The sequence below is a fragment of the Cryptomeria japonica genome, chromosome 10 (assembly GCF_030272615.1).
Source record: "Cryptomeria japonica chromosome 10, Sugi_1.0, whole genome shotgun sequence".
Lineage (NCBI taxonomy): Eukaryota > Viridiplantae > Streptophyta > Pinopsida > Cupressales > Cupressaceae > Cryptomeria > Cryptomeria japonica.
This window is the reverse complement of record NC_081414.1, coordinates 690,399,940-690,472,028: the sequence shown is the minus strand read 5'-3', so window position 1 is coordinate 690,472,028 and position 72,089 is coordinate 690,399,940. Positions and strand designations below refer to the sequence as shown.

General features: G+C 34.9%; 2 protein-coding genes across 2 annotated transcripts; one reads left to right on the top strand and one right to left on the bottom strand.

The window, feature by feature from the left end:
* Window positions 1-39,718: 39,718 nt before the first annotated feature.
* LOC131076552 (paired amphipathic helix protein Sin3-like 3) lies at window positions 39,719-41,081 on the bottom strand. Its single transcript, XM_058013791.2, has 5 exons — window positions 40,916-41,081; window positions 40,570-40,711; window positions 40,307-40,463; window positions 40,131-40,205; window positions 39,719-40,009 (listed from the first exon to the last, which is right to left on the bottom strand). The coding sequence occupies exons 1-5, from the start codon at window positions 41,079-41,081 to the stop codon at window positions 39,719-39,721; spliced, it is 831 nt and encodes a 276-aa protein (XP_057869774.2).
* Window positions 41,082-47,005: 5,924 nt separating this feature from the next.
* On the top strand, window positions 47,006-52,392 carry LOC131859134 (paired amphipathic helix protein Sin3-like 3). Its single transcript, XM_059212683.1, has 6 exons — window positions 47,006-47,257; window positions 48,993-49,051; window positions 51,598-51,702; window positions 51,809-51,950; window positions 52,052-52,150; window positions 52,267-52,392. The coding sequence occupies exons 1-6, from the start codon at window positions 47,006-47,008 to the stop codon at window positions 52,390-52,392; spliced, it is 783 nt and encodes a 260-aa protein (XP_059068666.1).
* Window positions 52,393-72,089: the final 19,697 nt, after the last annotated feature.

Genomic DNA, 72,089 nt, shown 5'->3' with positions numbered 1-72,089 from the left:
AGCATAAGATGATACTCTTGCAATAAGGTTGGGCATACGATCATTGAATGCTAAAGTAGGATGATGAGGAATGGATACATGAATTGGAATAATACTCATTCCTTCAATGGAATACACTATGATTGCAATACATATGGACACAAAGCTATTGAATGCAGGTCAAATAGAAGGTTTAAAAATAATAAAATGAATGGTGGAAAGTCTTAGAGAGTTTCGGTATGTTATAACTATAACAAAATGGGTCATATTCCAGAATAAAAGCACAAAATTTTAATGGTCTAACAAAGAAAATTCATATCAATTGAGAAAGAGAGAAAATTAAGATGACTTGGGTGAAAAAATCAGATGATAAGACTAAAGAAAAGACTAAAAGTGGATCTACACCTGCTGAAGGTGTTGAGCCCTCTTCCAGAAACTAAACAAACAATAAGGTCTGAGGGGGATATTTCAAGAAATATCATATGAACCCCTATGTAGTTTGATGCTAAAGAGTGTTTTCAACATTTTAGTGCTCGAAGAGGAGTTTTTGGTGATTTTTGGAATTTTTTTTTAATGTCTTGTTGCGTATGCAGTTGGAATAGAGTATTTATCAACTTTTTGGGTCTGGCGCATTTATGGTTGACAATACATCAACAAAATGAATATATTGGTTTTTTGGGCTTATTTTGATCACTCGTAGCTTGATAATTTGGAGAGATTCAATGTAAATAAGTGTTAGTGTACACCTTATGTTAGAAGAAGCAAACCCTAGTTGTAGAAACGATGTCGATTCCGGTTGTCATCGATGTTGATCTCAAGCCATGATTGGTGTTGAAGCCATACCCATTTTTTGCGATAGTAAAGGATAAGGAAGGTGCATTTTCAAGTGTTCCAATTCACTATTTATATACAAAAGGATGTTAAAGCTTACATTCATGTATAAATTAGGGAGGTCAGCCATGCAAGCTTTAATGACCTTTGGGAGAAAATATTGGAAAGTGATGGGTTCTCTCTCAAAAGTGAGAACAAGAATATCAACGAGTTAGGGTTAGCCACTTGGAGGGGTTTTCTTGATTTTTGTTATGATTCTAAATGGATAAGAATTATTCGAAGTAGAATTCATGGAGAAATAATGTACCTAGATAAACACTACAATATTACAAAGAATGACATTAGGATATTAAACGGATTATGAAAGATGGGCATCATTCCAACAAAAAGGTATGTGAATTTAAATGATATGGTAGCTTAGGTGATAGCTGCTAAGTTGAATGGGAGAGCCATGATAGCTGAAAATATTGTTGACCTTAGAGTAAAATATGCAGTCAAGGTTCTTGTGTACAAAATTTACTTCTGGAACAATAAAAGCATTGTGACTGTGATTGCTATTCACACTGGTTTTTAGATGGTTGTGTGTGGAGAACAATTTGACCTATGCAAATTCCTACTTGAACACTTAATGGAGAATTTGGAGAAAACAAGAAAGAGTAAGTACCTATTCAAGTTTGGTTCTTTGGTTATTTGTCTTGCATTCATGTACTTGAATGAGCTTTTGAGAAGGGACAATTCTATTTTGGAAAAATCCATGCTTATCAAAGAACAAATAGGGTTGTACATCAAGGGTTTCGATAGTCAGTCCTATAGAAAGATAGTTGGTGGATGGTTTGTGGACTTTAAAGAAAATATGAAAGAAAGATATAGGTTTCCTCCATATTTTGTTCTGAAATATAAAGAGGAATTTACCTTCTTAGTCAGTAGAGACAATTGATATATTGTGGTTGTTGAACCAAGGATCACTTGGATTCTAGACTTGCCTTATAAAGTTTATGTAGAGTTGGCTGAATTAAAATTCTTTGAAACTCTATTCTCAAGAAACTCTTGAATTTTTCAATCCAATACTAGAAACAAAGAAATATCATTAACAAACTGCACTTTCAACAATGATTCGTGTTAAGAAAAAATCAAACCTCTACCAATAGAAGCCAAGGAATACTCTCTAAGAAATAAATGTAAGGACTCAACAATATTAACATAAAGGGTAGGATCAAGGAGGCAATCTTGCCTAATAGACATTTGCAACAAAAAACATTAAGGGAAAAGTTCTTCATTAATAATAACTTGGGTAGAAGCATCCTTGAAAAGTCTTTCAACAAATTTGCACAAGGTATCTCCAAAACCCAAAGCTTTCATAACAATCAAAATAAATGGCCATTCAAATTTGCCTCATGCCTTTTCAAAATCAATAAGTACCATAAGCATGTTTTGATTGCATTACATTTCTTAATAAAGAGCCCTTCAACCACTAAGGTGTTTTTCATTAACATATCTTCCTTGCACAAAATTAGTTTGAGAAGGAGAAATAATTAAACTATATCAGTCTAAAGGCCAACACCTTAGCAAAAATTGAGGTATGAGCATCTAGGGGTGTAAGAGAAATCTTGTATTACCAAAAATATTTTAATTTAATATTTGTTTAAATGTTTAAGAATAAACATTTTAGAGAATAAATCATGTAATAAGGGCCTAATACTTAATAAATATTTTGGTTATAGTCTAAATTTTCAAATTGCAAAGGAGATGGACACATGTCTGGAACATATTCAAGGCATATCATGGGAATCTTTCATTTTAGCATCCAATATGGGAGTGGAAATAAAATTTCCTTCTATAATCACTCATGTTGAGACTTCCCATTTAATAAATACATTTCAAATTTGGAAGTTGGAACCACCCATGGTTTTGGAAACTTTAAGGGTTAACCTTCTTTCCAAAGTTTTAGAGGAGGTGGTAGTTTTTCAAAGGAATATTTTTTAGGTGAGAGGATGGAGAATGATGTTTATGTTTAGAAATCAGATTTGAAGACTTGAACAATGTTTATGTCTATTGTAACCTCGAAAATAGCCATGTGATTCCATTTCACAAAAAAATATTGAAATAAAGAATCATGTCTTACATATTGCATATGATTTCATTATTGTTTTTGTGAGTCATTGTGTGTCAGGGGAGCTCCTTTGCATTAATGATATCATAGCAGGAATTCCTAAGTGTGTTGAACAAATCACCAAACTAGACCTAGTTTGCACTAAGACCCAAGGGTTGGATTTTGTGAGAATTTTTTTTGCATGTGTACATGCAACTTGCAAGAACTTTTCAGAGGGTTTGAAGAGATGAGTTTCCTATGGTTGTGAACAAATCGCCAAAGGGGGTAGTTTGCAATAGAATTTTTGAATGTTATAAGAAGACTTGTTAACATATCGCCGAATGTACTACAATTTACATTTGTAAAATATGAGGTTTTAAAAAAATGAGTTGTTGAGACTTTATAATGCCTTGAGTATGGAAAATTGAAAGAGGATAAAGACTTAGCATATGTTCAACCCAAAATTTGAATACAAAACCAATTAAATATTGAGCCCTATCAATCTTTAACATTTTCAGACTCTATTAGTAGTCTTTCTCTTATTCCAAAGTCAAATAGTCACACCACAACTCAATGGAATCATGCCATCACTAGCACCTCACCTCGTGGTGATATAGTAGCACCAAGGATAATAACTCACATCAACAAATAAGTTGGATGATTTAAATTACACATACTAAGCTTTGACTTCTAAACTTAAAAATGTTAAACACTCAGAATTAAACTTAATATATTACTTAATGTGTATAGTTTAAGACCGACCGAAATAGAATAAATTAAGATTGCTACATCCTCACACAACGACGCCAACATAAATATGAAGCGGCTATCCTACTTAGCTTCTACATAACAAGAATGATATCAACATTCGTCCGTTACAATCTCCAATAATGCACCAGGCAGAACATCCAATAAATCTGAATAATATTTCCCACTGATCGACGTTGTCATTTATGGATGCTAACTGTTCTACGATATATGAATGACTCTTCAAGGATGCTAATTGTTTCCTTTTATGAATTGACCAGCATACAGATCGCATCCTTTCATTTAGTAAATTGCATCTTCTCATAACCATTGCTCCACTTAATTATAATCCCTGCATTAGAGACAAATTCGCTGCTACATTAATCTAATCGGCTTTGCTGAGCGCTACCGTATGAAACCTATAGATAAAACAATTCCTCTCTTAAGTATTCATAATATCCAATGGTTACATTCTTTCGTTCTTTCCCCGGATCGCACCTTAAAATAGCTAATCCATGTTAATGATAGGATACTTATTTGTGTAGGTCAGTTTTAAATCATACATATTTAGCAATATATTAAGTCTAGAGAATGTTAGTCAAGTCTGAGTGTTTAACACTTTTAAGCCTATAAGTCAAAGCTTAATGTGTGTGATTTAAGTCATTCGATTTGTGTGCTGATCAATATAAACACATCTTCTTGACATCACCTTCTTAACTAATCAATGATTCATTACTTGCTAATTATAATCCTTCCGGTAGCGTCCATAAGGTTGTTGGCTGGTTGCATGTTAAGTCTTAAATATCTTGATATTATATCTATTATAATGATCGCTCATATTATCCTCTTATTATCCCTTGCTTAATAGAACCATGAACATCCATGATTGATCATTCGGGACAACTAGCTTACCCAAATTGGTCTTCCATGGGTTGCATAGTGGCATTTCCTTGTCTCTTCTCAGGTAGTGAAACAAGAACAATTTGTATCCTCTCACTTTGGTCCACACATCTCCAACATTTTTGTATTTATCTTCCAATTGGTCCCTCCTCGACAAATGTTGTTTCAATCTTCTAGACTTAGAGCCTAGTGCTTGCATTTGTTGTATCGTATCTTGGTTCAGTCTTTGAATCGAGGCTTCCTCTTCTTTCTTAGATTTCTTAGCCCTAGATTCAAATATTTTTGTCGCTCTTTTCTTTCCCGTGGAACTTGAAGCCCCCATTTTTGCAATCACAATTTTTTGCTCTAACTCTCAGGAATTCAATTCTCTATTCTATCAATTGCTTTGCTATGTAAAAATTATGTCAAACAATCTTCATTATATGCCCAATACATCCGCATATAGCTTTGTAATGATGACCCTCTCATAAATCTACCTCTTGTGAACCATAAATCTACCTGATGCAAGCATTTAATAAAAGCTCATTTTTTTAGTTTTAAATTCTGATATGACAACGACTCATAGGCATATGTCTCTCCGATGAAACTTCATCTTTGGGGCCATTAGCAAAATCCCTTTTCCTTTTAGAAACTTTATCTTTCCTGTCGGGGTAACATAAGTCAATGACACTCCTTGTGCTTTATCGGTATATGTCAACCCGATACTATCATCGAGCATCGGGGTAACTTCAAATGTGTCATGGCGACAAGCATAGTTTTCTTGGTGACCTTTTCCTTTGACATAACTTTTCCTGCTATACCATGTTCCATCGGCATAATCTTTCCCGATGATCTTCTGACCAATCACTTCATTAGGCATCGGGGAGACTCCAAATGACACATCCTGACTCCTTTGGCTATGTCAGTGATCTTTCTTCGTTATAACCTTCGTCAATGCACTTTTATCCTTGGTTGTGTTCATCTGGATAAATCTTACAGATAGCCTCATCGGCTATCGGCAAGACAATATTTCTCCTTTACCGCCAGTTTATGTTTTGTTGATGACCATAATCAATATATGTTTCCCCGATCTACCTGACATCCTTGGCTCCTTGGTAATGATTGATACGAATTCCATTGACGCATCTGATTTCGGCTTATCATGCTTATACATCGGTATATGATATCCTAGCCATGCACTTCTCATTCTATCTAAGTGTTTTCATTGGGATAACTTTGGCCGATAGTACAAGTTTCAATTATTTGCAACTTTTACTTCATCTTATGGATACAAATGTTTATAATCTGCTTAATGGATTTAATATAAACTGAACAAAACCTTTAACACACATAGGAGCTTCATTGTTTCTTGCCATGATCTCTGAGATTCTTTTTGAAATATACACTTGGGTAAAATATATGTATCATGTAATGCTTATGATGCTCAATTGTTGGTGTTGATTATATGTATATATTTTGTTTGATTCTGTCATCCTTGGTGGAAACAGGTAATTGATTTCAGACATCGCCAACCCTTTTGTTGAGGACCCTACACTTTCTAGATAAATGAAAGGTAAGGAAAAAATATTCAATGATTATGATGTATGCATATTGTTCATGTTGTCTACTATGTAATTTTTAGCATATGTATCATGTAAGTTCTAGCTAACATAAGATAAATGAATTACATATGCAGGAACCTGAAACCCTTTGACGAGGATCTTGCACAGTGTCATGGAACGACAGACATAAGTCAACACACCCTATAGAAACCATTTATTAATTGCTTGCTTTCTCTTTAATAATAAGCCAGGTTTTAGCAACAATATTTTGTCAAAACTTTGATTTTTTTTTCTCATCAAAACCACATGTTATAGCTCATTCCACCTTCTCGACCCTCCTATAAGCAACAAATCTAATACAGTTATCAACACTTGAGGCCCCAGTTGGGCTTATTCAAATTTTAATCTCAACATCAACTTTAGGGCTGACTTCTTCATTTGATGGAGTGTAGGTACCATGAAATAGGTATTTGTCAGATCTGTCTTCCTCGAGCGAGGGAAATTAAGGAAGAGGAGACGAAAGTGAGACACGTAGTGCATCTAAAAGAGGGAGATCAACTAGAGGTCAAAAGATTAGGAGAAAATTCAATAAATGCATGCAATTTTTTCTTGCTCAAGAGGGGTCATGTTACTATGATGATGAGAGCATAGGCTAGTTATTCTAAAATCCTTATGTGTTTTTTTATTATCTCATTCATCCTTCCTAACATCAGGCTAGTATTCTATGTTTTCTATTGAATACCTTCCTATCTACAGCCTCAATTGTCTTTTCCATTTCATCTGGAATTATGCTAATGTGGATAACTAAAAGTTCTTGCATTTTAATGTGTTTGTCTTCTTGCATTGCAGATAACCTTCTAGCATCCAACATGTTATATAACACTGTTGGTATTTGATTTTCTATCTCTATTAATGCTTTCTTATAAATATCTAAATACAATAGAATTGCTTCCTCTACTTCTATCTTCTCCTTCAACTTCTAATGTATCATAATAAGACTTAACATTTTTCAGCATCCCATCCTTAGTAATTTCATCAATTTCAGCACAAGTCATAGGTGGTATAATAGTCACATTACCAGTCACTAGTGCCAAATCAATGTGACTCTTCTTCCTCATTCTGATAGTACAGGATGTAGCTGCTGATATAGCTTTACGTGCTTGCTTTTGTGCCAGTAACTTGATGGCGACCTTCCCAACCGGTTTTTTCTTTGCTTCCACTTTACGTTCTTCTAGTTTCTTCCTCACAACCCTTTTGAAAGATAATGGTGTGTTATCTTCAGACTCAGGATCTGCAATCACAGTTTCAATGTGAACTACTAGATTCTTCCTCTTTCTTCATTTCTCCAGGACAGCATCAATGAGTGCCTTAATGTCCTTTGAAACCTCTAGTTGTACAAACTTACTTGCCTTTCCTTCTTGTATTTCCCTTCTCTTTCGATTGAACTCTATTTCAACCTCAAGAGTCTTCTGTTGAGAAGTTCCACAGAGATTCTCTGCCTCATCTATTTCTGGATCAATCAAAAATTTTGCATAGGCGTCAAGGATTAATGCATCTACCTCATATCCCATTTCCTCTATCTAAATCTTTTGGGGCTTGACTACCTCCATGAGAGTCACATCCCTCTTAACCATAAAACATATATCAGTAGAGTATATCTCTACTATATGCTCAGGTATTCTTATCCTAGACCTCATAGATTTTTGAAAAGCCTTGAAGTAACCCCATACCTTTTCATCTCTCGGACTTCCCAATGCAGAAATTGATTTCTTTAGCTGTGTTCCTACCGGGATGTCAGAAGCCCATTGCTTCCTACCAGAAATGAGAGTATATCATTCAAAAAGTATAGCATTAAGAAGACTAATAGGTTTCCATACCAGAAGGTGCCCTTCTTCTCACCTTTGATTTTCCCTAAGTTGATCAATAATTCTTCAAGCATCCAACCACAAAGATCTAACTTGACATTATCCCTCATCATCTTATATGCAGCCAAAATACATGAACTAGAAACTGAATTCAGTCGGTTTGACTGAGTTATCTTGTATCCTATAACCATACTTCCAAGTTTGATGTCAGTGTTGGTGATAGTCCTCACCTTCATCGATCTCTTGTCTGATGTAGCATCAGTGATCTACCTCACAAAGTCATTTGATACTTTCTTATTTGGATGTTTCCCTATCGATGGCAAACCTGTGATTGCTCGAATGACTTCATTAATAATTTTATAGGGTCTACCCAGCCATATGAATTCCCCATGTACTCTTCTTAGTACATATCTGATAATTTCATCCTCAAACTCTGGAATATCCAGAATATCTATGAACCCTAGATCTTTGATGTGTTGATAGGCTGATTTGATTTTACCAAATTTTCCCATGAGTTCATTCATATACATCCCTTTGATCTTTGAAGTGCTTAAGTCCTCTATATGACAATGGATGTATGCCCTAACATCCTCTACATATACCACTCCCTCTAGAATGCGAGAAAATGCTCCAACCGAATCTTCCTTGTTAGCCAAATGTGGATACATTTCAAATTTGGCCTGGGAAGGTCCTTAACCTCTACTACAAGTTGATTTGCAATGAAAATAAGAACAAAAGATGATCCTGCTTCCATGATTCAAGAAAAATACATTTTGCTCGTTCTTGGTGAAAACCTCCAACAAATCCTTCCAGACGTCGGTGTGACCGCTCAAGAAGAAATATGATTTCCTCTGAATAGCCCCTGATCACACTTAGTCGCTTTGAATCTCTCTCTGAATGCACGGTGTTTAACAGTGAAGTGTATTCGACCTATTATCCATCGAGAGAAAAGCCCTAATCTTCCATCAACATAAATGACTATCGGTGAAAGATATCGGATCTCACTCTGAACATATCCATGCTGGATAATCCTCTCCAATATCTGGAACATCTTCCCAAATCTCCTCTAGGGGTATATGCATCATCTTTCATGAAATTTTGCCTACCCTTAAGGCATCTGCCTTAGTTACCAGATGAGCTCACTAATGGTGCAAGAGCAACCTCTTCTGCCAGATAGGTAACCAAGACATTCTCATCTGATGATTTCTCTTCTATCTTCCTCACCCATCTCTGAGTATGATATTGTCAAATTTCATTAACCTTCTCTTTTCCTTTTTCATTTGATCCTCCATTGCCAACCAATGGATTTATGCTTCTATAGAACTTAGAAATATGTCCGATTTCATTATGTGCATAACATGTAACATTGTTCTTTTGAATTTCCTTGCTAAAACTAGTGAAATTGCTTGACCTACACTAATTAGCCACATGTCTAAATTTTCCACAACCATAGCATTTTACATTCATTCTGCAATCTTTTGTCTTATGACCAATTTCATTGCATTTAGAAAATTTACTGGGAGCAGAATGAGGGTTCTGATTAGCTTCGTTTCTACATTGCCTAGCCATGTGTCCAAATCTATTGCAAACAAAACATCCACCATTAATTTATAAGCATTGAATTTTCTTACCAGTGCCTTATGGTTTTGATCTTCATTAGCAGTACCGGAACTCTGTCCTTGCTCAAATCCAAGTCCACTGGAATCTCCAATCTGCCTCTGTCTCTTCAGTAAATCATCAAGTTGTGTTGATCTGATCTTGAATTTTTCTTTGTACTCACTTGTAGCAGTTAAATCATCTCTTAGTATTCTCATTTATCTCTCAAGCTCTTTCTTATTGCTCTGGGATTGTATCAAATCAGTTCTCAACATATCATTTTCATGAACCAACCTACCACATTCTTTAAATATATTTTTTAGGGATACAACAAGATTTTTATTTTTTTTATTTTTTCCATCCTCAATCTCCTTAGACATCCTCATAGTCATAGATTGCATTTCATTCTTCATAGCCATGTTCCCCTGACTTAATTTTTGACATTGTTCCTTACGTGCATTTTTCTCTTCATCATACTCATTTTGCAAAAGTTCCTTCCTCCTAGCTTGAATAGATGATAGCCTCTCTTGTAGAACAATAATAAATTCTTTAGCAAAATTCAACTCATCTTGTAGCTTTAAGTTCTTCAATCTTTCAACATCATAATCTTCAAGTGCCATCTCAAGATGCTGCTCCAAAGCCATTTTCAATGATACTTGTTTCAGGATCTTAAACAAGATGTTAAACTTCCTTTGAGGCACAAGGATCTGATACCAACTATTGGAAACCAATAACACTGAGGGGCGCTGAATTAGTGTTATGCCAGAATAGTAGATTTTACCCTTAACAAAACATTCATTCACCAATCGATATATTGATATAAACAGAATTAAAAGAAGTAAAGCAACCAATAAGCCAAACATATAAATGAGAATCATAACACACAGATTTATACGTGGAAAATCTCAATGAGGGAAAACCATGGTGGGATTTGTGACCCACAGTATCAATTCACTAACCATATGAAGAGATATTATAATATATGATGGGTTTGCACTTGCAAGAAGGCTTACAGTCTAGAGCACATTGCTCAATCACAATAGGAGCGTCACTGACTACATAACATACCATACAACAATCCGGAGAAGTGACAACTGCTAAGATAGCATCTTCTATGCCACAATACAGTTCTAGTGTAAGCTCTGTTTGTTCCGGCTAAAACCCTAAACCTTTGTACTGGAATAACCCTTACAATGAATTCCTCACATACATAATCTCTCAGAATCACATAACATCCGCATATCCATTACCATGTCTCTCTCCTTATTACAAAATGATCTAATCACTCTACCCTATATACCCTATACAAATTTATGCCTTATGTCGGACTTTCAAAGATATATACAATATCAGATTACATGTTGGCCATATAACAAAAAGATAAAAATTAAAACAAGTTGCCAATGCCGGATCCAAGATGTGTCGGCCTCCAATACCGATGACCTTTACTATACCATGTTGGTCTACATTGTCGATGACCAAAGAAATCTTCTATCCTGCCGGTGTCAGTGTCGATGCTAGTGACAGTGTAGAGTCTGTGACAGGGCTAGTGACAGTGAAGAGTGCCTGTCGGTACACCATATGAAATTGGAACACAAAATCATGTTGCCATCAATGACAACATAGTGAAACCAACCAATAGAGTATCAATTGCCAACATATTGTACATATTAGGTGGTTGTAGCTTTTGTAAAATATTTTTAGTTTATTGTACATATTAGATCATGTATATATATGGATAGGCAGTTGTAGCTTTTGTAAAAAATTTAACAACTGGCTTGAATTAAGCTCATTGTTGAAAGTCATTGGATAGACACTCCTCAAATTTTGGAAAATTTATGTAGAGATTACCTTGTAATATATATTTCTTTTCTTAAGAAATTTTAAAAACCCTGGGAAATTTTCCCAACATGAGATATTACACTTGATGGTTACAATTTACTATAATAATTGAAAAATACTATTTAATTTTTAATAGTTGGCTTGAATTAAGCTCATTGTTGAATCTCATTGGGTAAGCACTCCTCAAATTTTGGAATATTTGTGTGGAGATTACCTTTTAGCATCTTTTTTTTTTTGTAATCATAAAAAATTTTATTCATGGCCACTTGATCACAAAGAATCTAAGCTTAGTAAGGGGGTTTAATTTTCTTAAGGACCTAGCCTCAAAGAATTCAAAAAATTTTGAACTTTTTAAAGTTTTTTTTAACATAAATTTTTTTAATAACTAATTTGCACAAAGAAAGCAAATTTAGGACCTTGCTCAAGGAAAAATGTATCGAACTAAGAGCTGTATTGGTCATAGGTGATTTGAAAGAAAGAAAGAAATAATTTTAACAAGGTCAGGATTAGTCTATGAGATAAATTGTCCAAGGTTAGGATTAGTCTATGGGACAAACAAATGAAAAATTTGACTTTCACAATTCCATTCTTTTCTTATGTAACGTAGTGATGAGAGCCCCCATCCTTTTCTTTCAGCGATCCTTTGCTCAATAAATTATGTCAAAAGTCATCTGTCAAGATATGAATCAACGGAAAGAAATGCATGTTGTTTTGTTTGACTTAGTGCATTAAAACCAGCATCACCACAGTGGTACACATTTCCCTACAACTATTAAAAAAATTAAAAAAACAGTGAGGAGCAATTTTCGGACCTAAAACATTATACTGAGGTTGGTGCTTTGTCACATATAATAGCCTATTAACTAATTATGAAATTGTTGTGTTTGTAAGTAGGAGGAGTTGGGGCTAGGATATGTTGTTACTTTAGTTTTCATGGATTTAATGGAATTGTGATTGATTTTAGTTGCAGTGGATAGGCAGATTTTCGATTTTTTCTGAACAACGGATTTCTGTGCTTCAAAACAAGGTCTTTGGTGCTTATCTTGGTTTGCTTTTTCTATTTTATTTTGTATTGTATTGCAATGCCGTCTGTTTATTATGTTTTAAACTGATGCTCTTTTTTTAATAGTTAGGGTTTCAATTAAAGCATTTATTTTTCATCTGCCATTAAGCTTGCAAGGATCTGTTTGAGAAAGGAAAAAAAATGCGAGACAAGGTTGAGAAAATGAAATAAGCTTTATTCTTTTGTTCTATCTTTTTCTTCTTTGATGTTTGGAGCCCGATCTTAATTTTGTATTTGAGTATTTGGTGGTTTTATTGAGTTTTGAATTTGTTTCCATTTTGACTACTGACAATTTGAGGTTTTGGCTTTGTGTGATTGTAGGGGGTTGTAATGAATATGATTTTTGGTTGTTATGAATATGAGTTTTGGTTGTTTTGGGCAAAAGCAGGTTGAGGTGGATAGAAATGGAGAGAGGAAGCGAGGAGAGCTACATGGTGGGTGTTCAAGTGAATCAATCTGCAGGCGAATCGTAAGTTTTTGTCCTTATCCTTGTTAATTCAAAGGTAATTTGTTTTTGTAGTATTAGTATTTTGAGAGAACTGTTAAAGGATTTTAATTCCTGGGTGCTATGTTTGTTTCAAGTTTAGTGGGGAGATTCTATTTCTATTTTGATTATTGAATGATTAAAATGAGTGCATGCATTATGGATAGTATATTCTTATTTGTTGGAAATGATCAATATGCAGTTTTAGCATCTTTCTTATTTTAGATTTTGGTGTTTCTGCCTTTCATAATTATGTAATCTAATATCATTTTTCTTAGAATCTGTTAATATTTGGTGAATCTGCATTAGTTGTAGTAGTTCAAGGAATTGGATTGCAATCCAAATAATGTTATCTTTGAGTTTATTAAATGGGTCTGTCTTAAATCATACATATTAAGTCTATTAAGTAACATATTTAAATTTAGAAGTGTAAACTTAATGTATGATTTAAACCATTCTTATTTAACCTTATGTTAATTGTCAAAAGATTTGTAGATATCAGGTTTTTCATATAGGTATTAAGTACTTATGAGGTATCCCTTGTTTTCTTCATATGGTCGAATTGGTCGAATTGCATGCAATAGCAAGTTTACGTTAGGGCTTTTGGGCACAGCGTGGTAATAAATCCTTTATAATGGTAATATTTCGATTAGAAAAGTCTATTCTATGAGCCTCATGAAGAGGTAATGAACTGCACTCTTGCAATTTTGGTATCTTATCTCTGTGGGGAGAGTCGGATTGCGGCAAGTTTACCTTAGGGTTTTTGTGTTTATTTGGTACAATTTATTTTGTGCATGAGCTTTTAAAATTATTTTCATTGGAAAAGGCTATTGTATGAGCCTCATGGAGAAGGAACAAACTACATTCTTGGAAGTTTGGTTTCTTATCTTTGTGGGGACCAACCCAAGGCTGTTTTGGTGATAAGAACCCACTTTATGCTGTCCAGATTTTCAAAAAGCCACGAGGGTCTAAAGGCAGACCGTATGAAACTAAATCCTCCAGAATTTAGGAGAGTAATTTTAACAGAGAAATTTTTTAAAAAACCAGAAAAAAGCCAAACAAACAGCATCCTGCAGAATTTATGAGAGTTTAATTTTAATAGAGTAAATATTTTTTAAAAATTAGAAAAAAACCAAACAAACATCTAAAGGCTCTGCAACTGAAAAAAAACCCAGCATGAAACACCTATCTGATTAAGAGTCTTCATCTGGCAGTGATGGAAGCTTTGAAGCTCAGCCTCTTCCAGAGCCTCTACTGGAAGACGTCCCCTACCCTGGTCAGAATTCAGACCCGAACCTCTGCCACCACCTCGCCTGCCCTGCTCTTCTTGGGGTTCATCCTCTTCTGTTTTTGAGGACAAGACACCATTAAGTCTAGCGAATTCCAGAAGCTCTTCCTCCCTGCCCATATCTTCAGGATTTTCACGAGAAAGGGCCATTTCAGGAATCTGAAACCCAAGGGTGCAAATGATATGTGCTTATCAAGGAATGGTGCAAATGATATGTGCAAATCTTCAGGATTTTCCAAGAGAAAGCGCCATTAAGAACCTCTTTCAAGTCAAGCAGAATGTTATTAGAGAATAGCCTGCAAATTTGCATTTGTTAATTTTTTATGCTCTGCAAATTTACATTTGTTAAATTTTTATATTTGTATGAATTTGTGATTTGACATTTTTTTGTTTTACAATACCACCACCATCATTACTGTCAACTTTTATCATTGTCCTTAAGTTGGTTCCTTTGCAAATAAAAGATTAGGTTATTTTGTCTTTCATTTATGAAGGATTTTCAAAATTTTATTGTCTTGGGTGAGTTGAAACAGCTCCGGACCACCACAAAATTTAGGAGGAATACAGAAGTTAACCAAAGACGATGCATTGGCCTATTTTAAAGCAGTGAAAGAAACGTTCAAAGACAGAAAAGAGAAACACGATGAATTTATTGAAGTATTGAAAGATTTCAAGGCAGAAAGGTTTGTAACTGATAGTATAAAAATGTTTTCATGGAGTAGATCTGCCTTGTTTATTTGCACTGTTTAAGTGTAACTTCATTTGGAGAAGAGTTTGTTTGCCTTGCAGAATTGATATGACTGGTCTTATTGCCCGTGTGAAAGAATTATTTAAAGGGCATCCCAATCTTATTTTGGGTTTTAACACCATTGTTCCTAAACGTTTGGAAATTGAGTTTGACCAAGCCATTAATTATGTCAATAAGATCAAGGTAAATCTCACGGCCATACAAGTTCATGGTTATGGATTAAAAGTTTGAAGCCTTTATTGCCATACAAACAGTTCTAAATTATAATTGTTGTGTTTTGCTAGACTCGGTTTCAATATGACGAACAAGTATACAAAGCTTTTCTGGAAATTTTGAATATGTATGAGAAGGGAAACAAGACAAAGAGTGAAGTGTGTCAAGAGGTAGTGTGCAGTAGGTTTTTTGGGCATTCCATTATCTCTAGGGAGTCTTCAAAATTTTATATTTGTTATAAATATCCAAATTCACATTTCTGAAAAAAATTCTTTGCTTCACAGGTGGCTTCATTGTTCAAGGACCACCATCAAGATTTGCTTGAGGAATTTAATTATCTCGTACATGCTCCATCTTCTGCAACACGGATGAGAGAAGTCCTAGAACAATATCTAGAAGGGTTCTAAGAGGCTTTCGTAGAGGATTCATTGGTTCTACAAGGATACATCCTTCTTTGGAGTTTTCATAATAACGATAATAATGTTGTCCAAGTTTTGCTATATATCTTATCTGATTATTTATGATGAATTTTTTTCATCGTAAGGATCAGTCCTGCCTATATGGGTTAGTAATGTTTGGAATCGTAGAGATTTTGTTACCTAGTTTGATATCAAAACAATTGATTGGTAAGCTGCTATTGAGACTGCTGAAAAGTATTTAAGAATTTAAAGGAAAGATTAGATAAGTAGATGCTGAATGAGAATAGGATAAGTAGATAAGTAGATAAGTAGATGGTGAATGAGATTAGATAAGTAGATGCTGAATGGTAAGCTGCTATTGAGACTGCTGAATGAGATTAAATAAGTAGATAAGTAGATGCTGAATGAGAGTCTTATTGAGATGAAGACTGGACTTCAAGATAACCTCTAAGATGTTAATGTGCAAAATCATACAACAAATCTGAAATATTGTATAAGGTGTGAGCAGAAACTATAAAGGTGAAGGAGCTAAGATTGGGTCAAGAGTAAGAATGATTTGGTTGAAATTATGGGATAAAAGGTCTTCTTTTCAATTTTTCAGATGTTTTAGCATTTCAGATAGAGAATATTTGCAATTGATGTTGGGATTAAGTTATGAAAGGAGTCTCAAATAGAATTTGGTCTTTTGATCATTCTTTAGTGATTTGTTTGCATCTATTGGTTTATGAGAATGTTGACAACTCCAATACTTCTATCAATTAAGTCTTCCCTATATATTAAGTTGCTTTCTGGAACCTTGATGAAATTTCTATTGATGATATCTCTTAGTTTATTGGTTCTATAAGAAATATAAAGGCCTTTGGTTATGATCAATTTTCAACTAAATTTCTTAAGACTAATATTAATTGTGTTGCCACCCTGCTTTGGGATGTTCATAATGAAGTTATATCTACTAGTTTTTTTTGTGTTTCTACTAACAAGGAGTCACTAAACATATTCTGAAATACTAAGACAAAACTCAAATAAGAACTTGAGACCCATTACCCTCCTTAATGTTTCTTACAATATTTTTGATGCAAATGTGCTCACCTAACATAAACCAACTAACAAAAAAAACCAATAAAATTAAGAAAACGTGAAGACATGATTCTTACTTTCAATTTTTCATGTCTACAAATCTGATTTCTGAAAATAAACATGCTCCTCGATCCTCCCACTTGCAAAATCTCCTTTTGCAAAACTACCACCTCCTAAGAATTAGGAGATTAAGTGTCAACTAACTCCATAAAAGTAGGAGTTGATTTTTTGTTTTGGACTGTTGTTAATATTCAAACTTTGTAGGAGAGTTCATTTTGGAGTTGATTATTCTATTTAAAATTAGTGATGCTTAGCAAGCTTTATATGAGTTAATTTTTCTGGTTAGGAGGTAATTTAGGAGTTAGCTGATGAATAAAAAGAGATAGTAAGAAAATTAGGAATCTGTATTTGAAGATGGAATCATTCATGCTCAAAATAAAGATTTTACAGAAGTGTTTTCATGGTGTATGTAGTCTATTATTATTGTATGTTATTTTCTTTCCCATGATATACCCTACTCAAGTGGGGAAGTTCTCATGTTATTTTCCTTGTATTTATAGTTACCAATGCATTTATACATATTATTTGCCTTTCCTTACATTGACCTTTGATTCCCTATCAACACCCCAAAAAAAATTGACAAGAATATGAGCATAATGTTTAAAACAAACCTTTTAAGATCATATACACTAAAATCTAAATCCTTAGAATATTCACTTAAAGATAATCATATAGGGGGTTGTGTAATCATTACCTTGTAATTACATTTTCTTACTACTACCCTTAATATATTAATACTTATTAGATATCAACTGTTGTTTTTCTTTATATCTCTATTTTACAAAATAAAGGGGATGCAATGTGGCATTATAAGCTTTAACTATCACAAAAATTTTAATATTTTTTGTTTTAAATAACAATCAAGAGCAATACACTCTTTAATTGAACACTTAATTAAGTGGACTTACCAACATAATAACTCTCTTTAACTTGAACACACACGTGTATGTTTATTATAACAATAAAAATTGTTACTCAACACCAATTATTCATACTTTTACTTATTCCTTTAAATAAATTAATTAACACTTAATTATTATTATATTTATTTATTTTTTAATAATGAGTTTTGCATTAATATCCTATATCTTTTTATCTTTGAGTCTTTCTGTCATGACATTTTATTTCTGGTGGTCCATTTTTAATTATGTCTTTATTAAGGGTTAACTTTTAAAAGTAGATTAGTTTAGCATCTTTCATTGGATATCCTATATCTACTCTACCCTTGTTCTTGCTTCGTTGATCTTCCTTACAAGAGTACCTCTTCTTTACTTCGCAAGTTGGCTTACCCCGAGTTGTTCTCTATCTCTTTCATTCTATCCCCCAGTGGCCCATGACTGTAATGGCCCTGTCTCTTTCTTCTTACACTAGTTTTGCTTCAGGCTCTTTTGACAATCGACAATGCAGGTTTTAGCTCTACACTGGCTTTCAGGGTAACTTAACACTGGCCAGTCCAGGACCATCAGAGAGCATTAAGGACACTTGGTTCTGTGTCTTTGGATTGTTTTGAAGCCAGGAAGGCTTATTACCTTCCTTTGTTTGTCAGTTCTTTACATACTTCTAGTTAATTTTCTTCAAATTAAATTAACTTGATCTTTCAGTGCGGGAGAACCATGTTCTTGTGTTTCACAGGTTCCAGAGTCAATTAGGAGCCCACTCCTGATCAGAGCAACCAGCTTTGAAAGTATCTCGTGGATACTACTGACCCGTTATTCTCATCTGGGGTCTCCACCTGTGCTTTGGAATCTCATCATAGAGAATTATGTTTAAAATCAATGTTAGAGGAACTAATGTTAAATGTAATGATTATGTAGTTTTGCCAGAAGCCACCCATTGGCTATTTGGCTCTCTGGATCTGCAAGTTATTATGGGATTTATCCTTGAACAAGACTGGAAGTTTTCTTGGTTGGTTCTTTCCTACTCGTACCCACACCCAACCGAACTTGCACAAACTTGTAAACATCTCTTTTAATTAATAAAATATAATATTACAACCTATTATCAAGCAAAAAAAATAAAAAAAATCTTATATCTTTATTTATTTTCTCTTCTTGCTCTTAACTTGTAGAATTATATGATGATATGTAATGTGTATTAGTTTTAAAAATTCTAACTTTATATTTTATTTAAGCAAAATAAAACATAAACTAACATATGTACATTATCTTTCCATTTTTAAATTAAATAAAAAATTTATTGAAATTTAAATAGAAACATAATAATTTATGTATTTCTTTAACAAAAAAGAGTAACTGAAATAATTCTATCTTACTTTCTATCTTTAAGATAATGGTCACATGAATATTTAAAATTACTTGTTTTTATAATTTCTTATGCATGATTTAATAATGGAACTCCTAAACTTATAATCTTAACCTCCCACGTCAAACTTTATAACAATCATTTAGATGGATTTCCCAGCTCTAAAGGCCACTGGCATTGCCCAACCATTTAGATGGATTATTGATTCATTTATTTTCTTAAATTTTTTCTTAATTATTTTTAGAATTAGCTGAAATAATATATTTTAACTACTAGGATAATACTGTAACATATCACTTTAGTGGGAAGCATTAGTAGTTATATAAATTCTATAATATTTCATTTATAAGAGTTTTAGAATAATTTTTATAGTTTTGTATCATTTCATTTGGTGAGAGGATATAAATTATGAGATAGTTTCTCAAAAGAAATAGCATAAATTTTGTAAACTTAAAACTTGTTATCTCTAATAAATTTAATCCAGTAGCTATTATGTCTACTTTCTCATGGTTTTTTCATTATTCTAGAATGCTCCCACAGCTGTGATATATTAAAATGACTAACAGCTGTGATATATTAAAATGACTGCCACCAGAATGCTCCCACAGCTGTGACATATTAAAATGACTGACAGCTGTGATATATTAAAATGACTGCCACAGGTACATATAATTTAATTTTTAACCTAATAATGATAACCAATAATCAAATTTAAGTAAGATGTATTCAATAGTTTAGTCTGCTGCACTTTCTTTGAAATCCCTTCATTTATTTTCATCTATGCACACAAGGTATATGCACGCAGGATGACAGTAGAAGAAAATATGTGGATTTATAAGGAGTCAATCTATTCAACCTAATTTATAGAATAGAATACTACTCTTTATGTATAGTCTTAACATAATTTTAAGTCATAATTAATCTTTTATATGCTACTTTCTTATTTTTTATATGCACATATATGAAACAATTCACATATAATCTTGGGGACTAAGTAGAGCATGTCTTTTGTGCAACAAATTATATACTTTAATGATTATTCTGCATAATTAAAACAATACAATTATTATAGTTTTCTAAATAATCAATTTAAATAATTTATCGTACGGTTCTGTATATAATAATATATTTCAGGCCCCTTTTATTAATTAGTTAATTATAAACATTTTGGTACCGGCCGTTTGTAACTCCTCACCCTATTTTGCTTTTATTCGATAATCTCTGGAACTCATCCCATTACCCTTCCTCTTTGCAATACCGAACTGCCGAATTTTCGAGGGCTCGAGGGGTGGGACTCGACAAACAATCACTCACTGTATGGCCCAACACCACCGTACGGCCAGCACCACCATACGGCCAACACCACCATAGGACCAGCCATACACCCACCACCAACCGTACGGTCAAAGACCATACATACCGTACGACTTGGCACAACCTCACCATACGCCTGGCACAAACACCACCGTACGCCTTCTCTCTGGTGTTCGCACCTTGTTAGAGGGGTTTTTGTGAGCTGATCGCCTCAGGTACATTAAACTGTTATCAAAGCTGGTTATCTTGCTAGCTTGTCGGATAGTGGATGCAGGTGTACAACAGAAGGAGGTACTGTTCTGCCGATAGAATGGGGGAACCATGGGATCCTGTCAAGGAAGTTATAGCACTATTAAGGGAGCTAACCAGAAGCCAAGATCACCTCAACGAAAGAATGATCAAAGGGGAACAATGGTAAAAACTCATGGAAGATACATTATGTCAATTGGCATCGAGCTTTGGATGAAATACTCAGGGAGCAGAAGTCGTGGCTACTATAACAATGATATCAAATGGAAGGTTGGTAAGATTAATTTGTCACCTTTTGATGGGACCAAAGCAACCTCAGCACGAGCTTGGGTACAAAAAGCCGATAACTATTTCCAACTTATCCCAATGCCTGAAGATGAGGCTATCACATTTGTTGCACTTCACTTGGAAGGAGTCACTCATGAATGGTGGCATCATGAAATGGTCACCCTCGGCCACAATCAGATAACTTCATATCCGAAATTCACAAAGAGGCTTATAGACTATTTTGACGGAAGAGATCCTGAACTCAACTTCAAAGAGTTGGCTCAACTGAAGCAATTTGGACCTGTCGACAATTACATTATAGAATTCCAGAGACTATCCGTGTTGGTAACAAATATCTCGGAGAGGAGATTGGTGGTCTTATTCATGGACAGGTTGATGAAACCATTGAAGGGTTGGGTGAAAGAGTTCAACCCCAACACACTCTCTGAAGCGATTAAGAAGGCACATGACATGGCGACCTTATCTTCTTCCTCCAAGAGTTACTCGCATAACAAACCACCCCAAGCCCCGAAGAAGCCATCATTAAATCAAACCACATGGCATGAAGTCAGGAGAAGGAAACTCTGCTTTACCTGCAAGGAGTTGTGGGAACCAGGGCACCAATGCTTAAGCATTGAAGTGGTGTCTAATACTCAAGAAGAGAATGAGGAAGATGGTTAACAAAGCATGAGGAAGCCTAAGGAAAACATATATCATGTAGAGAGAATTTCCACACTGGTCCATAGGGGAGGTGTCATTGCTGCACTAACCAACACTCTAGAATGTAGTGTGTTTCAGGTTTGCAGTACACTCCCAAGGCAATGGGTCATAGTCATGTTGGATAGTGGGGCCACTCTCAACTCTATCAACTCATCACTCGTAACCAAGAGGGGTTTTCATATAGAGGAGCATGAAGGATTCAAATTCAAGGTGGTGGGGGCAAATCTATTGTCATGTACTCATTGGGTTCCACAACTCAGCATCACCATGGGGAACTACACAGTGACAGATGATTTCTTTGTGATTGATTTTGATGAAACAAATGTCATATTGGGCATTCAAGGGATGGAGACCCTCGACCAGTACACACAAAGCTTCAACAAGATGGAATTCTCATTCGAAGTAGATGGAAAGAAGGTGGTACTAAGGGGAATGTCCAATGGCGGCATGAGGGAAATTTCGGCTAGATAGATGGAGGCAATCTTCAGACATGATGACATCGTCTAGGAGAGTGAACAAGTCGGGGAGCATCAGAGTCTGCAATTTCTTGAGGACAAGCAATTTTTGGATCGGGAGGACTATAATGTCCCTCATATAATTAAATAGTCAATTTAATTAATTTATTGTATGGCCCTGTATTTAATAATATATTTCAGGCTCTTTTTATTAATTAGTTAGTTATAAACTTTTTGGTGTCGACCCATTTGTAACCCTTCGAGAAACTTCCTCGAGCCCATATATATGGCCAAGTTAGTCATTGTTGTAGGTGTGCGAATTTAGTATTTTCTTTGTATGTGTGAATTCTAGTTGGAATTCAGTTGTCAGTCATTTCATAGGTGGAAGATCCTCCCTACTTGGCATTTGCAATTTCAGTGGGAGTAACTCAACACCCTATTCTGCTTTTTTTGGTAATCTGTTGTGCGTACATTATCAATATAATTTCTCTTGCATGTGTGAATCTCCATTATGAAAATAAAGTCTCTTGCATCTGGAATTCATCCCATTACCCTTCCTCTGTGCAATACCAAACTGCCAAAGTTTGGAGGCCTCAAGGGGTGGGACTCGGTGGACAATCACTCATTGTACGACCCAACACCACCGTACGACCAACATCACCATACGGCCAGCCATACACCCACCATGAACCGTATGGTAAATGACTATACATACCATATGGCTTGGCACAACCTCACTGTACGGATAGCAAAAACACCACCATACACATTCTTTGTGGTCTTCACACCTTGTCAAAGGGGTTTTTGTGAGCTGATCACCTCGGGTACATTACATTCTCATTTCACTCATCAAAGATATCTATTTTCTTTTAGAAAAAAATATCTTTTACATACTTCTCTCCATCATAAGAGGACTAACAAATTAATGTCTCTATTCTCTTTAAATATCCATCTCAAAAGAATTATACCAGATAATGGGAAAAGCATGCAGATAAAGATTTCTCTATTACACAATAAAGTCTTCAACCAAAGCATAATAAAATTACTCGTAAGCTATTATCTCAAAGAAAGAACAACAATACTCTCCTCTTAGAGGCATGCAATAGAAAGGATTAGTGAAGGGACTTTCTCTCTTATCAACAATGATACTCTTTAAACTTATTTATTCATATTAATCATATGATATTGAATGAGGAAAGCCAATGAAAAAAAACACAAAATCGAGTCTTTCTTTCCACCTTATCGTAATGGCATCATAGAGCCTCATGGGCTCTAGCCATACCCCCGAGCAAGAAAAATATTATAGACCCATACCAAATTCATGGAGTCTTCTCATAGATCACAAAATGACCAATTAAGGTAATATAATATCAAAATTTTCACATGGCCACTACAAAACTCACATAAATCTAAATATACCACTCACTAAACATCCTAGTTTAGATTTAGTTCCTATCAAATTAGAGATGAACTTTGCAAACCTATCTCAATTTTACAACCCATAAACAAGAAGGCTATATGGAGTATAGAAGACTTATCTCTCCAAATATATGCATCATTTTCCTCCATCGCTATATGCAAGGGATCCTTCTTTCCTTCAAACCTCTCCTTTCTTCTCAAAATTCTGCAAAAGCTCTCCAAAATGGAGAAGTGGATAACAACCCATTCTCTCTTCACAAACTCAATATAAGGAAGATTAACTTGCAATAATTGGATGGGAAGGTGACACTTGTCACCTTCTCATACTCTCCTCCATGAATTATTTTACTCATTCAAGAGGGTACAAAAATTAGGACACCCCATTCCCCAAGTCTTCCCTCATAAATGAGGTGTCGGGGTAGGGTTGGTACCCTCAACTCATTTATCCTTCAAATTCGTCACTCATCTTAATTACGACTTTTGGAGAGTAAAATCAAGTCCTAGGGCCTTTATTGCATGCCCAATAGGCCCCCAACTCAAGGGTATAGACCCTAGGGTTCTATTTTTGTAATTTAAACACGGTAATTGACTAAAAAACACTTAATAAAGCCCCATAATAATAAACTTCATATACACATCTATATCGAATAATAAAACCTTATTTCCTTCTAAATCAATAATAGTTAAAATTATAACTTCTTATAGAGGAAATTGATTTGTTTTGTGTTTCTCCCATAGTCCATATTATTTTCTTGCACATAGCCAATACATTCACAAGCAGAGTTAGATCACAATAACAAGGCTATTTTCCATGATTTTTTCATCAAATATGATAAGTAATACTAAGAATATTTTCGCACAACCATCTGATTATCATCTGAAATCTATCTAACCATTTATCAAAGAAAAGCATGTAACAATTTAGGGTTATATTAGCTTTATGTGAGGTGGGGTGTTACAACTTGGGCACCCAAATTTGAAATGTATTAAATGAAAAGTCTCAAAGTAAGTGATTTTGTGAAGAAAGTTTCTTATCACTCCTATATTAGATGCCAATATAGAAGATTCTCAAGATATACTTTGAAGATGCTTTTGACATGTGTCCATCTCCCAAGCGCAATTTGAAACTTTAGACTATGGCCCAAATGTTTATTAAATATTAGACCTATCCTTTTAAACATAATTTATTTCTAAAAACATTTATTCCTAAATATTTGCATAAAATTTAAATTAAATTTTCTTTTGGTGATGCAAAATTCCTCTTACACTCTGAGATGCTCCTGCATCAAACACTTGGGGTAGTAAAATTTTGTGAGTTTGGTCTCACAAAATGGAGTTGAATGGTAGAACCATCCTTTAAAGTTGTAAACAACCTTCAACAAAATCCATCACTGTAACAAGTATCTAAAATTTCTTCTTTTTCCTGTTCTAGCACCTAGTTGAAAAGATCATCCTTATCCAACAACTTTGATATTCACTCTTCTTTCATAACTTGGAATCAACTCTACTATAATCCAACCTCCTCCTCCAAATTTTTCTCCACTCTAGTCCTCCTCATCTCACAATTCAACTATCCTCTTCTCTTCTTTATGAATTTTAACCCACCTAAAACCTGCCAACCCAACCAAATGCACTCTCCAATCTCCTTTACACTCACAACCTCAATATACACCTTTATAGAATTCTTTGTTGCAATAGCCAAAATATTTACAACCATTCTCTTTATACTCTTCTATTCCATGGTCTCCCTCATCCTCATGCCCTCTGAAGGACATTTCACAAATTTTGCTACATCTTTGTATTTCTCTATCTCCACGACAACAATACCCATAGCTGAAAATTATTTATTTTCTTCTTCATCTACTATAGATATTTCCAGGTCTTCACAAAGACTTTCCTTTTCTACAGCATTTTTTTTCTCATTGTCCATGTCCTTCAACAAACATGTCTTTTCTATAAACTCATTATCTTCCCTCCTCCCTATAGTCAATACATCGTAAGAAAAGAAGTTTGTTTCACATTCACCTTTATTCTTCCTTTTTTTCCTCCTTTCAATATCTACTCTTATTTTATTCACATGTCACTTCATCTTTATCATTTTAACTCATATATTATTATTCACTCTCTAATTTTCCAAATCTTTTTTCTAACTTGAAGTCTCAAAATTGTCAGACTCCATCTAGTAAGAAAATTCCTTGTCATATTTCACTTTTTCATACTCAAGGCCTTATAAAGCCTCGACAACATAAACTTTTGCCCCACATTCAACGATATGTTTACAAGTCCTCTTCTGACATTCACAAATTATATTGCAAACTATCCCCTTTGGCGATTTTTTCACAACCATAGGAAAATCAATTCCTCAATACGTCTAAAAACTTCTTGTAGGTTGCATGTACACATATAAAAAATTCTCACCCAATCTTTAGTTCCTAGTGCAAATTGTCTCCAATTTGGTGGTCTATTCAACGCACTCAAGAATTCCTTCTTTGAAACCATTAATGCAAAGGAGTTCCCTTGAGATAAAGCAACTCATGAGAAAAATAATGAAATTACATTAAATATGTAAGACATGACTATTTCTTTCAATTATTTTTTCTAAAAATGGAATTAGATAGTTGTTTTGGAAGTGACAATAGATTTCATCCTTATTGTCTTTATACAAAAATCAACAACATATGATTAAAATCAACAACCCACAAGAAGGAACTACCATGTAATTCTTCAAGTCTTCAAATATGATTTATACATATAAATATGCTCCTCCATCCTCTCACCTGCAAATGCTACCTTTGAAAAACTACTACCTCCTCCTCTAAAACTTTGAAAAAAAGCATAACCCTTAAAGTTTCCATAACCATGGGTGGTTCCAATTCCTAAATATGAAATTTATTTATTAAATGGCAACTCTCAACATGACATGAGTGATTATTGAAGTTTTTTCACTTTCATATTGGATGCCACAATGGAAGATTCCCAGGATATGCCTTGAAGATGTTTTCGACATATGCCCATCTCCCTTGCAATTTGAAGCTTTAAACTATGACCAAAATATTTATTAAATATTAGGCCCTTATTACATAATTTATTCTCCAAAATATTTATTCTTCAAAATTTAATTAAAAATTAAATTATAATGTACTGGTGGTGTATAATATTTTGGTGATGTAAGATTGCTCTTACACCCCTAGATTATTTTGCATCAATTTTTGGTAAGGTGATTTCCTTTAGACTCAAATAGGATCTTTTACTAATTATGTCTCCTTCTCAAACTAGTCTTGTAGAAGGAAGATATGTTAATGACAAACACCTCAGTAGTTGCAGGGTTGCATATTGAGAAAAGGAATAAAATTAGAATATATGTAAGACACTCACTGATTTTGAAAAGGCATGAGATAAATTTGAATGACCATTTATTTTGATGGTTCTAAAAGCTTTGGGTTTTGGAGATACTTTTTCAAATATGTTGAAATACTTTTCAAGGATGCTTTTACACAAGGTAGTGCTAATGGAGAACTTTTCCCTTAATATTTTTTGTTGCAATTAGTGAAGGTTTACTACTTTCCCCTACCCTTTATGTTATGTTGTTGAAGTCTTCAATTTATTTCCTAAGGACTAATCCTTGGGTCCTACAGCTAAAAGTTTAGTTTTTCCTTAACAAGAATCATTGTTGAAAGTGCCAGGTAGTCGTGATACTTCCCTTTTTATTATTGCCATAATACTTTTTTGTTTAGTTGATAGATGGGTCATAACATATCGATTTAGAGGTAGGTTCGATAATAACTTGAGATAATTTATTCTTGGACGGCCTATGTATTCCAACTATATAGTGGAGAGTGCCCACAAATGTACTTTTGTAATGAACAAATTAAAATTCAAAGTTGAAATTGATATTGATGAAGAACAATACCAAAGAAATGATATTTGTTTTATCGATTAATTATTTTTTAATTTTAAAACAATGATTAATATGTTTCAAATTTGGAAGATTATAGTTATAAAATTACAATAATCTCTATAATTAATTTAAACCTTAACAATAACCCTTATTCTAACCTTAACCCTTGATCTAAAGTTAAACTAACCTTAATTTTGACCTTATGTCTAATCCAGTTGAAATTCTAGTTGTAACCATAACCCCAATTATAACCTTAAAATTAATTTTTTATTTATTTTTCATTACGCCAGGGGTATCCCCATGATCCAGTCTAGCGACCCAACCTGCCTTACCTTGGGCTTACTTTTATTGCCAAGTTGGGGCCAGGAAGGGGTGAACTGAGGCGAGACTAGTCCCCTAGGGAGAGAATCCAGATCCTGCAACCAGTCCTCCCTCTTAAATCCGAGAGGGAGTCGAACCCGAGACCGATGGGGAGCAAACCCACCGCCCAAGCCAACTCACCTACCCGTACGGGCTGAAAATTTTGAGGTAAATAATAGTTTGAACCAAGGATGTAAGCACTACAGGAAAGAAGCCCCACTATTTCTCCAAGGTTCTCCCCAAGGTAAGGGTACTCCATTTTTAACACAATAGAGACGAACCCATGGGGGTTTGAACCTAGGTTGTAGACACTATAGGCAAGAAGTTGCACCATTTCACCAAAGGGTCATCCCCAAAAATTTGAGGTAAATAATGGTTTGAACCAATGATGTAAGCACTACAGGCAAGAAGCCCCACTATTTCTCCAAGGTTCTCCCCAAGGTAAGGGTACTCCATTTTTTACATGGTAGAGATGAACCCGTGGGGGTTTGAACCTAGGTTATAGGCACTACAAGCAAGAAGCTCGTAGCCTAGTTATAACCCTAAATCTAACATCCTAAAGTTTTATTAACTCTAGTCTTAGCCCTTAATCTATGTCAAAGCCTAACTCTAACCTTAATTTTAGAAATAGATTGAAAGCTAATTCTAACCCTAACCTTAACCGTTATTCTAAAACCAACTCTTGTTGTAAACCTAAGTTTAATCCTAATCATTATTATATTGATTTTAGAATTATAATAATTAATAATAATTAAGATTAAAGTTATAATATAATTAATAATTATAAATTAAGTTATAACAATTTATTTTAACTATAACCTTAATCTTAATTAATAACTATTTAATTAAAACATTTAAAATGATTTTTTATATTTTTATCAGTAATTGGTTGAAGCCTGAATAGCTTTTGACTGGAGCTATGAACCAATGGGAACATGGTGAGAAACCAGTTAAACTCAACCCCTTGGACATATTTAAATTTTTTTTTTATTTTTTTTTTGATAAAAGTGGATAGAACCACAGAACTATATTAAATTTTAAAAGATTTTTACAATGTCTAGTTCAAAAAGCACTGAAGGGAAAGAACCAGTAAGAAAACCCTTCAGTATTGCTTAAGTAACACAAGCCTATTCTACCCAATACCAAATGCCCATTGGCATAGTACATCAAAAAACCCATCCCAATTACATAAGCCGCATTAGATATAAAGGAAGCCGCCAACAGAAGCATACAGAAGGAAGATTAAAGTATGATCACCGAAGGATGCATATCCATTGCTACCAAAAAACATCAGTCTGAACCACCCCTGTCTATGAAACACAATTCTCCAAACCACTGGTTAGAATGATACCACATAGCAGAAATGAAACCATAATCAGAGACCCTGTCAAAATAAACTTTGTGACCAAGCATAGCAGAACCCACACCAAAGAAAAACCACACCAAATAAGGAGGTTGATGAAGAATACAACTATGCCCTTCTTCACTTCAAATATTCCAAAACTAAGGAAGGGATCTCATCCACACTTACCTCCCGCATATTAGCTTCACTGTCAATGGCTAAGTTAGCCAAGAAAACTACAATCTTATTCACTTCCCTATAACAGTGGGAAATAAAAAAGGAATCAAAAAAATCTAATTTTTGCAAAATATGATCAAGTATATATTGTAATTGCCAACAATTCGACTTCTTTTTCATGACACTTTGAATAATAACCATAGAATCACCCTCAATTATCAAGTCCTTAATTCCGAAAGATATAGCCATATCCAAACCAAAGGACAAAGCAAAGAATTCTGCACAATTGTTAGACTTGAAACCAATGAATGCATTTATATTTATTATATAATTATTTTAAATTTAAAAATAATAATTAATATGTTCTAACTTGAAAATTATAATATTACAAAATTACAATAATCTGTGTAATTTTAATTTTATCTTAGAATTATAAGTATTTCAACTTAATTTTAATCATAATTTTAAAAATTAAATCTTATTTAAAATAATTGAATATATTTTAATTAGTTATGACTTTAATTCTAGTTTATTTTAACTTATATAAACATCAAAATAATGAGATATTTAACATATAATATTAGAGATGATAAATACATTTAAAAAATGAGTTTTAATAGAAATTAAACAAAGAAACATAACTATAATGGACCTCCCAACTCTGGTTGCCTTAAATTGAATTTGGATGGTTCCTCTAAAGGAAATCTAGGTTAGGCGAGTGAGGGTGGGGTCATTCGTGACCATACGTGTAATCTAATCCTTGCCTATGTGATCAATTTGGGAACACAAACTTCAAGTGTTATAGAGGTGGCATCAATCAAATATGGCTTAGTTATTGTGAATGATAGAAAGTACAATCAAATCATAGAAGGTAATATAAAAAAATACTATCTTAATGCTAAAAAATAAAGCTAAACCTGACTGGAAGAGTGAAAACCTTGTTGCTAAATGTTGGGACCTTATTCATGCAATGAGACATATATATCTTTATCATACAAGGAGGGAAGGAAATAAAGTTGTAGATAGCCTAGCCTCTTTGGGCCCTTTTCTCAATCATTTGAAAATATGGATAGGTATGATATCCAGAATATGGTTTGTGTTGCTATCTTTGATGACATAAAGACTTATGGAGTATAATCCAAGGATTGCCTTTTCTAATCACTATTGCCACCCTTTTTGTTAGTCCTTTATTGTATTTGTGGAAAACATCTTTTTCAAACATTAGTGTCACTTTACCCAAGTCTTGGACGTGCTATTTTCTTCACACTACTATTTTTTGCTCTCCCTACCTAGTTTTTACTTCTAAGCTCTCCATGATAATGATGGGAGGTGACCTTATACAAACTAAACTAGATAATTGTGATAATTTAAAAAATAATGTCAAGTTATGATAGAAAGTAGTCAAGGTGAACCTTGAATGCTATATGGAAGACATGTAGGGCTTTGATCTCGAGCTCTCAAAAAAAATCTCTCTGTCATGGGAGAAAGGTGATGTGAACATTTGGGGAGTTTCTTTCAAAATCTCACTAGACATGATCACTGCTATCATTGGTTTAACACAGAAGGGAATAAATTTTCAAAAAAATCAGAAAGAGTCCTATAAGGATGAATTTAAGATAATTTTCAATCTCGAAGAATGGGTTTTGAGGTTGAAGAGAAGGTATGATGGAAATGAGCTCCCCAAAATTTGGAAGGATGAAACCCTATTACTTATGAACTACTTTGTTGCAATATGCCCTCAACTTGTCACTACTATCAACTCTCAGGTTTGGAAGTAGTCTAGTATCACTCAACTTGGTTTGATTATGTATAGTTTACATATATATGGGTTAGATATTATCTGGATGATCATATTCTATCTAGTGTGGTTCATAATGTCAAGTAAAACTATCATGATGTATTTTCAAAATACATGGTAACTATATTTTGGTCTGGTTTAAGGATTAGTGTATATCGACGTATCCCTTAAAGGTGTTTGCAGATATTTGGTAGCATATGAAATGGATAAATCTCTTGTATTTGATGAAGCCGAGAGTATGCACCATTTTTTATGCTTCACATTGGTGGAATTGATTGTTTTTGGTCTAGTGGTAATTCATGCGTTACATATTTTCTTAGCCAACCTCATGATGCATATAATTGGTCTAGATGGTATAAATATGTTAGAGTTGCTTTGTAAAAGGAATGTACAATAGTGTTGTGAAAAGAAGAAAAGAAGACATATAGTGCAAGAGTGGTGTGAACCTGAAGCTAATCAAAGATCTAGAGATATATTAGATGGTTCGAATGAGTTCTTAAACTATGAACTGTTATTTACATTTGTTAGGTGTTTCCATTAAAATTAAAATTATATTTCATATTGTATCAAGGCAATTATTTTGTACCTTTCTCTGAAGAAGTGATCTTCAGTTGATTAAGTCCTCTTTTGTATCTTGCCTAAGGTTGTGCACCTTAGTTAGCAAGTTTAGAGTAGTAAGCTCTTTGGCCAATGGCCATAATCATTGTAAATAGTTGATATATGTATTGTGAGTTAGATTCTCATCATGGTTTTTCCTAGTATGGGTTTTTCACCTAAAAATTTGGTGTTCTTGTGTGCATGCATTTACTATTTCTTCTATTCACTTTCCAACATATTAATATGAATGAATGGCTTATTTCAAGCATCTTCAATATCAAAGAATTAGTTCTTAATGAAATAACTTTTCATTGTTGAGGTAGATCTAGGGTTTGAACACCTTTTTTTCACACATTGATATGGATACTAAGAAATTTCATAACTTAGAGACTAAAGGTGTTGCTGATGTGGATGGATAATTGAGATCCATTTTGAGCAATTTGGATGAGAGAAAATTCATGTAAAAAAAGCTTGATGATAAAATTACATATTTAAGAAAGCTACTTGATGAAGGAAGAAAAGTGATAGACGACATTGATACAAAACTAAACAACAAAATAGAGGAATGTTCCAAACTTGAAAAGGTAGTTCATAGACTAAGGAATGAATTAAAGGAATGTGAAGGAACAAATTGACAAAGGTTTAAAGCTGAAAGGAGGAAGTGAAATGCTCGATGCTATGCTTAATGCTTAGAAGAAAAATAATAACAAGGATGGAATTGGTTATGAGAAAGGCGAAAATACCAAAGGAAAAGAGAAGGTTGAGGATGTTAATTTCATTCTGGTTTGAAAAAACAACACGAAGAATGACAAAATATTCTCTTAGGCTGGATCAAGTATCCTTTTAATGGAAATTTCTTTTCATGCAATATATTTGGATATAGAACTACTGATTGTAGAAGACGGATTAGAAATCAATCAGTTAGCATAAGATGCAACTCTTGCAATGAGGTTGGGCATACGATCACTGAATGCTAAAGTAGGATGATGAGGAATGGATACATGAATTGGAATCATACTCATTCTTTCAATGGAGCACACTATGATTGCAATACATATGGACACAAAGCTTTTGAATGTAGGTCAAATAGAAGGTTCGAAAATAATAAAATGAATCGTGGGGTCAAATAGAAGGTTCAAAAATAATAAAATGAATGGTGGCAAGTCTTAGAGTTTCATAATGTTATAATTGTAACAACATGGGTCATATTGCAAAAGAAAAGCACAAAAGTCTAATGGTCCAACAAAGAAAATTGATATCAATTGGGAAAGAGAGAAAAATAAGATGACTTGGGTGAAGAAATCAGATGATAAGACTAAAGAAAAGACTGAAAGTGGATCTGCACCTTCTGAAGGTGTTGAGCCCTCTTCTGGAAACTAAACAAACAACAACGTCTGAGGGGGAGATTTCAAGAAATATCATATGAACCCCTATGTAGTTTGATGATAAAGAGTGTTTTCAACATTTTAGTGCTCGAAGAGGATTATTTGGTTATTTTTGAATATCTTGTTGGGTCTGCAATTGGAATAGAGCATTTATCATCTTTTTGGGTTTGGTGCATTTATGACTGACAGTACATCGACAAAATGAATATATTAATTTTTCGGGCTTATTTTGATCACTTGTAGCTTGATAATTTGGAGATATTCAATGCAAATAAGTGTTAGTGTACACCTTATGTTAGAAGAAGCAAACCCTAGTTGTAGATACATTGTCAATTCTGGTTGTCATCGATGCTGATCTCAAGCCATGATTGGTGTTGAAGCCATACCCATTTTTTATTATAGTAAAAGATAAGGAAGGTGCATTTTCAAGTGTGCCAATTCACTATTTATATACAAAAGGATGTTCAAGCTTACATTCATGTAGAAATAAGAGAGGTCAGCCATGCAAGCTTTAATGACCTTTGGGAGAAAATATTGGAAAGCAATGGAATCTCTCTCAAAAAGGAGTACAATAATATCACCAAGTTAGGGTTAGCCACTTGGAGGGTTTTTCTTGATTTTTGTTATGATTCTAAATGGATAAGGGTTATTCTAAGTAGAATTCAAGGAGAAATAATATACCTAGATAAACCCTACAAGATTACGAAGAATGACATTAGGACATTAAATGACTTATGAAAGATGGACATCATTCCAATAAAAAGGTATGTGAATTTAAATGATACGGTAGCTCAGGTGACAGGTGCTAAGTGGGATGGGAGAGCCATGATAGCTGAAAATATTATTGACCTTAGAGTCAAATATGCAGCCGAGGTTCTTGTGTATAAAAATTACTTCTAGAACAATGAAAGCATTGTGATTGTGATTTCTATTCACATTGCTTTTTCAGATGGCTATGTGTGGAGAACAATTTGACCTACGCAAATTCCTACATGAACACTTAATGGAGAATTTGGAGAAAACAAGAAGAGTAAGTACTTATTCAAGTTTGGTTTTTTGATTATTTGTCTTGCATTCATGTACTTGAATGAGCTTCTTAGAAGGGGCAATTATGTTATGGAAAAATCCATACCTATCAAAGCACATATAGGGTTGTACATCAAGAGTTTCGATAGTCAGTCCTATAGAAAGATAGTTGGTGGATGATTTGTGGACTTTAAAGAAAATATGCAGGAAAGACATAAGTTTCCTCTAGATTTGGTTCTGAAATATAAAGAGGAATTTACCTTCTTAGTCAGTAGAGACAATTATTATATTATGGTTGTTGAACCAAGGATCACTTGGATTCTAGACTTGCCTTACGAATTTTCTGTAGAGTTGGCTAAATCAAAATTCTTTGAAACTCTATTCTCAAGAAACTCTTGAATTTTTCAATCCAATACTAGAAACAAAGAAATATCATTAACAAACTACACTTTCAACGATGATTCTTGTTAAGGAAAAATCAAACCTCTACCAATAGAACCCAAGGAATAGTCTCTAAGAAATAAATTTAAGGACTCAACAATATTAACATAAAGGGTAGGAGAAAGGAGGCAATATTGCCTAATAGACATTTGCAACAAAAAACATTAAGGGGAAAGTTCTTCATTAATAATAACTTGGGTAGAAGCATCCTTGAAAACCCTTTCAACAAATTTGCACAAGGTATCTCCAAAAACCAAAGCTTACATAACCATCAAAATAAATGGCCATTCAAATTTGCCTCATACCTTTACATAACCATCAAAATAAATGGCCATTCAAATTTGCCTCATACCTTTTCAAAATCAATGAGTACCATAAACATGTTTTGATTGCATTACTTTTCTTAATATAGAGCCCTTCAACCACTAAGGTGTTTTTCATTAACATATCTTCATTGCACAAAACTAGTTTGAGAAGGAGAAATAATTAACCTATATGAGTCTAAAGGCCAACACCTTAGCAAAAATTGATGCATGAGCATCTAGGGGTGTGAGAGAAATCTTGTATTACCAAAAATATTTTAATTTAATATTTGTGTAAATGTTTAAGAATAAACATTTTAGAGAATAAATCATGTAATAAGGGCCTAATACTTAATAAATATTTTGGTTATAGTCTAAATTTTCAAATTGAAAAGGAGATAGACACATGTACGAAACATCTTCAAGGCATATCGTGGGAATCTTTCATTTTATTTTAGCATCCAATATGGGAGTGGAAATAAACTTTCCTTCTATAGGTGAGAGGATGGAGGAGCATGTTTATGTTCAGAAATCAGATTTGAAGACTTGAACAATTCCATGGTAATTCTTGCTTGCAAGTTGCTGATTTTCATCATATTTTGCTAATTTTTGTATGAAGCCAATAAGGAGACTTTCAAAAAAGCCATGTAATTTCAATTCAAAAAAAAAATTGAAAATAAAGAATCATGTCTTGCATATTGCGTATGATTTCATTATTGTTTTTGTGAGTTGTTTTGTGTCAGGTGAGTTGTTTTGTGTCAGGGGAGCTCCTTTGCATTAATGATATCATAGCAGGAATTCCTAAGTGTTGAACAAATCACCAAACTAGACCAAGTTTGCACTAAGACCCAAGGGTTGGATTCTTTGGGAATTTTTTTAGCATGTGTACATGCAACTTGCAAGAACTTTTCAAAAGGTTTGAGGAGATGAGTTTCCTATGGTTGTGAACAAATCGGCAAAGGGGTAGTTTGCAATAGAATTTATGAATGTTATAAGAAGATTTGTTAACATATCAGGGAATGTGCTACAATTTACATTTGTACAATATGAAGTTTTAAAAATATGAGTAATTACACATAATAAGCTTTGACTTCTAGATTTGAAAGTGTTAAACACTCAGAATTGACTAACATTCTCTAGACTTAATATATTGCTTAATGTATATAATTTAAGACCAACCAGAATACAATAGATTAGGGTTGCTACACCCTCAGGCAACGACACCAATATAAATATAAATATGAAGCGGCTATCCTACTTAGCTTCTACATAACAAGAATGATATCAACATTCGTCCGTTACAATCTCCAATAATGTACCAGGCAGAACATCCAATAAATCTGACTAATATTTCCCACTGATCGACGTTGTCATTTATGGATGCTAACTGTTCTACGATATATGAATGACTCTTCAAGAACGTTGAACACAAGATATATGAACCGATTATATGCCCGATGCTTCGCACCGTTTTGAGTATTTGTTATTGTTTTCTTTTATGAATTGACCAGCATACAGATCGCATCCTTTCATTTAGTAAATTGCATCTTCTCATAACCATTGCTCCACTTAATTATAATCACTGCATTAGAAGTATGTTTCAACAGCCGTCATCTTGAAGAGACAAATTCGCTGCTACATTAATCTAATCGGCTTCGCTGAGCGCTACCGTATGAAACCTATATATAAAACAATTCCTCTCTTAAGTATTCATAATATCCAATGGTTACATTCTTTCGTTCTTTCCCCGGATCGCACCTTAAAATAGCTAATCAATGTATTCTTTAGTGGTGATGATGATAGGATACGTGTTTGTGTAGGTCAGTTTTAAATCATATATATTAAGCAATATATTAAATCTAGAGAATGTTAGTGGATTCTGAGTGTTTAACACTTTAAAGTCTAAAAGTCAAAGCTTAATGTGTGTGATTTAAGGCATTCGATTTGTGTGCTGATCAATATAAACACATCTTCTTGGCATCACCTTCTTAACTAACAGATGATTCATTAGTTGCTAACTATAATCCTTCTGGTAGCGTCCATAAGATTATTGGCTGGTTGGATGTTAAGTCTTAAATATCTTGATATTATATCTATTATAATGATCGCTCATATTATCCTCTTATTCTCCCTTGCTTAATAGAACCATGAACATCCATGATGATAAATATTTGCCTAGCATTGATCATATGAATGGATGGATAGTAACTCAGCATATCGAATCACTTGATCTTAATATTGCATCTTACTATTTGTGCTATACTTGATGCTAGATAGGAAAATAATGAAGTCTTATAAATGAGAGGATTTTCCTCAATAGAATCTTTATGTTGATCTTTTCAATGTTCTATCTAATAATAGCCTCATCTTTGTCTCCAAGACTATCATCATTTTCAATCATTGTTTGTCCAGAAATATCTTAGTATTCTCACTCTAATGAAGTCCTTTGTCAATGTACCCATTAGAAGCCATGGTCTTCTTGGCATTGTCATCATAATCACTTGAGGTAAGTCATGCATTTGATCTTCACTATGACATCAATGGTAAGTCATAATGACAAACAATTCCAACAATCATTTAAAGAGATAATACAAGGAGCTTTCTCAATATTAGCAATACTTGATGGAATCTTGTTTGGGGACATCACATTGTAGCAAAGGAAGGTCTTTGTGAAGATGTGAAAATATTGATAGTAGAGGAGGAAGAAAAGAAATAAGTTGCAGCTATAAGTAGTGTTGCAACGAAGATAGAGAAATATGAAGATTTAGCAGAAATAGTGAAATCTCCTTTAAAGGGCATGAGGATGATGAAGAGCATGGAGAAGTAGAGTATAAAGAAATTGGCTGAAAATATTTTAGATGTTGTAGCATAGAATGTTGATGTGGTATGCAGATGAGATTGCAAAGTGCATTTGGTGGAGCAGATATTGAGTGGACAAACATTTGAAAGAGGATGTTGGTTTATAGTGGAGTTGATTCCACATTGCAAAAAAAGAGTGAAGAGAAAAGTTGTTAGAGGAGAAGGATGCTCTTTCCCACCTGGTATTGGCAGAGGAGAAAGAAAAAAATTAAAGTGTACCAATTATTATACCAAATTTTTTGAAGGTTGTTTACAACTTGAAAGGATGGTTCTACCATTCAACTCCATTTTTTGAGACTAAGCTCACAAACTTTTACTACCCTAGGTGTCTAATGCAAGGGCGTCTAGTGGTGTAAAAAGAATCTTGCATCACCAAAAATATTTTAATTTAATTTTTTTACAAATATTTTAGAAAATAAATTATGTAAAAAGGACCTAAAATTTAATAAATATTTGAACATAATCTAAAGTTTCAAAGTACATGAAAGATAAACACATGTCAAAAGCATCTTCAAAACATATATTGAGATTCTTCCATTTTGACATCCAATTCCATAATCACTCATGAATACATTTCAAATTTGGACACCTAGGCACACTTGGCAAAAACATGCTTATTTTGGATCCGAGAAAGTCTTGAAAGATGTTATTTTTACTCGTTATAGAAGAGGTGGCCATTTGAGGGAGACCAATTTAGGCAATTTCCAAAATTCATTTCTAATCTCCTTATCTTGGTGTGAGAATTTGGGACTTCGAACTACCCTTGGTTTTGGATACTTTAATGGTTAACCTTCTTTTCCAAGTTTGGAGGAGGATGAGATAGTTTTGTAAAGGGAGAATTTGCAGGTGGAAGGATAAAGGAGCATAAAGGAGCATGTTTATTTTTAAAATTTAAATTTTTAGATTTGGAAAATTTCATGGTTGTAGGTTGCTGATTTTCTTTATATGTTGATAATTTTTGTATGAAGTCAAAAAGGCTGAAATCTATTGTAACTTTCAAAACAACTTTGTAATTCCATTTTCAGAAAAAGTAATTGAAAGCTAGAATTATGTCTTGCATGTTTCTTGTACTTTTGCTCTTCTTTTTGTGATTTGCTTTATGTTAGGTGAGCATCTTTGCATCAAAAATATTGTAAGAAACATTAGGGAGGGTAATGGGTCCCCAGGTTTTATTTGAGTTGTGTTCTTGTCTTTTGCGATAGGTTTAAGGACTCTTCATTAGCAGCAACACAAAGAAAACTAATAGAAATAGTTCCATTATAAACATCTCAAAGCAGGGTGGCAACCCAATTAATATTAGTCTAAAAATTTAATTGGAAATTCATCATATTTTGAGATTTTCATATTTCTTATAAAACCAATAAGCTAGAGATCTCATTAATAGAAATTTTATGAAGGTTTATTGTAAGACTGCAAATTAATTTATAGGGAAGACTTAATTGATAGAAGTTTTGACCTTGTCAACATTCTCATAAGCCATTAGATACAAACAAATCATTAAAAAAAGAGCAAAAGGACAATCTTATTTAAGACTCCTTTAATAACTCAGTTCCAACATCAATTGCAAATATTCTCTATCTAAAATGCTTAAAACATCTGAAAATGACAAAAAATATGTAGACCTTTTATCCCACAATTTCAAACAAATCATTCTCACTCCTGACCCTATCTTAGAACCTTCACCTTTATAGTTTCTGCTCACATCTTATAATACGATATTTGAAGTTTGTTGTCTGATTTTGCACATTAACATCCTAGAGGTTATCTTGGAAGTCAAGTCTTCATCTCAATAAGACTCTCTTTAGCCTTCCTATTCTTATTCAGCATCTACTTTTCAGCAGTCTCAATAGCAGCTTACCAATCAATTATTTTGGAATCAAACTAGGTAAGTCAAGCTTTAAGATTCCAAACATTACTAACCCATTTAGGCAAGACCGATCCTTAAGATGAGAGAAATTCATCATAAATAATCCTTATCTTTGGTGCAGAGGAAAGAAAAAGTTACATATAATTGCAATGATGATCCGATAAGATATATAGCAAAACTTGGACAACATTACTATCGTTACTATGTAAACTCCAAAAAAGGCTGTATCACTGCAGAATTAATGAATCCTGTTGGAAAGCCTCACTGTAGAACTAATGAATCCTGTTGGAAAGCCTCTTAGAGCCCTTCTGGAAATTGCTCTAGCTAAACCAAATATCTTTACTATCTGTAAAGCCAAGCTAGGACTTAGATCATCCCTTCCAGAAGCAGGAAAAGGTGCCTGTCTTGCAGAAGATGGAGCATGTGGCACATGTGCTGTGTCTGAGGAATCAGGTAAGAAATAAGTAAATTCCTCAAGAAAATCTTGATGGTCCTTGAACAATGAAGCCACCTGTGATGCAAAGATTATCTTTGAAAATGTGAATTTGGATATTTAAAACAAACATAAACTTTTAAAGATTCCCTAGGGATAAGGAAACAATTATAATACACAAATATGATGATAGAATGCCACAAAACCTTCTGTAGACTACCTCTTGCTTCCGATACATATTCAAAATTTCCAGAAAAGATTTGTATACTCGATCGTCAGGTTGAAACCGAGTCTAGCAAAACACAACAATTATAATTTAAACCTCTTTGTGAGGCAATAAAGGCTCCAAACTTCTAATCCATAATCATGAATTTGTATGGCCGTGAGACTTACCTTGATCTTGTTGACATAATTAATGGCTTTCTCAAATTCAACAGGCTGAAGTATAATTTCAGAACCTTTAGGAAGAAAGGTGTTAAAACCCAAAATAAGATCACGATGCCCTTCAAATAATTCTTTCACACGGGCAATAACACAAGCTGTATCAATTCTGCAAGGCAAACAAACTCTACTCAAAATGAAGTTCCACGCAAACAGTGGAAATAAAAAAGGCAGATCTACTCCATGAAAACATTTTTATACTATCAATTACAAACCTTTGTGCCTTGAAATCTCTCATTACTTCAATAAATTCATCGTATTTCTCTTTCCTGTCTTTGAACGTTTCTTTCACTGCTTTCAGATAGGCCAATGCATCGTCTTTTGTTAACTTCTGTGTTCTTCCTAAATTTCGTGGAGCTGTTTCAACTCACCCAAGGCAATACAATTTTGAAAATCCTTCGCAAGATAATCTAATATTTTTCAGAGGAACAAATTTAAGGTCAATGATACAAGTTGACAGTAATGGTGGTGGTGGTATTGTAACCACTCAAACAAAAACACGTCAAATAAAAGATTCACAAATTCATACAAATATAGAATTAACAAAATGTAAATTTGCACAGCAGACTATGTATTCATGAAGCTTTGACCAAGAAGTAAAGTGGGTCGCAGATTCATAAGTCATTGGGTTGCTCCCCACAAACCAAACTTTAAGAGTGTAGCTTATTCCCACTCCATAAGCCTCATAGAATAGCCTTTTCGAACGAAAATAATTAGAAAAGGTCATGTTGAACGATGATATCACCACGCTGTGCACAAAATAAACCCTAAGGTAAACTTGCCGCTATCCGACTCTCCCCACAGAGATTAGTCTTTTCTAATGAAAATAATTGCACAGAGGATCCTGTTCAAAGGAGATGTTACCACGCTTTGCACTAAAGCCCTAAGGTAAACTTGCTATTGCATGCAATCCGACCAAATGAAGAAAACCAGGGAAACCTCATAAGCACTGAATACATATATGAAAAACCTGACATCTACAAATCGTTTGATAGAACAATTAACATAGGACTTAATAAACTCAAGGGTAACAATGTTTAGATTGCAACCCAGTTGCTTGAACGGCTACTAATGAAGGATGATTGATGTAGATTGACCAAATCATAGAAGATTCTAAAGGAAAGTGATATTAGATTACATAATCATGGAGGGCAGAAACACCAAACATGTAAAATAGGAAAGATGCTGAAACTGCAGACTGATTATATCCAGCAAATAAAAATATACTATCCATAATGCATGCTCTCTTTTTAGTCATTCAAAAAAACAAAATAGAGATATAATCTCCCCACTAAAATTCAAACAAATATAGCACCCAGGAATTAAATTCCTTTAAAAGTTCTCTCAAAAAACTACAATTATAAAACAATTACCTTTTGGATTAACAGGGATAAGGTTAAAAACTTACGATTCACCTCTATATGTAGAAGGGAGCTTCACTTGAGCAACCCCGTGTAGCTCTCCTCCTTTTCTCTCTTCATTTATATGACCACCAGTTTCACCTCAAACTGCTTTTGGGAAAAAAAAAAAAAAAAATCATATTAATTATAATCAGTCTAGGTTTCTTGTTTTTACAAACCCTCTTCCTCCTTTCACTATAGTCACAAAAAGCATGAATTCTTCAGAGACAAAACCTCAAATTCTCAACAGTCAAAATCGATACAAATTGAAAACCAAATAAAAATACAAAATTAAGATCAAAACGCCAAGAAGAAAAAGAACAAAAGAATCACATAAAAATGAAGCTTCTGGCTTCTGGTACAAAAATACTCGACCACATATTTATGTACAGAGGTGAAGAGATCGAGACAAGCGTTTTTTTTTAGATTCTTTGAAGCTTAATGACATATTAAAAATAAATGCTTTCACTGAAACCCCAACTATTACTAAAGCCTGCTTAAAAAGGAGCATCAATTTAAAACATATACATGCAAGGGCCTTTCAGGGCTTAAATAGAGTAGCCTCCACAATAAACACTTTCCACAAACAGAGGGCATTGCAATACAATACAAATAAAATGAAAAATAAAAGCAAATTGTGAACCAAGATGAGCACCAGAGATCAATCACAATTCCAACCTCTCTGCTGCAACTAAAATCAATCACAATTCTATTAAATCCATAAAAATTAATGTAACAACATATCATCGTCCTTCTGCTCCTCCTTCCTCTTATAAACATAACAATTTCGTAATTAGTTGATAGGCTATTATAAGTTAAATTTCTTTATAATTAGTTTTTTTCCACATTTCAAGATCAATTCAATTGTATTCTAAATTAATTATTCCTAACAAAAGCAATATTAATTTTTTTTCACTTTTTTCTATCTTTCAATATATTTTTCAAACAATATCTTACTATGAACATAACCATTGCACTTCTTTGAAATACAATTGCTAGTTTTAGAAACTCAAAAAGGACAATAATTTTGATTGCTTTATTTTATTACCATGGTAAATGAAATATGATGTAGTTTAACCAAAGAGAGTAATACAAGGAACTAAAAGGGTGATTAAGAGATGAGGTCTACATTTTTTGTTTACCGGTTGTAGATTGAGGGTGACCGGTTGTAGTCTATTGTAATGCATCGTTTAATTACCAGTTAGCACGTTGGGTAGTGGGACACACGGTTTAGGATTTCCGGTAAGGTTACCAGCTATGACTGAGGACATTTTTAAGGACTTATTTTTTATTTTATTTGCTCAGGAATAAAGGCAATATTTTGTGTTTGGTCTATGTTATGGGGGTGAGGAATACTTATTTATTTCATTGTAATAACGAGATGAAGGGGAGAAGAGGGAAAAAAACAGACATAATTAGCTTTGGGGTTGTGGCCTAGGACATCTACACATTGTTTGAGAAGAAGATCTTAGGATTTTGGACCTTTTTTAATCTAAGTAGGTTTTAAGTAGGTTTTTAATTATATGTTGAATAAGATTGTTAAATAATAGTTTATTTAGGATGATTATTGTTTGGAGAGTATAGATTCATTTTAAAGTCAGTTATTAGTGTATATTTATTTGATTCAAAGGATTTGATGATGTACTTTTGAGAAAGGATATATCAAGATATTTTATGGGCGATTTTATAGAATGGTTTATATGTTTAGATCATAATGTTGATTTATCTTGTAGAAATGAAAAGTGTATGACTTACAATTTTCTTTACTTATTTTGGACTTGTTCTCATCCTTTATCCATGAAGTAATGGACTAGTGCTTAAATGGCATGTTTATGTGCAAGAGTTGTCATCTAGTATGTACCTTATCAAAATTTAAGTTCTCATTTTCCAATGGTCTAGACCAAGCTCTCAAATCTATTATATTCTATACTAGCTTGAAATTTTACTTGTGCAATCCTAATCTTAGCTAAGAATTACATGTGTGAGATTGACCCTTAATTTTTAAACATTGGATTGATCTAACATAACTGAAAGAAGTGTTAACCATTGACTCAAGTATGAAATATTTAAATTTGTACACAAAGATTTTGTACAGAAGGACAAAACCTGGGGTCATATAAGGAATCAATTAATTATCCATCATTAACACAACATTTAACAAATGGAGCATTACGAGAGAATTGCGTCAACATGTGTAATCATAAGGACATACATGGGTATCTTAAGCTGCAGGGATCCTTTATCTCATGGTTTGAAGTGGATTATTGGAAATGGCAGGAAAATTCTGGGAAGACTGTTCGTTAGGGGAGAGACCCCTTGCTTCTTCCCCCTTCCTGAGATGGTTGCAGGAAGCCACTAAAGGCTTCTTTGGTGAAAGGGTCAATGACTACTTTAGTAATTGCACTTGGAGGACTCTGGAGGACTGTTGTGCTGACTTCCCCTTCCTCCTTCCTACTACTAGAAAGATCTAGAAGCTTTTGGCTGGTATATTCCTCCCCATGTTCCCTAGGGATGACAAACTTATTTGGAAGTGGGACCCCTCTGGAGACTTTTCTGTCAGGACTGCCTACACCAGCTTACTCAGGGAGCCTATCTCCCCTATTTGGAAAGAGGTCTGGAATCCCCAACTCCTCCCTAAGGTCAATTTCTTCTAGCGGACTGCCCTCCTCAACAAAATTTTGACTCAAGAAAACTTGGTCAAGAGGGGTTTTCATTTCCCTAACAGATGTATCCTCTGCAAAGTTGATGAAGAAAGTCCATCCCATCTCTTCCTCCACTATGCCTTCACTCGGGAGGTTTGGGGGATGGTCTATAGTAAACTTAATATCAGCTGGTTTATGAATGACAATTTGGTAAATCTTTGTCAAGAGTTTCGGGGCCCCTCTTCCAACCCCATTATCCAACTATGGAAGCAAATCCCCCCCCATGTTAGCTGGTGTATTTGGAAGGAGTGGAATGATAGGATATTCAGAGACAAAGAGACCTTTGTGGAAATGGTGTTTGCTCGGTTCCTCAATCTAATTCTTGAGAACATCTCTGTTTCAAAAACTCAAATGGTGTCCAAGCCTACCTCTTTCAAGGATTGGGGAATTTCCATATTCTGGAACCTCCCCCCCCTCATTCTCGCTTGTTGACTCCTCTAAGAGACTTCTAAGACAATGCACGATTTGGTTCCCCCCGACTACAAATTTTAAACTCAATTTTGATGGGGCCGCCAGGGGGGGCCTATCTGGTGGTGGTGGAGTAATCAAATCCCATCTAGGGGCCCTTGTTGTTGCTTATGTGGGCAACCTGAATGGTCATTCCTCTAATCAGGCTGAAGCGATGGCCTTAGCTTGGGGAATCCACATTGCCCTCTCCATGGGAATCAGAATTATGGACATTGAGGGGGACTCCATGCTCATCATTAATGTTGTCAAACGTCGGAATAAGCTTAATTGGACAATTGAGGGAACCATCAGGGACACCTTGAGGCTTATCTCTGGGCTTGGCTCGTTCAAAGTTATGCACATCTATAGGGAAGGCAACTGCATGGTGAATAGAATGCCATCCATTGGCCTAAACTTCTTAGGGCTGAGATGTTGGAGGAGTCACAAATCACTCCCAAACCATGTTAAGATCCCCACTAATGATTGAGTGGCTGCTAATTGCTTCCCCCCCCCTCCTCGAGTTTGTCTAGAGGTGGTGGATTTATAATTCAAATAATGAGAATATTCCTCAGATCACTTCGGATGAGGTGGTGGCTCGTTTAGCTAGGCTGAAGATGATGCACGCGTTGTTGTGTTGACATTTCACTTGGGCTTGCAAACCTATGATGAGGTACAACTAGATTGGAAATGTGTTGGCTTTCACCGGTATCTGCTGGCTCTTAATGCCTCGTAACTAGCAAATCATTACAAAAGTGACTTTTTTTTTCCCATGCGCCTAGCCTCATTTCTCATTTATTGACACTGGGCTCACACATTCCCCATTTTCTCTTCCTAGCTTGCTTCTTGAAGGGTCTCTACAACTCAATTTGTTTTATGACTAGGGAAGCTTTGTTGGCAGACGAAATGGGGGGCGATGGAGTGAGATATGAACTGGACAATCCGGAAGATTTTAAAAACAACCTTCTCATCTGGAATTTCTGTGTTGAAGGTAGAATTTCTTATTTTCTGGACTGCTTGAAGGGCCATGATGAGCATCTCTCAGCTACTTTCTCCTCCTCCTGGTCTAGAAGATGGGTCTCGGTTGGTGGCATTACCTTTGATGTCTCTGAGGAGACCATTGCCCAAGCTACAAAGTTGACCTTGGATGGTTGTCGTTGGAAGCGTACTAGCCATGTTGCAAATAGTGAGGGTTTGAAACGGTTTTTCCACAACCATGAGGAACCTGTCAAGCTGCAAGGTGGGTTTCTTTGGGAGGAGCTCAAGCACCCGTGGAACATGATCTGCCTCATGATCATGAAATACTTCACTCTTGAAAGAAGGTATAAGGTATTCTACTACTACCATTTGCCCCTCCTCAATCACTTTTGCAATAATGATTTCCTTTGTCTGTCGTTTTATTTACTGCATTCCTTAGAGAGCTCTATTAAGGACACTATGGACCCTAAGCATGGGGATAAGCCTCCTTTCCTCCTCCACCAGGGTCTTATTTATAGGTTGTATAAATTCTATGAGGCTCTTTGCCCCCTAGGAATCTTTCTCTCTCTCAGCCCCTAATGCCGACTCCCTAGCAGCTCGCGGCCCTATCTTTGGCTTTCCCTAGATTCTTCCAATATCCCCAAGAGGGCTTTCCCATAGCCACCATGTCTCTTCCTTCCTATGCCTTGGTTGTTTCTCTTTCGGCGGTCTCCCCTAGCTTAACTCTACCTACCTCCCCTAGTGCTTCTCGCTCCCTATCCAAGGGAAAAAGAAAAACCCCCGCAAAACGCAAACACGTTGTCTCTGATGACAATTCTTCAGCTGAGGACACTAAGAACGATAACCCTTCCTCGGACTCGGAGGTTAAAAGGAGTTCCTCCAGGCTTGCTTCCAAACACCACAAGAAGAAGACCCCGGTTATTGAGAATCTAGACTCTGAGGAGGAGCCCATTGGGGACAAGAAGGAGGAGGGGCCTAAAACTAAGGGGGCCTCTGGTGGGGATGCTGATAATGTTAATATGACTAGGGACTCTATTGTCTCGATCACTGTTGGTGTTGCTGACATGACTACCCCTTAAAGAAAATTTCAGGAACTCATTGACATTAAATATACGACCCCTTTGAACATGGACATTGAGGGTCCTATGAGTATGGAAATCCCTAACAACAATGCTTTGGATCCTAGAAATTTGGATAAGGATTTAAACTTGGCCAAACAGGTGATGCATTCTATCCCTCTAATGGACCTGGTTAAGGATACTGACAACTCCATTGTTGTTGGCGAGCGCAAAGAGACTATGGAAACTACTGATGACTTGGCTATTGAGAACCCCCAGGAGGCCCCTACTCTACAACAGATGGGAAAATTGAGCACAGATGTGCTGGACATCACATAGAGAATTGAAAACCTCGGCCTTGTTCTCGATCTGCAATCTATCAAGGAGGAGGTCAAACAACTTAAGAACAAGATGGAGACTTAGGAAGCCCAAATGGTGGGCCTGAACAAATTCCATTTGCAAGTGTTACACAGCTCTGCACTCACCCTCTCTCTGTTGAGGGAACCTCACGCTGACACTGAGGAGGACAAATAGGAGGCTAGGGACCTTTACAAATTCCTATCTACCGAATGGAGTAGTACCATGGAGGCCACTAGGGTGCGTAAGGCACCCTTGTAGTTTGTTTTTTATGCTGTTGTTTTTTATTGTCAAAAATACTTGGTTCCTTTTTTGATGGTTGGTGTTGTTAATTATTGTTATAGTGTTGTTTCTGCGCTATGATTGATAGTTCTGCTATGTAAAGGGTCAGTGCCCTTGTTCTCACTACTTTTTAAATCAAAAACCTATTACTACACCACTACCACATTGTTCCAATTTACACACTATCTCCTTATAATGCACTTAAATAGCCACATGGAAACATGAGATGAGGTATGGAAGAATTCAAAATTTTCTGGTCCTATTAAATTGGGTTTCTTAAAATAAAATAAAAAATAGGACCTTGTGCATCACCCCGTGATACACATTTCCCCATGATACACTCCCCTGGTTGTTACAATTTACTATAATAAGTGAAAAATATTATTTAATTTTTCACACCTGGCTTGAATTAAGCTCATTGTTGAAAGTCATTGGATAGGCACTCCTCAAATTTTGAAAAAAATATGTAGAGATTACCTTGTAAGATATTTTTTTTGGTGAGACATTACACTATCGTTGGTGCTTTCTCACATATAATAGCCTATCAACTAATTATGAAATCGTTATGTTTGTAAGTCATTAAGAAATTGAAAAACCTCGAGGAACAATTTCCTAGCATGAGATATTACACTTGGTGGTTACAATTTACTATAATAATTGAAAAATACTATTTAATTTTTAACAATTGGCTTGAATTAAGCTCATTGTTGAATCTCATTGGGTAAGCACTCCTCAAATTTTGGAATATTTGTGTGGAGATTATCTTGTAGGATCTTTTTTTTCTTGGTAATCATAAAAATATTATTCATAGCCACTTGATCACAAAGAATCTAAGCTTAGTAAGGGGGTTTAATTTCTTGAGGACCTAGCCTCAAAGAATTCAAAAAAATTCGGACTTGCTTAAGTTATTTTTTTTTTTTAGTATAAATTTTTTTAATAACTAACTTTCACAAATAAAGCAAATTTACTGATCTTGCTGAGGGAAAAATGTATCGAACTAAGAGTTGTATGAAATAATTTTAACAAGGTTAGGATTAGTCTATGAGATAAATTGTCCAAGGTTAGGATTAGTCCATAGGACAAGCCAATGATAAATTTGACTTTTGTAATTCCATTATTTTCTTATGTAAGGTAGTGATGAGAGCCCCCAATCTCTCAGCGATCCCTTTGCTCAATAAATTATGTCAAGAGCCATCTGTCAAGATATGAATCAACCAAAATAAATACATATTGTTTTGTTTGACTTTGTGCATTAAAACCAGCATCACTACAGTGGTACACATTTCCCCACAACTATTAAAAAATTAAAAAAACGGTGAAGAGCAATTTTAGGATCTAAGACATTATACTGCGGTTGGTGCTTTGTCACATATAATAGACTATCAACTAATTATGAAATCGTTTTGTTTGTAAGCAGGACGAGGAGCTGGGACGAGGATATGCTGTTACTTTAGTTTCCATGGATTTAATGGAATTGTGATTGATTTTAGTTGCAGTGGATAGGCAGAGATTCGATTTTTTCTGAACAACGGATTTCTGTGCTTCAAAACAAGGTCTTTGGTGCTTATCTTGGTTTGCTTTTTCTATTTTATTTTGTCTATTATTCCGTCTGTCTATTATGTTTTAAATTGATGCTTTTTTTAAGCAGGCTTTAGTAATATGGGGTTTCAATTAAAGCATTTATTTTTCATCTGTCGTTAAGCTTGCAAGGATCTGTTTGAGAAAGAAAAAATGCGAGACAAGGTTGAGAAAATGAAATAAGCTTTATTATTTTGTTCAATCTTTTTCTTCTTCGGTGTTTGGAGGAGCCCGATCTTAATTTTGTATTTGAGTATTTGGTGGTTTTATTGGATTTTGAATTTGTTTCCATTTTGATTGTTGAGAATTTGAGGTTTTGTCTGTGAAGGATTCATGCTTTGTGTGATTGTAGTGGGTTGTAATTGTTATGGATATGATTTTTGGTTGTTTTGGGCAAAAACAGGTTGAGGTGGTCATATAAATGGAGAGAGGAAGCGAGGAGAGCTACATGGTGGGTGCTCAAGTGAATCAATCTGCAGGCGAATCGTAAGTTCTTGTCCTTACCCTTGTTAATTCAAAGGTAATTGTTTTGCACTATTTTGAAACTGTTAAAGGAATGTAATTCCTGGGTGCTATGTTTGTTTGAAGTTTAGTGGGGAGACTATATCTCTATTTTGTTTATTGAATGATTAAAATGAGTGCATGCATTATGGATAGTATATTCTTATTTGCTGGAAATAATCAATATGCATTTTTAGCATCTTTCTTATTTTAAATCTTGGTGTTGGTGTTTCTGCCCTCCATGATTATGTAATCTAATATCATTTTTCTTAGAATCTGTGGTCAATCTGCATCAGTTGTAGTGGTTCAAGGAACTGGGTTGCAATCTAAACAATGTTATTTTTGAGTTTATTAAATAGGTCAGTCTTAAATCATACATATTAAGTAACATATTAAGTCTATTAAGTAACATATTTAAATTTAGAAATGTAAACTTAATATGTATGAACCATTCCTATTAAACCTTATGTTAATTGTCAAACAATTTGTAGATGTCAGGTTTTTCATATAGATATTAAGTACTTATGAGGTATTTGCATGCAATAGCAAGTTTACGTTAGGGCTTTTGTGCACAGCGTGGTAATATATCCTTTCTAATGGTAATATTTCGATTAGAAAGGACTATTATATGAGCCTCATGAAGAGGTAATGAACTGCACTCTTGCAATTTTGGTATCTTATCTCTGTGGAGAGAGTCGGATTGCGGCAAGTTTACCTTAGGGCTTTTGTGTTTATTTGGCACAATTTATTTTGTGCATCAGCTTTTAAAATTATTTTCATTCGAAAAGGCTATTGTATGAGCCTCATGGAGAGGGAACAAACTACATTCTGATCCAAGTTTGGTTTCTTGTCTTTGTGGGGACCAACCTAAGGTTGTTTTGGTGGTAAGGATCTACTTTATTTGTAGGTAAAAGCTTCATGAATACATAGTTTCTTTGTAAAAAAAAAATTGATCGATAAAGGTAGAGTCATATTAATATATTGATTCATAAGAGAGATTACAGCATAAAAGCTCAGATTTTCAAAAAGTTCATAGGGCCTAAAGACAGACAGTATGAAACTAAATCCCTAGTATGCACAGAAAGGGAAACCAACTCCAAAGCTCTCAAAATATTTATGGGCTTGGGATTAACATAAGTTTATCTTATAAACATCAAACCTTATGAAACCTCCTCTGTCATTCAAAAATATCCTCAAAGTTTAAAGCTACGATAACTAAGTCTTAGCAGAATTTTTGAGAGTTTAATTTTAATAGAGTTAATTTTTTTTAAAAACCAGAAAAAAACCAAACAAACAACTAAAGGCTCTGCAATGCCTGAAAGGTAAAAAAAACCCTGCATGAAACACCTAAATGATTAAGAGTCTTCATCTGACACTGATGGAGGCTTTGGAGCTCGGCCTCTTCTAGAGCCTCTACTTGAGGACGTCTCCTACCTCTGCCACCACCTCGCCTACCCTGCTCTGCTTGGGGTTCCATCTCTTCTGTTTTTGAGGACAACACACCATTATGTCTGACGAATTCCAGAAGCTCTTCCTCCCTACCCAAATCTTCAGGATTTTCTGGAGAAATCATCATTTCAGGAATTTGAGACCCAAAGCTGCAAATAATGTGTGCTTATCATGGTCCTTGCCAATAAGATCAAGCAGAAAAGGGTAGAATTTGATGAGCTCCCAAGCAGAATGTCATTACAAAATAGCCTGGAAATTTACATTTGTTAAAGTTTTATACTCTGCAAATTTACATTTGTTAAATTTTTATATTTGTATTAATTTGTGATTTGACATTTTTTTGTTTTGAGTGGTTACAATACCACCACCATCATTACTGTCAACTTTTATCATTGACCTTAAGTTGGTTCCTTTGCAAATAAAAGATTGGGTTATTTTGTCTTTCATTTATGAAGGATTTTCAAAATTTTATTGTCTTGGGTGAGTTGAAACAGCTCCGGACCGCCACAAAATTTAGGAGGAAAACAGAAGTTAACCAAAGACCAAAAAGAGGAACACGATGAATTTATTGAAGTATTGAAAGATTTCAAGGCACAAAGGTTTGTAACTGATAGTATAAAAATGTTTTCATGGACTAGATCTGCCTTGTTTATTTGCACTGTTTAAGTGGAACTTCATTTTGAGAAGAGTTTGTTTGCCTTGCAGAATTGATATGACTGGTGTTATTGCCCGTGTGAAAGAAATATTTAAAGGGCATCCCAATCTTACTTTGGGTTTTAACACCATTCTTCCTAAACGTTTGGAAATTGAGTTTGACCGAGCCATTAATTATGTCAATAAGATCAAGGTAAATCTCACGGCCATACAAGTTAATGGTTATGGATTAAAAGTTTGAAGCCTTTATTGCCATACAAACAGTTCTAAATTATAATTGTTGTGTTTTGCTAGACTCGATTTCAATATGACGAACAAGTATACAAAACTTTTCTGGAAATTTTGAATATGTATCGGAAGGGAAACAAGACAACGAGTGAAGTGTGTCAAGAGGTAGTGTGCAGTAGGTTTTTATGGGCATTCCCTTATCTCTAGGGAGTCTTCAAAATTTTATATTTGTTATAAATATCCATATTCACATTTCTGAAAAAAAAATCTATGCTTCACAGGTGGCTTCATTGTTCAAGGACCATCAAGATTTGCTTGAGGAATTTAATTATTTCGTACATACTCCATCTTGTGCAACACAGGCAGCTTTTCCTGCTCTGGAAGGGATGAGAGAAGTCCTAGAGTAATATCTAGAAAGGTTCTACAAGGATACATCCTTCTTTGGAGTTTTCATAATAACGATAATAATGTTTTCCAAGTTTTCATTATAACGATAATTATTTATGATGAATTTTTTTCATCTTAAGGATCAGTAATGTTTGGGATCGTAGAGCTTATGTTACCTAGTTTGATATCAAAACAATTGATTGGTAAGCTGTTATTGAGACTGCTGAAAAGCTAAGTCCAGGTTTGGCCGAATTTGAACCTTGAAGTTCGAAATTCGTCGAATTTGAAAAATTATGCAAAAATTCAATTAAATTCGATTAAATTCGAATTAAAGTTTAGGGTTTGTGATAAAGGTATTTTTGGTTTGCACAGGAGTTGTAGTCACACCCACGTGAGTTGCCAATGCCCACGAGAGTCACCCAGTCTGCCCGGCCGCCACACGAGTTGCCACGGGAGTCGCACCAGTCACGCCCACAGGAGTCCCCAGTCCGCCCACAGGAGTGGCACCAGTCACACCCACAGGAGTCGCCCAGTCCGTCCGGGTGACGCCACCACCAGTCCGCGTCGCCACCTGTCTGCGACGCCACCTGCAGTCTGGGACGCCACCACCAGTCCGCGACCTCCACACGTAGGCCGACACTTTTTTTTAGGTTTATTATTTCTTTATTTATTTATAATGTTTATAATGTTTATAATGTTTAAAAAATTATAATTTTATATTAATAGTTTGTAATTTTATATTATATATTTTTATATTTTTTTAATTTTTTTTAGGTTTAATATTTTTATAAACATTTAATAATGTTTATTATAAATTTTATTATTATTTATTTAATATGTTTTTAGGTTTATTATTTATTTATAATGTTTATAATGTTGTTTATTTAATATTTTTTTTGGTTTATTATTTAATAATGTTGTTTATTTAATATTTTTTTTAGGTTAATCAATAATTTATACTTTATAATGTTTATTTATAAATTTATAATGTTTATTTTTTATAATGTTCTTTAATATTATTATTATATAATTTATAATTTTGTATTAATGGTTTTTTATTATATTATTTAATATTATATATTTTTATTATATATTTTTAAGAGGTCATTTGTGAAATTGTTAAAACTTAAAAGTATTTCTGTTTTGAAAGGTTCAAATAAATGAAGTGTGTTTTTTAATTTTTCTTTCCAAACATGCAGATTTTCATTTAATGGCTCCTCCCAAATCAACTTCTGAGGCATGGAAGCATGTGACCCAAAATGGAACTCACATCAAATGTAACCTATGTTAGGCAAATATTATTGGAACTTTAACAAGGCTTAGGGACCACTTCCTTGCTAATACAGGGGGTCCAGGTGGAGGTGTTCAAGCATGCATAGGTGCGACTCCGAAAATTAAAGCTAATCTAGAGAAAGAGTTGGTTGCTTCAACGATAGGCAAAATGAAGAAGACACAAAAGAAACAAAGAATTGAAGGAGATATATCTAGATTCACATCTATCATGTCTTCCTCTTTTGTGCAATCTGAAACGGTGAGTGTATCAAAACAGAGTGGAACACTGAACAACTTTTGGAAACCAGTAGAGAAACAACAGGTGGATGATGCAGTTGCTGATTTGTTTTACACAAGTGCTATTCCATTCAATGTTGCGAGAAATTCTCATTTCCGTAATGCAGTTCAGAAAATTGCAGAGTTTGGCAAAGGGTACACACCCCCAGGTTCAGAGGCTATTAGGACAACTCTTTTGCAAAGGTCAAAAAGATAGAGTAACTGAAAAATTAGCTGATGTCAAAGCCACTTGGAAGGAAACAGGTTGCACTATATTGAGTGATGGATGGTCAGATATGTGTCAAAGGCCATTGATTAATGTTTTGGTGTCTTGTCCTGAAGGTGTTGTGTTTTTTAAAGTCATTGACACCATGAACCACAAGAAAACTTCAGAGCATATTTTTCAAATATTAGAGGAAGCCATTCTTGAAGTAGGGGTGGAAAATGTGGTTCAAGTGGTAACTGATAGTGCAGCAAATTATGTGGGAGCTGGGAGGCTGATTGTAGAGAAGTACCCACAAATATATTGCAGCCCATGTGTAGCCCATTGTATCGATTTGTTGCTTCATGACTTGGCTAAATTCCCATGGGTAAATGAAGCTATTCATAGAGGGAGAGCAATTGCAAATTTCATACAAAATCATCATCTCACATTGAGTATTTATAGGCAGCATGCATCAAAGGAATTGTTGAGGCCTTGTGAAACAAAATTTGCTTCATATTATATCACTTTGAAAAGAGTGGTTGAAGAAAAAGCAACTTTGAGGTCTATTATTTGTTCCAATCAGTGGGAAATTTCAGTGCTTTCTAAAGGCCCCAAGGGGAAGAACATAGAGCAAATCATCCTAAACAACAATTTCTGGGAAAGTGCAGCAAAGTTTTGCTTGTATGTGAACCAATTGTTGATGTGCTTCGTATGGTTGATGGTGACACTCCTTGCCTTGGCATGCTTTATGAAAGCATGGACCGGTGTAAGGAATCTATTCAAAAAGCACTAAATAATGAAGAAGCAGAATATATGTAGATATGGGAGACAGTTGATTGCAGATGGAAAATGATGCACACACCTTTACATGCAGCAGCTTGCTTTTTGGAGCCTAAATTATTTTCTATTGATAGAAGGGGTGATAATGAAATCATGGCAAGGCTTTACCAAGCCATTAGTAGGTATGTACCAAATCCAGAAATTGTAGCACTAATCAGAGATCAAAGTTGGAAATACAAGAGAGGAGAAGGCATGTTTGGAGGGGCAGAAGCCAAATATGACTCGCCACGTATGCCTAGATATAGATGGTGGATCGCTTATGGATCATCAGCTCCTGAACTGCAAGAGTTTGCTATTCAAATTTTGAGTCAGGGAGCAAGTTCATCAGCTTGTGAGAGGAACAGGAGTTGCTTTGACCACATCCATTCCAAAAAGAGGAACAAATTGCTGGCTAGAAAGCTGGGAGATCTTGTCTATGTTTGCAGCAATTTGAAATTGTTGATGAACAAATCAGCAAAGAACACTTCTTTAGAACAAACTCTTGAAGGCATAACAATGCCAGATGCAGATGAGCCTGACTTTGCAGATGATGAACTAAGTAGTGATACAGATGATGATGATTTGGCATCCTAGCCAAGTGCTCTTGATGACTTAGAGTTATTTTAAAGTTCTAAAGTTTTTGACTATTATTGTACCTTTTTGACAAAAGAACATCTTTGTAATAGTGAAAGCATATGTTTCCTATAGTTTATATTTTATAAATGTGTCATCTTTTTGTAATGATTACAAATCTATTTATCAATGTTAAACTATTTACGCAATTTTATAGATATATTACATATATTTATTAAAAAAAATTAAAAATTACATATGGCGAATTTAATTCGAATTTTTTTCGCATCGAACTTCATTCGAATTTCAAAGCTATCGAACTTCGAATTCGAATTCGAACCTGGTGACTTAGCTGAAAAGTATTTAAGGGAAAGATATAGATAAGTAGATGCTGAATTAGAATAGGAACTCTCAAGAGAGTGTTATTGAGATGAAGACTTGACTTCAAGATAACCCCTAAGATGTCAATGTGCAAAATCATACAACAAATCTGAAATATTGTATAAGGTGTGAGCAGAAACTATAAAGGTGAAGGATTGGATCAAGAGTAAGAATGATTTCATTAAAATTGTGGGATAAACCGTATTCTTTTCAAATTTTCAGATGTTTTAGCATTTCAGATAGAAGATATTTGCAATTGATGTTGGGATTAAATTGCAAAAGGAGTCTAAAATAATATTTGGTCTTTTGATCTTTCTTTAGTGATTTGTTTGCACCTAATGGTTTATGAGAATGTTGACAAGTCCAAGACTTCTATCAATTAAGTCTTCCCTATATATTAAGTTGTTTTCTGGAACCTTGATGAAATTTCTATTGATGATATCTCTTAGGTTATTGGTTCTATAAGAAATATAAAGTTCTTTGGCTATGATCAATTTTCAACTAATTTTTTTAAGACTAATATTGATTGGGTTGCCACCCTGCTTTGGGATGTTCATTATGAAGTTATATCTACTAGTTTTTTTTGTGTTTCTACTAACAATGAGTCATTAAACATATTCTGAAAGACTAGAACAAAATTCAAATAAGAACTTGAGACCCATTACCCTCCTTAATGTTTCTTACAATAGTTTGGATGCAAATGTGCTCACCTAACATAAACCAACTCACAAAAAAAAAAAAAAATTATAGGAAACATGCAAGACATGATTCTTGCTTTCAATTTTTTTCTTTAAAATGGAATAAGAGAGTTGTTTAAGAAGTTACAATAGATTTCAGTGTTAGTGGCTAAATACAAAAGTCAACAACATATGATGAAAATCAGCAACATGCAAGCAAGAACTACCATGAAATTTTTCAAGTCTAAAAATATCCCACTTGCAAAATCTCCCTTTGCAAAACTACCACCTCCTAAGAATTAGGAGATTAAGTGCCAACAAACTCCATAAAAGTAGGAGTTGATTTCTTGTTTTGGACTCTTGTTAAAACTATGATGCTTAGCAAGCTTTATAGAAGTTAATTTAGGAGTTAACTTTTCTAGTCAGGAGGTAATTTAGGAGTTAGCTGATGGATAAAAAGAGATAGCAAGAATTGTAGGAATCTATATTTGAAGATGTAATCATTCATGCTCAAAAAAAAGATTTTAGAGAAGTGTTTTCATGGTGTATGTAGTCTATTATTATTGTATGTTGTGTTCTTTTTTCTGTTATACAAGGTATGTGATTAGTAATCTTGTAGGTTTTGACAAAAAAATATGCATCATCCTCCATAGACAATTGAAATGACAACTTTCAAGACTTTCTCAACCCTAAAATAGGTATGTTTCCCTAAATGTACTTGTGTCATGCCCTAATTTTCATGGCATGAAAATTCTAATAATTTTTTTAAAAAACTAATATGAATGCATTTAATAATTCCATATATTCCTTAACTTTAAGGTCCAAATAGTATTTTCTTATCTATTTCTTATATCCCTTATTGTTGTTTATCACTTAAGAATAAATACCTTCCCAAGATAAAGAATATGGATAATATGTGCAAATGCCTTCTAAGATATTCATAAGTAATCTAGTAAAAAAGATGTATTAGGAATATAACAAGTTTATTTCACATGATATTATAAAATGAGTCTATATCTATTTCAATATACCACCTCAAATTGGATATTAATAATCATCACCTATTCAATTAATTTATTCATGATATACCATACTCAAATGGATAAATTCTCATGTTATTTTCCTTATATTTTTAGTTATCAATACATTTATACATATTATTTGCCTTTCCTTACATTGATCTTTGATTCCCTATCAACACCCCCAAAAAAAATTGACAAGAGCATATTAATTTCACCCATATCAAGAGAATTGGGACACGCAGGAATTAATTTCTTATGCATGATTTAATAATGGAACTAACTTATAATCTTAACCTCCCACGTCAAACTTTATAGCAATCATCAAAACTATTTATTTAATCTTTCTGCAAGGATTTCCCAGCTAAAATAATATATGGATTATTGATTCATTTATTCATTTATTGATTCATTTATTTTCTTAAATTTTTTTCTTAATTATTTTTGAGAATGAGCTAAAATAATATATTTTAACTACTAGGATAATACTGTAACATATCACCTAAGTGGGAAGCATTAGTAGTTCTGCAACAATGTACTTAGTAGGTAGCATTTTGTTGTGGTGGGTTATATAAATTCTATAATATTTCATTTATAAGAGCTCTAGAATAATTTTTATAGTTTTGTATCATCTTAATATTAATTATGAGATAGTTTCTCAAAAGAAATAGCATAAGTCTTGTAATATTTCTTTAAAGAGTTAGCTTAAAACTTGTTATCTCTAATAAATTTAATCCAGTAGATATTGTGTCTATACTTTCTCATGGATTTTTTTTTATTCTAAAATGCTCCCACAACTGTGATATACTAAAATGACTGCCATGGACACATGTAAAAGCCAAACTATCAATTTTTAACCTAATAATGATGACCAATAATCAAATTTAAGTAAGATGCAAAACAAAATACGTAGATTAATAAGGAGTCAATCAATTCTACTTAATTTATATAATAGAATACTATTCTTCATGTATAGCCTTAACATATTTTAAAGTCATAATTAATCTTTTATATGCTACTTTCTTCCCTTTTATATGCACACATACGAAACAATGCACATACAATCTATGGGAATAAGTAGAGCAGAATAAGTAGAGCATGCCTTTTGTGAAATAAATTACACACTTTAATGATTATTCTACATAATTAAAACAATATAGTTATTATAGTCTTTTCTATAATGTCCTCCGTATAATTAAATAGTTAATTTAAATAAATTATTGTACTGACCCGACCCGTTTGTAACTTTTCAGGAAACTTCTTGGAACTCATATATATGGCCAAGTTAGACATTGTTGTAGGTATGCGATTTGGTATTTTCCTTGTATGTGCGAATTCCAGTTGGAATTAAGTTGTCAACCATTTCGAAGGTGGAAGATCCTCCCTACTTGGCATCCACAGTTTCGATGCGAATAACTACTCACCCTATTCTGCTTTTGTTCGGTAATCTGTTGTGCATACATTATCAATATAATTTCTCTTGCATGTGTGAATCTCCATTATGAAAATAAAGTCTCTTGCATCTGGAATTCATCTCATTACCCTTCCTATGTGCAATACTAAACTGCCAAAGTTTGGAGGGCTCGACGGGTGGGAGCCGATGGACAATCACTCACCATATGGCCCAACACCACCATATTGACAGCATCACCATACACCCAACACCACCATATGACCAACACCACCATACGGTAGCCATACACCCACCACCAATCGTATGGTCAATGACCGTACATATCGTATGGCTTGGCACAACCTCACCGTACAGCTAGCACAAACACCACCGTATGCCTTCTCTGTGGTCTTTGCACCTTGCTGGAGGAGTTTTTGTGAGCTGACGCCTTGGGTATATTATAGTCATATCAGAGCTGGTTATCTTGCCAGCTTGTCGAGTAGTGGATGCAGGGGTACACCAGAAGGAGGTACCGTTTTGCCGATAGAATAGGAGAACCATGGTATCCTGCCAAGGAAGTTATGGCACTATTAAGGGAGCTAACTAGAAGCCAAGCTCAGCTCAACGAAACAATGATCAAAGGGGAACAAGGGAAAAAACTCATGGAAGATATATTGTGTCAATTGGCATCATGAAAAAAAAATGGAGAGAGCGATAATTCAATCATTGGAAGGTCAAACCCACAATGTTCAAATTCCTGACCTCTAATGCCAAATTTTCCCTAGAGAACTGAAGGACCACGTAGGGAGAAAGAGCCCACTTTCCAAGCGTTGCAAGCACAGTTGAATCAAGATTGGAGGGATACAAACCTCAAGGGAGACATATCCTTCAAGGATTATGTCGAGGTCTAGATGAAATACTCAGGCGGCAGAAGTCATGGCTACTATGGCTACTATAACAATGATATCAAATAGAAGGTTGGTAAGATTAATTTGTCACTTTTTGATGGGACTGGACCAACCTCGGCACGAGCTTGGGTACAAAAAGCAGATACCTATTTCCAACTTAACCTGATGCTTGAAGATGAGGCTATCAAATTTGCTACACTTAACTTGGAAGGAGTTGCTCATAAATGGTGGCATCATGGAATGGTCACCCTCGGCTACAATTAGAAAAATTCATATCCTAAATTCACAGAGTGACTTATAGATCATTTTGACGGAAGAGACCCCGAACTCAACTTCAAAGAGTTGGCTCAACTGAAGCAATTTGGTTCTGTGGACAATTACATTACAAAATTTCATAGACTCTTTGTTGGTACTGTAGACACCTAAAATTGTCCAGTCTAATTAAATAAATATTTTATTTATTTAATTACTTTAGCCTAATTCTTATATTAATTAAATAAATCTTTATTTATTTAATTAATTCATTTATCCTCTTCTAGCCTTATTTCTCATTTAAATAAATACATTTATTTATTTAAATTATCATTTTCCTAAATTAAATAAATATCTTATTTATTTAATTGATCCCACTTCTTCTATTAATTAAATAAATCTTTATTCATTTAATTAATTCATTATCATTTTCTACCTATGACACATGTCATTCATCTCTTAATTCATACACTACCTACCCTTTCATTATTTTCTTATTTCCTCTACCTACCCTCTAATCATAGTCGATCATTTATCTTTTACAACTCTTAATCTTATCCCTCCATTTCTAATGGTGTCTTCTATATAAGAGGATGCTTCCCTCATTATCAACCCTAATCAGCTGACTACCCAATGATTATTTGACTACACTATGCCTTTGAACTTTCATATGCGATCCTAGTTGCAACCACATTTTTGTTCTTTGTTGAGCTCTTGTGCACATAAAATCTGAGAGCAAATATATCAAGCAAGATCAATGGAGATAGGAAGAATGGAGATCCAAACCCTATTGGACATGTGTTGGTAAAATCTTTGTGATTCCATTTGATTTGCATTGTCTTAGGTAATCTTCATATGTTATGGTGGATCTTTGTTGTTGTTAGGCTAGGGATTTTTGGTTGAATTCATTTAGTTTTTCAATATTGTTGTATATATTTTCACCATATATATTTTGGCATGCTCGGTGGGACTCATCTTTTTTTGCATTTAACATCTTTTGTTGCAGATTTTGTGTTTTGAAGTTGCAGATCTGACATTTTCGACAACATTTTGATATTTTCACATCTGCGTACTTTCGGATCGCGTTTTTGATTTTCTACCGCACTTGTTATATCTGGAATCACATCTGCGCCTTCGACAATATATATTTTTTTTGCAAATTCCAGGAAACATGTCTGTGTTCCCTAGTCGCGTCTATGAAGTCTTCAGGCACGTCTATGTTCAGGAACTGCATTTGCGTGTGGGAACCATGTCTGTGTCAGATTTAACCGCATTTGCAAGTTTATTTAGCGTTTGTTTTTCTGATAACCGTGTCTGTGTGCAGTGGTTACATTTTGGTTTCTTTGATTTGGTTTTTCGTCATTCAATTTCAGATCTGGTTTATTTTGAATTAACATTTTCAGATCTAGCTAATGAAATTGGTGTAGCTTGTCTTTAAAGCAAAATCATTTTGTCGAAGGCCTCTATTTCATAAAGTCTTTTGGATCTAAAATTTACCTAACTTGTGTGCTTGTAGGAAGGGGTGATCATTTGAAACAATTCAAACTACTAACAGATCTTTGTTGCAGGACCTTGCCAAGGGTTTTTGATCTTTATTGTGTGCCTTGTTTTTATAGACTAGCAAACACTTCCATTGGTGCACTAAAATTGAACTAGTGTCTTTTGTGTCTTGGGCAATAGGCTCTTTTTTGTTTAATCTTTAGAGGGCATGTCTCCCCATGTGGTCATTAGGACTACTAGTGAGGAGAGAATGACCCAAGTGGTAGCGAGGAAAACCCACCTCTTTCAAACCACTATAAACAACTATTTCCATGGTGAAAACTATGGATAACGTGTGCTAATTAGTTCATACCAACACTATGTCTCCCTATAAACCCATTTGATCAAATTTATTTGATTAGTTGTAGGGCATAACCCCTACCAGTTGGGAGCCTTCTATATTTAAAGAGCTAAAAGTGCCACATGTATGGCCACACAAGCGGATGCCCTTACTAGCACCTCTTTATTTTAGAAGCAAAAATCCTTCTAGTTGTTGGGGCAGGAGGTTAGACCTCTGGAGCGGCCCACACACATACGGTTCTTAGTAGAGATACAAAGTTCGCCACGAGGAGTTTTCATGGGGACTAATGCTTGGCTGCCCCGAGAAGTGAGTGCTGAGGGTGGAGCCAATGGGGTCAAGCATCTAAGTATCCGCTCTGAATAGCGTAGCCTCTTGTGGGAATCAACAACTATTGTTCTGGCCAACCATAAGAATTGTGCTTGACTTATTTTAAACATTCAAACATTCGGGACCAAACATCAAAACATTGCGTCTTTTGTGTCTTCAAGTGTATGCAAAACAATTTTACATCAAACAACACACTTTTCTTTGAGTCATTTTGAGTCTAAACACTTGCAAACATTGAGTCTCATAGAACTGCATCTGTGTCATATAACCACGTCTGTGAAGGGCAGAAACACATCTGTGTCTTTTGAGTAACTTTTCATTTACAACATCTCAAAAACACGTCTGTGTCTGACAGAATAGCGTCTATGTCATTTAAGCATGTCTCTGAAATATACAGACACGTCTGTGTTCAGGATTGAAAACTTTCATAATTCAACAAACAAGAACAGTCAGTTTCAGACTTATTGAGCTTCCTAGGTTATCTCTCTGGGTTTTCATCTAGCATTCAACTTGTCTTTGGGTCTCACAAAATCCATCATTGCTTTACACCTTGCATTACATTCACATTTTTCTAAACTTGAGTCAAAAGGTCACTTGCTTGTCCTCATCATACTTTGTCAACACATTACATACAACAACATTTTGCTAAGTGGTCCCTCATCAAGGTCTATCACCTTTGGGTCTCATTTGGTCTTACTTAGAGTCAAGGTCAACTTACCTCATCAAGAGAAACTATCATCTCTTTGGAAGCCACACCTACTCTACTACATACATACTTGGTCTTACACTTTAGACATTGCAAGTAAACTTCAGATTCATTAACATTCCATCCAACTCTTGGTCTTCCATACTCTTTTCCATTTTCATCTAGTCTCACACATCTTGGTCAATACTTAGTTCATGGTTGAAACCCGTTCCCAAAAATCTAAGAGAGAAACTAAAGAGGCTCAAGAGTCTGCAAACACGAGTGTCTATGAGTATGACAATGATGTCTTTTTCAATTCTGATCATACTACATTACCTGACATGGATGCCTATAGAAACATTCCAAATGTTGAGAACATGGACACTACAAACAACAATGATACACACAATGACAATATGGACAACATTTCAGTGCATTCAACAGAAGTGGAAGACTCCATTATGGATCCTCATTTCAATAGATTGGTTGAGGAAATAATGAGGAGAGATAGACAATACTTCTTACAAGTGATGGCACAAAGTGGAGCCAAGATCCTTCATGATTTTGACATGTCTCAGATAATGGAAAATCGACCTTTGCAACAAACTCACTCCAACATGGATCAAAGGAGGCCTAATAGTGGAGGCAATAGAGGACCACATATGGTGCCTGAATCATCATCATCTTTGTTTCAAAAACTAGAGGTCCAACATGCACAAGGTCAAGCATATGATAGTCACCTTCGCAGACCATTATGGAAGTCTTATGCAGAAAAATATACTCAATCACATACCAATGCTAAGGATCAACCACCAAAGCAATTGGATATTCAAAGGCATGCTCAAAATTTGGACACAAGGAAACCCCACATCAAATTTGGGGGTAACACACTAGAACAAACTCATGACATGCCTATAGAGTATGGTATAAGCAGATATTCCAATCCTCAACATGACTCTATACCGAGTGGTTCATATAAGCAGCATCACTATAGACCTCCTCCATATGAACATGTGTATGATCAATATCATCCATATAAGCAACATGCTCCTCCTCTACTCGGTGCTTCAGGCTTGGGATATGGTCCAAGAAGTCGATCTCCACTTAAGAACAATTTGGAACAGCAAATCAAGGACTTACAAAATAAAATGGAGGACATAAATACACCGAAGCCAACATACACAATGAGAGACATATGTCCCTATCCATTTGACAAAAGCCTTCCAATGCCTCTATTTCCTACACACTTTGTGACACCTAAGTTTGATAAATACAGAGGAAAAGGGGATCCTAAGGCACACATAAGACAGTTTTTCATAGCTTGCATTGAGATAGCAGCAGAAGAGACATATTTGATGAGATTATTCCCACAAAGCTTAGGTGATCAAGCTATGGAATGGTTCTCCCAACTTCCACCTTGTATTAAGTCATGAGATGACTTAGAAGAGGCATTTATTCAACACTTCTCATACAACATAGAGATAGACATATCAGTTACTACTTTGTGCAAGACCAAACAAAAGGATGGAGAATCTTTTTCATCATTTTTACAAAGATGGAGAAATCAAGCTAGCAGATGCTCTTGTGAAATTCCACAAAAAGAAATGGTAGAGATGTTCACCCAGAATGTTAACAAAGACATTGGTTATGACCTAAGAAAAGATTGTTTGTCCACCTTCAAGGATGTCATTGAAAAAGGCTTAGCAATAGAAAAGGTCCTAATTGAGCAAGGTATTATCAAAATATTCAAAGAAAACAAAGAGGACTTTAAAGGAAAAGATAAGCCAAGATTTTGGAATAAAAACAAGAACACAGTCAATGATGGTGTTGTTGATGCCAATACAGTGCGACCCAAAATTGTTTTTTCTGGATCAAGCTCTACAAACAATCAAGTGAATACTCAAACAACTTCGAAGTCACGAAGGAAGAACACTCCATTGGGAGAGCCACTAGAATCAGTTTTCAAGAAGCTAGTGGCAAACAAAATAATAACAATTCCAGATTTGCCTCCATATGAGCCAAAGGTCAAACCAAATTGGTGGAATGATGATGAGTATTGTGAATTTCATAAAAGCAAAGGTCATAAGACATGAAATTGTCATCAACTGAAGAACATCATACAAGATCTTATTGATAGAGGTGACATTGAGATTGAAGGACACTCTTCCAATCAAGAACATGAGATGTTTAAGGAACCATTCCCAAAACATGACAAGGGAAAAGCTAAAGCCACAGATGACCAAACCAACTATACCAGAGTATCTTATAACTATGATTCAACTATCAATCACATTTTGATAGACAATTATGTCTCTACCATTATCATCAAGGACAAAACACCGGAGAATTCTACCCAAAAACCCAAGATTGTCCTAAAAGGCATTGGATCTTCTTCCGAACCTACCTCTGAATGTAATGTTACAACTCGTTGAGGTAAATTCACTTTGGAAGGTGCTCCAGCTAAAAACATTGCTTCCTCATCAACCAAACCTGAATAGGATCTTGTAGAATAGTTGGGGAAGACACCTGCACTCATATCCATCCTTGAGCTCTTATGCATATCCCCCACACATAAAGCCATTCTTGACAAAATCTTGAGAGACACCTCTGTCCCTAGTGATCTGAACATGGACCAGTTTCAAGCCATGGTGGGATACCTTTCCATTCCACACTCCCTTACAATCACAGAAGCCGATGACACCTTCGTAAGTCAGCCACATAATGCACCACTACACATTGAAGCCTTCATAGACAAACATTAAATAAAATGAGTCCTGATAGATGGAGGATCAAGTCTAAACATTTGTACATTGAGCACTATTAAACAATTGGTATATTCAGATAAAGTTGTGAATTCTACAAACAAAATTACCATCAAGGCATATGATGATGAAGAGCATTCATCCAAGGGCATGGTCACCTTGCCTCTCAGAGTGGGGCCGGTTACAAAGGATGTGGTTTGTCAAGTCCTAGACCTGGATCTCACATATAATATATTACTAGGATGTCCTTGGATTCATGAAATGAGGGCAGTCCTATCTACATATCACCAATGCATTAAGTTTCCTCACAACAGAGTCAAAATAACAGTTAATGGTGATCCTTATCCATTCATATACTGCAATAACTTGAGACTGAAAAATGAGACAATCATTCCAAGTAATAGGGAAGTTGTCCCTTATTCTGCATATATTGATCCTGAATCATTAAAACCTTCGACATCAAAACAAGGTGAGCTTAAAGGGAAATATCAGGACAAGGGCATGGGTGAATACACTTTGAATCAGACCATGTGCTTACAACAAGTTACGAGTTCACCAAAAGAATATGGACGACCACATCCTTCTAAACAGATATCCATCATTACATTGAAATGGGATCCTACTATTTTCCAAAAGTGGGGTGAAGTGAAAGAAGAAGACTTATACAAAATGCTTTACAAAGACCTTGAAAATGATACACAAGATCACATCAGCATACCATGTGAAAAATATGGCAAAGGGTTCAAGATCCTACAAAAATTTGGGTATGATGGCAAAAGTCCTCTTGGCTTAAGAAAGGAAGGCATCATTGAACCTTTACAACCAGAATTAACATTCAAAAAGGAACGCTCGAAAGGACTTGGTTTTATGACTTCCAAGGTCAACACTCAAAAGATAGGAGAAGCATTACAAATCAAAGCTACCAAAATTCAACAAGAGAATCGCTATTCCACAGACTCCAATAAATGGGAATGGGATTCCGAGACAAATCCTCCAGTGACTATGAACTCACCGAGACATTCAGAGAACCAGGTGAACCCATAGAATAAGAGGAATTTTATAGAAAATTCAAATTTGGTCAAGAAACAACCCCTGAGGACCCCATATAGTCCTTGCCTCTAGGTTATAGGTCGAAATCACATAGAATGAGAACACCTGTCCCATAATACGCTACTAGTGATGATAATTTAAATTCGTTCACGATCGAGACAGATGAGGAGAGTGCCAATGATGACCTCAATGACTACCTCGACATACCTAAATATAAATGCATCTTCACTCTTAGCCCTGCTAACTTCGAAGACATCAAAGGCCTTCCCCTTGTTCACCACCAACTTATTGACTGGGACCATGAAGGACCTGCACAATTCGATACATTCCAAAATGATGAAGCCTTTATTGACTATCTTGGCATACGAGATGATCTTCCCCCTGGGGACCATTAAGCAAGATACACTATAGAACTCAACAGCGTGGCATATTTTGGTGAGGGTATCAGGCCTTCCAATCACAAAAACATAAAAATAAAAACAAATCAAGGGTCTTATGGCGAAAACCACGTTGTGGCATTGTCTGACCCCAAAAAACTAAAAAGAAAGGACATATATAAGGGTGAAAACCTCTCTAAGGCACCCAAAGATGGAAGGCTCGACATTCTCCTAGCATCATATGAAGAAAAATCATCCATGTTGGTAGAGGAGACCATCAAAACAAACATTGGTACAGAAGAAAGTCCACATAACATATTCCTAGCTCAATCTCTAAGAGAGATAGAAAGGTCAAAGTTCATAAGTTTCTTCACAGAGCGAAAAATCAATTTTGCATGGTCATACGCTGATATGCCTGGATTGGATCTGGATTTGGTAATGAATCATTTGATAGTTAAACCGGGGGCAAAACTAGTGAAACAAAAATTACAAAAGATGCATCCACAAGTGGCATTATTAGTCAAAGCAGAACTTGAAAAATTATTGGATGTTGGATTCATACGCCCAATTGATTATCCTGAATGGATCTCCAACTTGGTGCCTGTCAGTAAACCAGATCGTAGCATCAGAATATGTACAAAAACTTCAGAGACATCAAAAAATCTTGTCCTAAGGATGACTTTCCATTACCAAATATTGACTTCATCGTCGATCTCACAGCAGGTCATGCGATGTTATCTTTAATGGATGCATTCTCTGGTTATAATCAAATAAAAATCGCATCCAAGGATCAACACAAAACAACATTCACTTGTCCTTGGGGAACTTTCTGTTGGAATGTCATGCCCTTTGGGATAAAAAATGCAGGTGCTACATATCAAAGAGCCATGACTGCTATCTTAATAAGACTTAACATTTTTCAGCATCCCATCCTTAGTAATTTCATCAATTTCAGCACAAGTCATAGGTGGTATAATAGTCACATTACCAGTCACTAGTGCCAAATCAATGTGACTCTTCTTCCTCATTCTGATAGTACAGGATGTAGCTGCTGATATAGCTTTACGTGCTTGCTTTTGTGCCAGTAACTTGATGGCGACCTTCCCAACCGGTTTTTTCTTTGCTTCCACTTTACGTTCTTCTAGTTTCTTCCTCACAACCCTTTTGAAAGATAATGGTGTGTTATCTTCAGACTCAGGATCTGCAATCACAGTTTCAATGTGAACTACTAGATTCTTCCTCTTTCTTCATTTCTCCAGGACAGCATCAATGAGTGCCTTAATGTCCTTTGAAACCTCTAGTTGTACAAACTTACTTGCCTTTCCTTCTTGTATTTCCCTTCTCTTTCGATTGAACTCTATTTCAACCTCAAGAGTCTTCTGTTGAGAAGTTCCACAGAGATTCTCTGCCTCATCTATTTCTGGATCAATCAAAAATTTTGCATAGGCGTCAAGGATTAATGCATCTACCTCATATCCCATTTCCTCTATCTAAATCTTTTGGGGCTTGACTACCTCCATGAGAGTCACATCCCTCTTAACCATAAAACATATATCAGTAGAGTATATCTCTACTATATGCTCAGGTATTCTTATCCTAGACCTCATAGATTTTTGAAAAGCCTTGAAGTAACCCCATACCTTTTCATCTCTCGGACTTCCCAATGCAGAAATTGATTTCTTTAGCTGTGTTCCTACCGGGATGTCAGAAGCCCATTGCTTCCTACCAGAAATGAGAGTATATCATTCAAAAAGTATAGCATTAAGAAGACTAATAGGTTTCCATACCAGAAGGTGCCCTTCTTCTCACCTTTGATTTTCCCTAAGTTGATCAATAATTCTTCAAGCATCCAACCACAAAGATCTAACTTGACATTATCCCTCATCATCTTATATGCAGCCAAAATACATGAACTAGAAACTGAATTCAGTCGGTTTGACTGAGTTATCTTGTATCCTATAACCATACTTCCAAGTTTGATGTCAGTGTTGGTGATAGTCCTCACCTTCATCGATCTCTTGTCTGATGTAGCATCAGTGATCTACCTCACAAAGTCATTTGATACTTTCTTATTTGGATGTTTCCCTATCGATGGCAAACCTGTGATTGCTCGAATGACTTCATTAATAATTTTATAGGGTCTACCCAGCCATATGAATTCCCCATGTACTCTTCTTAGTACATATCTGATAATTTCATCCTCAAACTCTGGAATATCCAGAATATCTATGAACCCTAGATCTTTGATGTGTTGATAGGCTGATTTGATTTTACCAAATTTTCCCATGAGTTCATTCATATACATCCCTTTGATCTTTGAAGTGCTTAAGTCCTCTATATGACAATGGATGTATGCCCTAACATCCTCTACATATACCACTCCCTCTAGAATGCGAGAAAATGCTCCAACCGAATCTTCCTTGTTAGCCAAATGTGGATACATTTCAAATTTGGCCTGGGAAGGTCCTTAACCTCTACTACAAGTTGATTTGCAATGAAAATAAGAACAAAAGATGATCCTGCTTCCATGATTCAAGAAAAATACATTTTTCTCGTTCTTGGTGAAAACCTCCAACAAATCCTTCCAGACACCGGTGTGACCGCTCAAGAAGAAATATGATTTCCTCTGAATAGCCCCTGATCACACTTAGTCGCTTTGAATCTCTCTCTGAATGCACGGTGTTTAACAGTGAAGTGTATTCGACCTATTATCCATCGAGAGAAAAGCCCTAATCTTCCATCAACATAAATGACTGTCGGTGAAAGATATCGGATCTCACTCTGAACATATCCATGCTGGATAATCCTCTCCAATATCTGGAACATCTTCCCAAATCTCCTCTAGGGGTATATGCATCATCTTTCATGAAATTTTGCCTACCCTTAAGGCATCTGCCTTAGTTACCAGATGAGCTCACTAATGGTGCAAGAGCAACCTCTTCTGCCAGATAGGTAACCAAGACATTCTCATCTGATGATTTCTCTTCTATCTTCCTCACCCATCTCTGAGTATGATATTGTCAAATTTCATTAACCTTCTCTTTTCCTTTTTCATTTGATCCTCCATTGCCAACCAATGGATTTATGCTTCTATAGAACTTAGAAATATGTCCGATTTCATTATGTGCATAACATGTAACATTGTTCTTTTGAATTTCCTTGCTAAAACCAGTGAAATTGCTTGACCTACACTAATTAGCCACATGTCTAAATTTTCCACAACCATAGCATTTTACATTCATTCTGCAATCTTTTGTCTTATGACCAATTTCATTGCATTTAGAAAATTTACTGGGAGCAGAATGAGGGTTCTGATTAGCTTCGTTTCTACATTGCCTAGCCATGTGTCCAAATCTATTGCAAACAAAACATCCACCATTAATTTATAAGCATTGAATTTTCTTACCAGTGCCTTATGGTTTTGATCTTCATTAGCAGTACCGGAACTCTGTCCTTGCTCAAATCCAAGTCCACTGGAATCTCCAATCTGCCTCTGTCTCTTCAGTAAATCATCAAGTTGTGTTGATCTGATCTTGAATTTTTCTTTGTACTCACTTGTAGCAGTTAAATCATCTCTTAGTATTCTCATTTATCTCTCAAGCTCTTTCTTATTGCTCTGGGATTGTATCAAATCAGTTCTCAACATATCATTTTCATGAACCAACCTACCACATTCTTTAAATATATTTTTTAGGGATACAACAAGATTTTTATTTTTTTTATTTTTTCCATCCTCAATCTCCTTAGACATCCTCATAGTCATAGATTGCATTTCATTCTTCATAGCCATGTTCCCCTGACTTAATTTTTGACATTGTTCCTTACGTGCATTTTTCTCTTCATCATACTCATTTTGCAAAAGTTCCTTCCTCCTAGCTTGAATAGATGATAGCCTCTCTTGTAGAACAATAATAAATTCTTTAGCAAAATTCAACTCATCTTGTAGCTTTAAGTTCTTCAATCTTTCAACATCATAATCTTCAAGTGCCATCTCAAGATGCTGCTCCAAAGCCATTTTCAATGATACTTGTTTCAGGATCTTAAACAAGATGTTAAACTTCCTTTGAGGCACAAGGATCTGATACCAACTATTGGAAACCAATAACACTGAGGGGCGCTGAATTAGTGTTATGCCAGAATAGTAGATTTTACCCTTAACAAAACATTCATTCACCAATCGATATATTGATATAAACAGAATTAAAAGAAGTAAAGCAACCAATAAGCCAAACATATAAATGAGAATCATAACACACAGATTTATACGTGGAAAATCTCAATGAGGGAAAACCATGGTGGGATTTGTGACCCACAGTATCAATTCACTAACCATATGAAGAGATATTATAATATATGATGGGTTTGCACTTGCAAGAAGGCTTACAGTCTAGAGCACATTGCTCAATCACAATAGGAGCGTCACTGACTACATAACATACCATACAACAATCCGGAGAAGTGACAACTGCTAAGATAGCATCTTCTATGCCACAATACAGTTCTAGTGTAAGCTCTGTTTGTTCCGGCTAAAACCCTAAACCTTTGTACTGGAATAACCCTTACAATGAATTCCTCACATACATAATCTCTCAGAATCACATAACATCCGCATATCCATTACCATGTCTCTCTCCTTATTACAAAATGATCTAATCACTCTACCCTATATACCCTATACAAATTTATGCCTTATGTCGGACTTTCAAAGATATATACAATATCAGATTACATGTTGGCCATATAACAAAAAGATAAAAATTAAAACAAGTTGCCAATGCCGGATCCAAGATGTGTCGGCCTCCAATACCGATGACCTTTACTATACCATGTTGGTCTACATTGTCGATGACCAAAGAAATCTTCTATCCTGCCGGTGTCAGTGTCGATGCTAGTGACAGTGT

What these genes read in the sequence shown, in the direction of transcription:
- LOC131076552 (XM_058013791.2), bottom strand. Translation starts at nt 41,081, where the DNA reads ATGACCTTTTCTAATTATTTTCGTTCGAAAAGGCTATTCTATGAGGCT. An exon ending in TCATGAATACATAGTCTGCT is followed by an intron (nt 40,712 to 40,915) that starts GTGCAAATTTAC and finishes GAGTTGAAACAG; the next exon opens with CTCCACGAAATTTAGGAAGA. An exon ending in ATTATGTCAACAAGATCAAG is followed by an intron (nt 40,206 to 40,306) that starts GTAAGTCTCACG and finishes GTGTTTTGCTAG; the next exon opens with ACTCGGTTTCAACCTGACGA.
- LOC131859134 (XM_059212683.1), top strand. Translation starts at nt 47,006, where the DNA reads ATGGACATTGAGGGTCCTATGAGTATGGAAATCCCTAACAACAATGCT. An exon ending in ATTATGTCAATAAGATCAAG is followed by an intron (nt 51,951 to 52,051) that starts GTAAATCTCACG and finishes GTGTTTTGCTAG; the next exon opens with ACTCGATTTCAATATGACGA. An exon ending in CGAGTGAAGTGTGTCAAGAG is followed by an intron (nt 52,151 to 52,266) that starts GTAGTGTGCAGT and finishes TATGCTTCACAG; the next exon opens with GTGGCTTCATTGTTCAAGGA.